Here is a 72089-nt window from a genome sequence, read left to right as displayed (position 1 = left end):
GTCTTTTCTAGATAGCCCCGACCACAAATATATATATATATTTATATGATATAGAAAAACTACTGGCAGCACCACCATAAAGGTAACATGAAGGTGGGTGCAAAGTCCAAGTACGGCAACTGGATCTTACCCACTTGAGAAAGGCTCATGTTGAGTCGAAACGTCGCTTGTTTGCTACCACCATATGTTTGAATAAACACTACCTGTTGTTTTACTGAAGAAACCGTCTGGAGTGCAGTCCAATTTTTCTTATTATATATATTTATATATATATATATACTGTGGCTTGCAAAAGTTTTAACCCCCTTGACTTTTTTCATATTTTGTTACATTACAGCCTTAAGTTCAATGTTACATAGTTACATAATTAATGCGGTTGAAAAAAGACATACGTCCATCAAGTTCAACCAAGGGATAGGTGGGGATGCAAATCCCAAAAGGAATTGAGACTAAGATTTCTACACGTTTTTAAAAGCATTAATGTTTTAATGCTGTTCACAAAATGTTGGAAGACGGCCGGAGCATTCATCAAACCAAAGGGCATAACCAAATTCTCTAAATGACCCTCAGGGGTATTGAAGGCCGTCTTCCATTCGTCCCCTTCACTGACCCTGACTAGGTTGTATGCCTCTCTTAAATCCAACTTAGAAAAAACTTTAGCCCCAACAATCTGGTTAAACAGGTCCGGGATCAGAGGAAGCGGATATGGGTCACAAATCGTGATACGGGTCAGCTCCCTGAAATCCAGACAAGGTCTTAACCACTTAAGGACGCAGGGCGTACTGGTACGCCCTATTTCCCGAGTCCTTAAGGACTCAGGGCGTACCGGTACGTCCTAACTTGAAATCTGTATTTCGGCGCCCCAGGGGTTAATAAGAACGGGATTTCGGCTGAAATTATTCAGCCGGCATCCTGTGACAACGCCAGCGGGGGTCATGTGACCCCCCCCTATCGGCGATCGCCGCAAACCGCAGGTCAATTCAGACCTGCGGTTTGCTGCGCTTTTTGCAGTTTCTGATCCCCGCGGTCCCTGACCGTGGGGATCAGAAACCTTAGTGTCCCTCAAACAGATTTTACACCCCCCCCCTGCACCCCTGCATGATTTTTTGCCGGCGGGTGATGCAGGGGGGGGGGGGGGGGGAGTTGTGGGTATACCACATTGCTGGCACCCTGGTATAAACGGCTGACATCGGTGATGCGATGTCAGCCGTTTAACCCTTTCAATACAGCGGTCCATACGGACCGCTGTATGGAAAAAGTTAACAGTAAGAGGGAGCTCCCTCCCTCTCCCATCGGGGGCCTGCAGTGCCTTTGCAGCCCCCCGATGGGGAGGAAGAGAGCCCCCAGACAGCCCCCCGACAGATCCCCTCCTTACCCTTCCCCGTCTGCGCAGTTCTGACCAGTACTGAGCAGATGGGGAAGGTTCCCATGGCAACAGAACGCTGTCTCAGGCATCCTGCTGTCCATGGTGCTGAACAGATCTGTGCTAAAAGGCATAGATTTGTTCAGACAAAGTGTAAAATACAGTACAGTACAATATATATTGTACTGTACTGTATTATACAGACATCAGACCCACTGGATCTTCAAGAACCAAGTGGGTCTGGGTCAAAAAAAAAGTGAACAAAAGTAAAAAAAATGTAAAAATCAAAAAACACATTTATCACTGATTAAAAATTGAAAAAATAAAATTCTCTACACATGTTTGGTATCGCCGCGTCCGTAACGACCTGATCTATAAAACGGTCATGTTACTTTCCCCGCACGGTGAACGCCATAAAAATAAAAAAATAAAAACTATTAGGAAATAGAAATTTTGCCCACCTTACTTCCCAAAAAAGGTAATAAAAGTGATAAAAAAAGTCACATGTACGCCAAAATAGTACCAATCAAACCGTCATCTCATCCCGAAAAATCATACCCTACCCAAGATAATCGCCCAAAAACTGAAAAAACTATGGCTCTCAGACTATGGAAACACTAAAACATGATTTTTTTGGTTTCAAAAATGAAATCATTGTGTAAAACTTAAATAAATAAAAAAAGTATACATATTAGGTATAGCCGCGTCCGTATCGACCGGCTATATAAAAATATCACATGACCTAACCCCTCAGGTGACCACCGTAAAAAAATAAAAATAAAAACGGTGTAAAAAAAGCCATTTTTTGTCATCTTACGTCACAAAAAGTGTAATAGCAAGCGATCAAAAAGTAATGTGCACCCCAAAATAGTGCCAATCAAACCGTCATCTCATCCCGCAAAAAATGAGACCCTATTTAAGATAATCGCCCAAAAACTGAAAAAACTATGGCTCTTAGACTATGGAGACACTAAAACATTTTTTTTGTTTTAAAAATGAAATCATTGTGTAAAACTTACATAAATAAAAAAAATTGTATACATATTAGGTATCGCCGCGTCCGTGACAACCTGCTCTATAAAAGTACCACATGATCTAACCTGTCAGATGAATGTTGTAAATAACAAAAAAAAACGTGCCAAAAAATCTATTTCTTGTTACCTTGCTGCACAAAAGTGTAATATAGAGCAACCAAAAATCATATGTACCCTAAACTAGTACTAACAAAACTGCCACCCTATCCCGTAGTTTCTAAAATGGGGTCACTTTTTTGGAGTTTCTACTCTGGGGGTGCATCAGGGGGGCTTCAAATGGGACATGGTGTCAAAAAAAACAGTCCAGCAAAATCTGCCTTCCAAAAACCATATGGCATTCCTTTCCTTCTGCGCCCTCCCGTGTGCCCGTACAGCGGTTTACAACCACATATGGGGTGTTTCTGTAAACTACAGAATCAGGGCAATAAATACTGAGTTTTGTTTGGCTGTTAACCCTTGCTTTGTAACTGGAAAAAAAAATATTAAAATGGAAAATCTGCCAAAAAAGTGAAATTTTGAAATTGTATCTCTATTTTCTATTAAATCTTGTGCAACACCTAAAGGGTTAACAAAGTTTGTAAAATCAGTTTTGAATACCTTGAGGGGTGTAGTTTCTTAGATGGGGTCACTTTTATGGAGTTTCTACTCTAGGGGTGCATCAGGGGGGCTTTAAATGGGACATGGTGTCAAAAAACCAGTCCAGCAAAATCTGGCTTCCAAAAACCATACGGCGCACCTTTCCCTCTACGCCCTACTGTGTGCCCCTACAGTAGTTTACGGCCACATATAGGGTGTTTCTGTAAACGGCAGAGTCAGGGCAATAAAGATACAGTCTTGTTTGTCTGTTAACCCTTGCTTTGTTGGTGGAAAAAATTGGTTAATATGGAAAATTAGGCAAAAAAATGAAATTCTCAAATTTCATCCCCATTTGCCAAAAACTCTTGTGCAACACCTAAAGAGTTAACGAAGTTTGTAAAATCAGTTTTGAATACCTTGAGGGGTGTAGTTTATAGAATGGGGTCATTTTTGGGCAGTTTCTATTATGTAAGCCTCGCAAAGTGACTTCAGACCTGTACTGGTCCCTAAAAATAGTTTTTTTGTAAATTTCTGAAAAATTTCAAGATTTGCTTCTAAACTTCTAAGCCTTGTAACATCCCCAAAAAATAAAATATCATTCCCAAAATGCTACAAACATGAAATAGACATATGGGGAATGTAAAGTCATCACAATTTTTGGGGGTATTACTATGTATTACAGAAGTAGAGAAACTGAAACTTAGAAATTTGCTAATTTTTCTAAATTTTTGGTAAATATGGTATTTTTTCATGTAAAAAAAATTACTTTTTTGAACCAATTTTAGCAGTGTCATGAAGTACAATATGTGACGAAAAAACAATCTCAGAACGGCCTAGGTAAGTCAAAGCGTTTTAAAGTTATCAGCACTTAAAGTGACACTGGTCAGATTTGCAAAAAATGGCCAAGTCCTTAAAGAGGACCTTTCACTTGTAAAAACTATGTGAACTAAGTATGCTGCCATGTAGAGCGGCGCCCGGGGATCTCACTGCACCTACTATTATCCCCAGGCGCCGCTCCGTTCTCCCGTTATGCCCTCCGGTACCTTTTGCTCCTTAAGTTATAGTAGGCGGGTCTTCCCTTGTCCTGTGGGCGTCTCCTTCTCCTAGGCTGTAGCGCTGGCCAATCGCAGCGCACAGCTCACAGCCTGGGAGAAAAAAAACTCCCAGGCTGTGAGCTGTGCGCTGCGATTGGCCTGCGCTGCAGCCTAGGAGAAGGAGACGCCCACAGGACAAGGGAAGACCCGCCTACTATAACTTAAGGAGCAAAGCTACCGGAGGGCATAACGGGAGAACGGAGCGGCGCCCGGGGATAATAGTAAGTGCAGTGAGATCCCCGGGCGCCGCTCTACCTGGCAGCATACTTAGTTCACATAGTTTTTACAAGTGAAAGGTCCTCTTTAAGGTGAAATAGGGCTGAGTCCTTAAGGGGTTAAAGAAGCATCTTTTTTCTTAACAAAAAAAACCCAGCGGCAACAGGTGACTTCGAGGGTTGGATGTGTGCCTTTCTCAGGCTCTCAGAGATATAAGTACGCATAGCAACTCTTTCAGGTTGGGAGAGATTGTATAGTCGTGATTTTGGCAGCTTGGCGCCTGGGATGAGATTAATAGGGCAGTCGTACTCCCGGTGAGGGGGCAACTCCTGGACACCACTCTCGGAAAACACATCCGAAAATTCAGAAAGAAAAGATGGCACAGTCTTGGTAGAAACCTTTGAAAGAGATGCCGTGAGGCAATTCTCTCTGCAAAACTCACTCCAACCATTTATTTGCCTTGCTTGCCAATCAATGGTGGGGTTATGTTTAGTGAGCCAGGGTAGCCCCAACACTAGAGGAGTAGGTAATCCGCTTAAGACGAAACATGACATATCCTCAACATGAGCATCACCCACAGTCAAACGGATATTGTGAACTATGCCCTTTAACGATCTTTGAGAAAGTGGAGCGGAATCGATAGCAAAAACAGGTATATCCTTTTCCAAAGTGCATACCTGGAAACCATGCGTTGTTGCAAATTGATTATCAATGAGATTGACAGCTGCTCCACTATCTACAGAAATCTCACAAACAATGTTCTTGCTGTCTAGCGCCACCCTGGCAGATAGGAGAAAACGGCAACTACAAGCAAATGGCAAACTCTGCATCAACTTTGCCAATAGTAGCAAATGGAAAGTTTTTAGAGGGATTTTTTTGTTTTGTTTAGTTTTTATTTCCCTCATAAAACGCCATGAATCTCTTAGAGGGGCAAACATTAGCCAAATGATTTATACCCCCACAACAGAAACAAACCCTCCTCTGAGAGCTGAATCCTCTACTATCAGAGGCATGCAAACCCAGTTGCATGGCCTCCTCCTCAGAGGGGATTGAGACAGGCTGAGACCCCTGCGCACTGAATGAGATAGCCCCACTGTCCTTGGGCTGAATATGACAGGAAAGAGTAGTCTCCTCTCTCTCTCTAAGACGCCTGTCAATACGAACAGCTAGAGACATGGCTGACTCTAACGACGCTGGTCTCTCATGAAAAGCGAATGCATCTTTCAATCTTTCCAAAAGACCATGGCAAAATTGACTTCAGAGTGCAGCATCATTCCAACCAGTATCAGCTGCCCATCTCCGAAATTAAGAACAATATATCTCTGCGGACTGTTTACCTTGGCATAAAAGACGCAGTTTAGATTCAGTCAGAGCAATACGATCCGGGTCATTATATATCTGCCCCAGGGCTACAAAAAATTCATCCACCGATCGGAGGGGCCATGCCCCCACCGGCAGCGAAAAGGCCCAAGACTGAGCGTGAACCCCAGAGCAGCGAGATGATGATCCCCACCCTCTGCTCCTCATCACCAGAGGAATGGGGAAGTAGGCGAAAATGGAGTTTGAAAGCCTCTCTAAAGCGAACAAAATTCTCACTACCCCCGGAAAACGTATCCAGGAGCGAGATCTTAGGCTCGGAACAAACTCCATGAACGCCAGCAGAAGCGGTCACCTGAAACTAAAACACAGTTTTACGGAGATCTGCTACCTCCAGCGAAAGACCTTGCATGCGGTCAATCAAGGCTGAAACCGGATCCATGCTTAAGACGGTTATGGCGGTTTATAATGTCACGGATGTAGTTAGCAGATAGCTGGAACATATAAATAAACGAGCGACTGGCTTGATCCCAAAATAAGGAGCTTATAGGTGAGCCCTAAAAAACCCTAAGAGCTCTCACTGACTGCTATGCACATGCAAGGGTCTGTATGGTAGACAATTGCATGCCCACGTACCTAATACTGTGTGACACCTGAAAACCCTATAAAAGTGAGGGGACACGACCACCGGCTCCCTGCACTTAATATGGACGGAGTCAGGGTCACCTAGAATCAAGCCAGCAAGGAAACACAATAAAGTAAATGACTTATCTGAACAAACAGCAGAAGCAGCCTCCAGCAGTGAACACCTCATCCAGGAAGTAGTATAAACCGCAAAGTGATGCAGTATGGGAAGATTATAAAGGAAGACAATTAGTCTAAATAAGTGACACCTGGCAGAAGGAAAGGAGATAAGTGAAACCAAAACAAAGAACATCATACAAGAGGTAGAGAAGAACGTCTGCCAGATCTTCTCACAGAACTGGCGGTGACACTAAGGTAACCCTGGAGGAGCTGCAGAGTTCCACAACAGAGACTGTAGTATCTGTACATAGGACGACAATAAGCCGTACGCTCCATAGAGTTGGGATTTATGGCAGAGTGGCCAGAAGAATGCCATTACTTTCAGCTAAAAACGAAAAGGCACGTTGTGAGTTTGTGAAAAGGCATGTGGGAGACTCCCAAAATGTATGGAGTAAGGTGCTCTGGTCTGATGAGACTAAAATTTAACTTTTCGGCCATCAAAGAAAACGCTATGTCTGGCGCAAACGCAACACATCACATCACCCAAAGAACACAATCCCCACAGTGAAACATGGTGGTGGTGGCAGCATCATGCTGTGGGGATGTTTCTCAGCAGCCTGGACTGGGAAACTGGTGGATAAGTGCAAGATAATGTGGATAAGTGCAAGATAATGCACCTGGGGCGTCAAAACCCAAGGGCAGAATATAGAATATTTGACACAGTCCTGACCTCAGTATCTGAGGAAAGGGATTTAGGAGTAATTATTTCAGAAGACTTAAAGGTGGGAAGACAATGTAATAGAGCAGCACGAAATGCCAGCAGAATGCTTGGATGTATAGGGAGAGGTATAAGCAGTAGAAAGAGTGAAGTGCTTATGCCGCTGTACAGAACACTGGTGAGACCTCACTTGGAGTATTGTGCGCAGTACTGGAGGCCATATCTCCAGAAGGATATAGATACTCTAGAGAGAGTTCAGAGAAGAGCTACTAAACTAGTACATGGATTGCAGGATAAAACTTACCAGGTTAAAGGACCTTAATATGTATAGCTTGGAAGAAAGAAGAGACAGAGGGGATATGATAGAAACTTTTAAATACATAAAGGGAATCAACTCGGTAAAGGAGGAGAGAATATTTTAAAGAAGAAAAACTACCACAAGAGGACACAGTTTTAAATTAGAGGGGCAAAGGTTTAAAAGTAATATAAGGAAGTATTACTTTACTGAGAGAGTAGTGGATGCATGGAATAGCCTTCCTGCAGAAGTGGTAGCTGCAAATACAGTGAAGGAGTTTAAGCATGCATGGGATAGGCATAAGGCTATCCTTCATATAAGATAGGGCCAGGGACTATTCATAGGATTCAGATATATTGGGCAGACTAGATGGGCCAAATGGTTCTTATCTGCCGACACATTCTATGTTTCTATGTTTCTATGGTCAGAGTTGAGGGAAAGATGGATGGGGCTAAATACAGAGATATTCTTGAGCAAAACCTGTACCACTCTGTGCGTGATTTGAGGCTAGGACGGAGGTTCACCTTCCAGCAGGACAAGCGCAAACCATCCAACTTGAAAGAGCTGAAGCAGTTTTGCAAGGAGGAAGGGCAAAAATCCCAGTGGTAAGATGTGGCAAGCTCATAGAGACTTATCCAAAGCGACTTGGAGCTGTGATTGTTGCAAAAGGTGGCTCTACAAAGTATTGACTTTAGGGGTGTGAATAGTTATGCACATTGACTTTTTCTGTAATTTTGTCCTATTTGTTGTTTGCTTCACAATAAAAAAATTAAAAAAACATCTTCAAAGTTGTGGGCATGTTCTGTAAATTAAACTATGCAAATCCTCAAACAATCACTGTTAATTCCAGGTTGTGAGGCACCAAAATCCTAAAAAAGTCAAGGGGGTGAATACTTTTGCAAAGACACTATAACTTCTCCCTGCTTTGTTAATTTCTCTAGAATCAACTCATTCTGAAACGCTCCAATAACACATTTATTATTTACACACTTGTCAAGGGAAATCCCATACATGTGTATAATTCATTCACTGATATAAATACTGTAATTATATCTACATGTAAATTTCAATTTATGAGATCCTTCTGCCAGTAAAACACTTTTTTACACCATGCAAGTTACTTGTACGCTTGATGAAAATTAGATTTTCCATGATTCCCTGAGTACAATACAGGTATAAAATGTAAATTATGTCTAATGGTTTGAATAAATATTATTATATTCTTGCTTTATTGTGTATAAACCAGTGAGGACATTAGCAAGTTTGAACAAGATTTCATAATTTTCTGCTCTGTAAAGTTTGGACCTTGGGCTTTGTGTATCTGAAATCTGTATGGTACATTTGATGTCTAATCTTGTTATGTGTGAAATGAAATCTTCCAACTCTTAACGCAGTTTATTTTCTCTTCCCGTAAGGCTGTTTTAATGAACCACCAACGTGTGCAAAATAAAGCAAACAGATCATTTGTCATAAAAATGATGCTTTATGTGCAAACATATTGCTTTCCATATAGTTAATAAGGGATAAACAAGATTATGGCACAAGCAACATTATTTGCATTATACTTTGTGACTACTGTTACTTATGCAGCCCACTAAAGGAAACAGAGATAGATCAAAGCGTACCTTTAGGGATACTTTCCCACTTAAGAATGCAGCAGTGCACTATGACTAGTGTTGATCACGAATATTCGAATTGCGAATTTTAATCGCAAATATCGCCACTTCGAGGATTTGCGAATATTTAGAATATTCCCAAATTTATTCGTAATTGCGAATATTCATATTTTTTTTTAAATACCAGTTCATGCGAATTTTTGCAATCTAGAAAATAATGCCTGGAGATCACGAATTCGCGAATTCTCGAATATATGGGGAATATTTGCCCAAATATTCGCGAAATATCGCGATTTCGAATATTGCCCCTGCCGCTCATCACTAACTATGATGCTACAGCACCCAGCAAGATTTGGACAAGGGTCCTATTAAACTTTTACACAAATAGGTGCACTACTGTGGTGGATGCAATCAACAAAATCTGACTAAACCCTCACACTGATGTTAAAATGAGACTTTAGCTCCCGTAATTCGCCAAAAGGCGGTTAGTGTTAGGTCCCGTGCCACCTGAGATACCTTGACTTGATGCGCGGGCTCCGGTATGTCCTTCGTATAAGGATATATTGGCTAAAGTCTCATTTTAACATCAGTGTGAGGGTTTAGTCAGATTTTGTTGATTGCATCCACCACAATAGTGCACCTATTCGTGTAAAGGTTTATTTCATATAGTCAATTACATCCACACATTCTGTTATCTGGTGTAAGATGTTTTTGTGGCACTTGTGGTCTGCTGCGGGCATCCTCCATTGCATACATTTTTTGCTGGGGATCGCCATTAGCAACGGACCACATGTGCAGGATTTGTTCTGCCGGGTACAGATGCATAATTACATATGGGGTTGAGCATTTCCTACTTTTTTGAGACCACGTTATTTTGTCATGTAGTTTGCAAGGGTCCTATTAATTTTAATATGACTCATGCAAGATAATTGTTAGGCTCGGACAATGTGCAGTTGCATCTCTCCATTCGTAATGTCAGATTGAGTGAGAGCAAAGAGGATCTATTAGCTATGTTTGTTTTAGTAAATAATTGTATTCCCCTTAAAAAAAAAAACATTCTGATGCTTTTTTTTCTTTTACGGGACCTTTACACGGGCTGAGAATCCTAAAGATAATCGCTAACAATTGTTCATAGGAATGCTCGCTAGCGATTTGCTGGCGGTGTAAAGTGCAGCAAATTACCCAATGAATGAACAAAATGCTTGTTCAACTGGTAATCCAATCATAGTAACATAGTTTATGTTTAAACAATTTTATTGAGCTTTTTCATAAATCATAAAAGAATAAATGTACATACAACAGACCTATGCAAGCATGTTGATTATGTAAACGCAAATAGTCTTAACAAAGCATGTAAATAATAAAGTTAGCTGAGTAAGACACCCTGTCAATTTTTCAGACGAGTATGCCATCTTGATAACGCAGATCTGTAAGTCACCGGCAGAGAGGAAAAGAGAATTAACCGGTGAATAAGAGTAGATAAGAAGAGGGTAGAGGGGGAGGGAAAGAGGAGAAGGGGCTCCAAAAAAAATAAAAAATAAATAAATAATAATAATTTCATACCCCTTGAAGTTGAATCATTCATTCATACTTGGTCTAATAGAGACTATCTGATCAAGCAGACAATAGAGAAAGAAACTCTGGGGAGTCTAGCGAATCTTTCCAGCATGCCCAGGTTTTTAGGTATTTTGACGTCTGATTTGATGTCTCTGCAGAGATTTCTTCCATTCTCGCTATACATTGCATTTCCTGAAACCATTCCCTCATAGTAGGGACATGTGCCGTGCGCCAATGTCTGGGTATAACCGATCTAGCTGCTGTAATGCAGAACCGCAATATACTCCCCTTCTGAACAGCAATGGATCCCAGTAGTATGGAGAGGAGCGCCATTTGCGCATAACCCTTCACAGTTTATAGTAACATAGATTATAAGGCAGAAAAAAGACATCTAGGGATAAATAGATGGGAGAGATCTCTGTACTGACCCCTGATATATTTATACATAGTTATTAGATCTCCTCTCGTCATCTTTTTTCTAATGTGAATAAACCTAATGTTGATAATCTTTCAGGGTATTGTAGTTGCCCCATTCCAGTTATTACTTTAGTTGCCCTCCTCTGAACCCTCTCCAGCTCTGCTATGTCTGCCTTGTTCACAGGAGCCCAGAACTGTACACAGTACTCCATGTGTGGTCTGACTAGTGAATTGTAAAGTGGCAGGACTACCGTATTTTTCGCCCTATAAGACGCACCGGCCCATAAGACGCACCTAGGTTTTTGGGGAGGAAAATAAGAAAAAAACATATTTTGAACCAAAAGGTGTGCTGTGTGTTTGGTGGGTTTGGAACTAATGGTGGTCTGTGGATGGCACTATTACAGGGGATCTGTGGATGACGGACACTGTTATGGGGGGATCTGTGGATGATGGACACTGTTATGAGGGGATCTGTGGATGACGGACACTGTTATGAGGGGGCGATGTATGAGCGAGCGGAGACTCGGGGAGGGACTGGGAGGAGGAGCTGGGGGCCGGCAATAGCGGCGGGGCGGTGCAATCAGTGTACTATAGCCCCGCTGCTCCGGTATACTAATATAAGATGTCTTATTCAATTTATAGTTATTAAACATGCCCCCTCACTCCTACTAGTACCTTACATCCTAACCCGTTCAGTACAATGCAGGCAGGCCGGGCAGCAGCGTAACTCCCTGATGTCACGTGCCTGCGCCGCCTACTTTATGAACGAAGCAGGCGGCGCCGACAAGTGACGTCAGTGAGGGACGCTGTGGATGACGGACACTGTTATGAGGGGATCTGTGGATGACGGACACTGTTATGGGGGGATCTGTGGATGACGGACACTGTTATGGGGGGGATCTGTGGATGACTGACACTGTTATGGGGGGATCTGTGGATGACGGACACTGTTATGGGGGGATCTGTGGATGGCACTGTTACAGGGGGGATCTGTGGATGGCACTGTTACAGGGGGAATCTGTGGATGGCACTGTTACAGGGGGATCTGTGGATGGCACTGTTAGAGGGGGGATCTGTGGGTGGCACTGTTATATATGTGCCATCCACAGACCCCCACCCCATAACAGTGCCATCCACACACCCCCCCAGCCCATAACTGTGCCACCCACAGATGTCCCCCATAAAAATGTCATCCACAGATCCCCCCCCACAGCTCCGGTATACAAATATAAGATGTCTTATTCAATTAATAGTTATTAAACATGCTCCCTCACTCCTAATAGTACCTTATATCCTAACCGCTTCAGTACAATGCCGGCAGGCCGGGCGGCCGGCGCGTCCCTCACTGACGTCACTTGTCTGTGCCGCCTGCTTCATTCATAAAGTAGGCGGCGCAGGCACGTGACATCAGGGAGTTACGCTGCCGCCCGGCCTGCCTGCATTGTACTGAACGGGTTAGGATGTAAGGTACTAGTAGGAGTGAGGGGGCATGTTTAATAACTATTAATTGAATAAGACATCTTATATTAGTATACCGGAGTGGCGGGGCTATAGTACACTGATTGCACCGCCCCGCCGCTATTGCCGGCCCCCAGCTCCTCCTCCCAGTCCCTCCCCGAGTCTCCGCTCGCTCGTACATCGCAGCTTGCGATGTAAAACTGCCAGCATTCGCCCCATAAGACGCAGGGGCATTTTTCTCCATTTTGGGGGGAGAAAAAGTGCGTCTTATGGGGCGAAAAATACGGTATGTTCTCATCACGGGCATCTATGCCCCGTTTGATGCAATCCATTATCTTATTGGCCTTGGCAGCAGCTGCCTGACACTGTTTTTTACAGCTTAGTTTGCTGTTCATAAAAATTCCTAGGTCCTTTTCCATGTCAGTGTTACCTAGTGTTTTTTTATTTAGTATGTACGGGTGACTTGCATTTTTCCTTTCCATGTGCATAACCTTACATTTGTCAGTGTTAAACTTCATTTATTCGCCGCTGTCAAGTCTAGAACTTACCTCCTCATAGAAAATTATTAAATTAGTTTGACATGACCGATCCATCATGAAGCCATGCTGATATGGCGTTATTTGCTTATTTTCATTGAGGTACTCTAAGATAGCATCTTATAGAAAACATTCAAACAGTTTACCCACGACAGATGTTAAACTTCCCGGCCTATAGCTTCTGTGCTCTGTTTTTGGACCCTTTTTGAATATTGGCACCACATTTGCTATGCGACAATCCTGTGGAACACTCCCGGTCAGTATAGAGTCCTTAAATATCAGTTAAAAAAGGGCCTGGCTCTGACATTACTAAATTCTCTTAGGATACGGGGGTGTTTGCCATCTGGTCCTAGAAATTTGTCTATTTTAATCTATTTAAGACGCCGCTGTATTTCTTCCTGGGTCAGACAGGGCACTTTTAAGGAATTTACTTTTATATTCTGCATTTCATCTGATAGTTTATTTTCCTCAGTGAATACAGTGGGGAAAAAAAATATTTAATAGCTTTGCTTTCTCTTCATCGCTCTCTGCAATTACTCAGGTATATTAGGTGGTTTATAATAAACTTCCATTAGCATTTTATTATTGTTTTTGCCTCCATGTATTTCTACCCACAGTGACTCCACATGTTCATGTCCCTCACTTGTATCTTCTCGGACTTTACATAAAGGCAAACCCCTCCCCCTCTCCGGTTTTGACGATCCTTTCTAAACAGACTGTAACCCTGTACATTAACTGCCCAGTCATAACTATCATCCAGCCATGTCTCAGTTATTCCCACTATGTCAAAGTCCTCTTCACACATCACTAATTCCAGTTCACCAGTTGTATTAGTCAGGCTTCTGGCATTAGTATACATACAATTAAGAGGTTTATATATTTTTTTTTTCCTCCTACACCTTTCCTTATGAACTGTTCTAGTCCCTCCTTCCATTCCTCCCCCATTTCCATTACCTCCCCCCCCCCCCCCGGTCTCTATCTGCGGTTCCCATCCTATAATGTAATTACCCTCCCCCCAGTCCCTAGTTTAAACACTTCTCCAACCTTCTAGCCATCTTCTCCCCCAACACAGCTGCCTCTTTCCCATTGAGGTGTAGAATCATTTGAGCACACACAAAAATCATTGTTCACCATCAGCAGATTGCTGTGTAAACAATGAGTCAGTATGGGGAAGAGTGATGGCATAAGCAATCACTCCTCCCCATACTGTGGAGGAGATTGCTGTGAATGCAGCGGTCTCCTCCACCAGCAAACAGCAGATTGTCAGGAAGGAATGGTTCCCTTCTAACAATCTGCTGCTCTGTTGTCCCATGTTGTCCCAGGTTCAATTGTTATTCCTCCTGGAAATGTATTAATTGCCTGGATGTTGCCAGTCCCATTGCCAGCACTGGCTGGACACTGTCTGAGTATGTAGCAACATGTCCAGTTGAAAATTGGAATCGGAATGTCGATTTGTCAATTTATTTTCAAAGGAAGTAACAGTGGAAATGTTTTCCTTCAAGCCCCATCTAATTGTCAATTTTTTACCTGAAAATTAGCAGGCTAGCTGCTATGATGTCTCCCACACACAGCAAACAGGCAGGATAGGAGACCTTGCTATCCTACCTCTATCTACCAGACACAGAGAAGTAGTAGCAGCATGTAGGACACTATACAACAGTACTGAGCAATAAAGCTGCGAATCCAGAAATGGGGCAAGATAAAATATTTACTAGAAGCAGCAGAAGCTGTCTCTTCTTTTTTTACTTGGCAGCTGCTCCTCCTCATCCTCATCTCTCCATAGATTTTTATAGTTGGGAGCTGTAATCTAGCCCCTAAACTGATAATAAATTATCATCTCTACTTCACCAATGATGGTTTTTATCAGTGAATTGAGAGTGAATTGAGGAGTCAAGAGGAGGCAGAGGGGAAGTGGAGACAAAGGCATTTCTATGGTATGTCTAATACCACAGTACCATAAATGATGGTACTAGGTGATATAGTGCTACATATGAAGCCTTGTCTGTCCTGATTGATGTCAGCATTTATCTCCACATCTAGCCATAGCAGAATATGCATATGACCAGGGGGCGCACCTTTAATGAGGCAAGGTGAGGCGGCCGTCTCAGTAGGAGCCCTCTAGGGGAAGGAGGGGGCGACAATGTGAAACAGTAGTTTACAGTGATAGTTCAGTACTCTATGCGCTGTCACTGTGGTGTAAGAACAGCCTCTCTCTCAATACATGCCGCAAAGACTATTGAGTAGCGGGTAGCACATCCCTGCTTCCTCCTCACATCTACCTGACTGCACTGCACAGAGTTCAGCCAGCGCTCTTGTCCACTAGTGATGTCCGGATCATGAACGAATCGTTCATTTGAATCGATTCAGTTCACTGAACAGGAAGAGTCGGTTCCTCTGACTGAGCCGATCCGAGTGAAACAGCTCAGCCAGATTAGCATAGAGGCAGCAGCAGGCAGTGTAATAGGAGCCTACAGTGGAAGATAGCCCCGCCCCTCCCCGCCCTCCAACCAATCAGAGGCAACCAGCACTGACTCACAGCACAGGGGGAGTCGTGCAGGGACTCAGAGAATCGGCTGAGTCTATTAGTTAAAAGAATCGAATGAGTCAGAGACTGTGTCACCGAGTCCCTGCCAGGCTTCCTGCTCTGCGGCTCCCTGTCTCCCGACAAGTCCGCCCGGGGGCATTAGTATAGCATGTAGCGGAGCTGTGTGTGTACAGGGTGCATGCAGCAGTGTAGCATGTAGCAGAGCAGGAAGTCTGGCAGGGACTCAGTGACACGATTCTTTTAACTAATAAACTCTCAGACAATTATCTGAGTCCCTGCAATAACTATAGCCATAGCCACTACATCACTGAGTCCCTGCAATAACTATAGCCATAGCCACTACATCACTGAGTCCCTGCAATAACTATAGCCACTACATCACAGTCTGCTCCACTGCATTCACTGCAGCAGAGCTGTGTTTGCCAGGAGCGAGTCCCTCCTGACCTTCGGTTCACTTGAGAGCCGATTCAGCAAGTGAACCGAAGATTCGATGAGCTGAGCATGCGCATTTATCTTCTGTTCACTTGCTTCTGCCGACTCAGGAAGTGAACCGAAGATCCGATTCATGAATCGGTTCTTTTGAGTGAACTGATTCAAATGAACCGATTCATGAAAAAGATCCCAACTTCCCATCTCTATTGTCCACATCCACAGAGCGGCTTCTGTACTGAGCACCAGCAGTGAATGATAACCCCTGACCCCACATGAACTTCCTGTCGGGTCACAGGCAATAATTCCCTGCCTGTGTCTGTCAGGAAGCCTTGAAAAACAGCCCTGGCCGCAGAGAAAACCTAGATTAGCCCATAAACTCTTTTTGAGCTTGACTCCGGCAGCCACGAGAGAAAGTGTGCTATGACAATTAAACATTTGGCACAGGAGGGGGTGCCATTTCAATTTTTGCCTCAGGCAGCAGATGGGCTAGGTGCATCCATGCAAATGACAGATATATAGAGAATGAGAACTGTGAATAAATGTACGTGTATCAGTCGGGCAGATAAACAAATAGTTAGCACTTGGCACATTGTTGTTTGTATGCCTAACTCATGGTGGGTAGTATATAACTTGCTGTACCTCATCATAGATAGTGGAATGTGTAGTGTCCATAGCACTATGTCAGGACTGCATGGTGTCCAAGATTAAATGCATTGAAAGGGTAGCAGGAGTCAAAGCAAATCTTAAATGTGGGCAGAGATTTTCAGAGGGCTGGACTCCAAACCCATCTCACTGTAGCCAAATCCAAGGAAAGAAGCAGCACTTCAAGAAATCCAAATGAATGACACATTTTGTCACCCAGCATACAAGCAACATTTCAGTCCCCTCATAGGAACCCTTTTCAAGCTGTTGTAAATGGATCCAAGAAAGGAAAGGAACCTGGCTTGTACCTTGGGTAATAATAGCACATTTTACATTCATTTGGAGTTCTTGGAGTGCTGCTTCTCTTTTTGGATTTGGTGTCCAAGCCATGTTGGATGGGTCATGTGCGGTATCTTCTATTGTCTCCTCCCAAGTGGTACACTATCATACTGTGTAAAAATAACCATACAAATCAGTGCTTCATTATAAATTCCATGGATTACAGTACCTATATACCATTGACTGATACCATTTCCTAATGCAAAAATATACATGAGCTGAGTGTAAATATGGACTGTGTATAAGTGCCAGGACCCTCTTGTGAAGTAAAGCTCTGCATACTATATATTGTACAGTAAAGTTTTCTCTTCGCCTCTACCTGCCATGTTCCATGCCATCCAAAGAACCTGAGAGGGCGCCCACCAGCACTTTAAATATTGTGTAACTAGCGTAGTACAACTAGATTAGATGAGCCAGATAGGGTTTATTTGTGAATGCAAAAAAAATAAAATAAAATGGGGGTAAGTCAGCACATCCCAGTACATAGGTACACGTCACCATGGCTGGAAGAACAAAAGCAAAAAGTAAACAATGCAACAGGCATTCTGCAAACACAAACAATAAGGGCTCATTCAGATGGCTGTATGCTGTCTGCAAAAAATGTGGATTTATTTTTTTGCGGACAGTTCAGCATGTCCGCAAAAAAAAAGATTGCATTCCATTTTTTGTGGACTCATAGACTTCAATGGGACATGTTTCATTTGTTTTGCTGAGCCGTGGAATGGAAAAAAAGGGCCCCATAGAAGTAAAGGGCCCCTTAGAAATAAATGGATCTGCATTTTTGCAGACAGCATAAAGCCATCTGAATGAGCCATAAAGTAAATACAATTGTGCGATATTCACTATAGAAAATGTACTAATGCTATAAGATTTATATTCTTGTACAAAATGATTTGTGCCTGTCTGCCAATGACAAGGTGATCTCTTTACGAGAGGAACCTAACATTATACACTACATTCATTAGGTGCCATTTTCATTTCTTTGCAGTTTGCATTGGAGCTGTGGCTGACTCCATTGGTCGTGCACCCATAGGCAGATTTCAATTAGTGCAAGTATAAGGGTACATACACACATTCAGGATTCATGTGCGGAGAATCTGCACTGAAATCCGCAGGTTTTCACAGTCAAATCCACGCCGTCAATCTGCATCAATTGATTTTACTAAGTGAATGAAGAAAATCGATTCAGGAAAAATAAAATAAATTGAAAAGCTGCGGATTTTAAAATCCGCACCGCAGGTCAAAATCCGCACAGAAAAAAATCTGCATTGTGTGCATTGAGAATTTCAAATTTTCATAGAATACAATGTACATGACCTACGGTGCGGATTTTCCGCGCGGAAAATCCGCACGCAATCCTGATCATGTGCATTTAGCCTAAAGCTGTGTCCTGCTCTCCCTGTATTTATTGGAGGCCATATGGCACCCGGAGAGGCCGAATATAGAGTGGGTTCGGCATATATGTGGAGTTTGCATCCCCTGAACATATTAGAGGCCATAAAGGCACCAAAGAGATATAATATAGTGTGGGTTTAGCATGCATGTGGAACCTGCATCCCCTAAATTTAATGGAGGCTGGTATGGCACCTAGTGAATGTAGTATATAGTATTAGGTTCTTGTCCTAAAGGGATCACCTTGTCGTTAGTGGACAAGCACAAATAATTTTGTACAAAATGTATTTGCCAAGAATCTCACATTTCTAACGTAGCATTAGCATTTTACATTTCCTACAGTGAGTATGGCACGATTGTATTTACTTTATTATTAGTGTTTGCAGAGTGCTGTTACATTGTTTGTTTTTTGTTTATTTGTGAATATCTCTTAAAGGTTTTTTCAATGCAATTTCAACACAACTGCTGCAATCCAAAATTACAATACAGTAATGTGAAAAAAAAAAGGTGAATGGATCGTCTTATAATCCATGGACAGGTGCACACTAGAGCAGGAGATGTTCTCCACTCTAGCTAACAGATCATTCGGGATCTCTTCCTATAATGTGTATATGCCCTAATAGACATGTAATATCTTGTTGGACAACCAGTAAAAAAAAAAGTAGTAACAATAGTTTCAATTTGCTGTAATACCTTTGGCTATAAAATACTGGAAGTGCCTCATAACTTTCTATTTCCCATTTAAGGGCACTAAGAAGGTCATTTATCAAACTGGTGCAAAGTAGAACTGGCTTAGTTGCCCATAGCAACGAATCAGATGTCTCCTTTCATTTTCCAAAGGAGCTGTCCAAAATGAAAGATGGGATCTGATTGGTTGCCATGGGCAACTAAGCCAGTTCTACTTTGCACCAGTTTGATAAATGACTCCCTAAATTCTATTGGGAAACTTCCTATAGCTAGTTCATTCCATGCGGACGACTGACCTCTTGGGAGTGGCTGATTTGTCTGTGTTAGGCTACTTTCACACTAGCGTTCGGGTGTCCGCTCGTGCGCACCGTTTGAAGGGGCTCACGAGCGGCCCCGAACGCATCCGTCTGGCCCCAATGCATTCTCAGTGGAGGCGGATCCACTGAGAATGCATCCGCCTGCCAGCGCTCAGCCTCCGCTCCGCTCAGTGAGCGGACACCTGAACGCTGCTTGCAGCGTTCGGGTGTCCACCTGGCCGTGCGGAGGCGAGCGGATCCGTCCAGACTTATAATGGAAGTCAATGGGGACGGATCCGCTTGAAGATGACACAATATGGCTCAATCTTCAAGCGGATCCGTTCCCCATTGACTTTCAATGTAAAGTCTGAACGGATCCGCTCAGGCTACTTTCACACTTAGAAAATTTTCTAAGTTTTAATGCAGACGGATCCGTTCTGAACGGATGCGAACGTCTGCATTATCGGAGCGGATCCGTCTGATGAAACATCAGACGGATCCGCTCCGAACGCTAGTGTGAAAGTAGCCTTAGTTACTCTGGCTGACACAATGTAAATTTAATATACCAAAAAGAGAAAAGAAAAAAAAAAAATTACAACAGCTTGCCATGCCCCTCTATAGATTTCATTAGTAATTCATAACCAAACATAAATCTTTAAGCTTCTTTTTTTATGCAGGGGAGTGTGCCTACAGGAGCTAACAATCATTTTCACACGAAACAAGGCTTGTGCAGAACTGTAATGTTTTCCAATGCATCTGTACTGTGTTTAATAATTGAATAATGTAATTTTATAGATGCGATTCACAGGTGGAAGCAAGCAGTCCCCTACAAATATTTAATGACGGAATGCACTCTTACCAAGAAGGGCGATGGTGCATGGGTGAGGGCTTCTTTTCTTTAAAATAATATTATTTATTATAATAGCCTCTATTAGCAGTATTATATTAGTATTCCATTATACCAGATAATAACAGTAATGATTTCTATTATACTTTATACTAATGCCATACTTGAAATTGTTAAGAATTAAAATAGCCCTCATCATCCTCATTATCATCATCACTGGAGATGAGCAAATTTCATGTTATGAAATTCGTTCACACTTTATTTGGTGGTAAAAGCAGAATTGCGCTATTGATTCTGTTACCACGGACCATAACGCAATTCTATGACGGAATACATAACGGAATGCCTTTAGAGGAGCATTCAGTTATTCATTCCGTCATAATAGAAGTCTATGGCCAGCAATAGGATCCGTCCCGTTTCTGTTATGCAAGAGAGGATCCGTTTTGCAGCCCATAGACTTCTATTATAACGGAATGAATAACTGAATGCCTCTAAAGGCATTTCGTTATGTATTCCATCATAGAAGTGCTTTATGGTCCGTGGTAACGGAATCCATAACGCAATTCTGATTTTACCACAAAACGAAGCGTGAACGAATTTCAAAATATGAAATTCGCTCATCTCTAATCATCATCTAAGCATATTATGCAGTTTTAAAGCTATTTTTCTCATTTTTATGTTCAGAAGGAATTTGGCACCTGGGGGGGGGGGGGGGCATAAACCGGTAACAGATACTCTTAGCAAAAAGCTGGGTCATTTACTAGAATAAAAAATATAAAGATTATTTTCTATTTTTCAAACCAGCGTCTGGAACTGAATACTTTTGTAATTGCATGTAATGAAAAATATAGCATAGCTACTGAGTTAATCAATCAAATTTACCTGTAAAGTGCCACCTGCTGTTTGTTCTCTTCCTTTCTTCTCTTTCCACCACAGTAAGGCCTCTTTCACAAAACCGTATGGCTTTTTCGGTCAGTTTTTCACGGATCTGTTGTTCAATTTTTTTGTTTCCGTTGTGTTTCCGTTTCCATTCCTTATATCCGCAAAAACCTATCCATATGGTTTCCGTATACAATCAGTTTTTTTTTTTTACGGATCCAAAGCGAAAATAAATAAATAATTGACATCATCATTTTGGACACATCCCCTTTTTCACTCCCCCTGTTTAACTTGGTCATGTGATAGTTGTGACTCCATTTTATGCAGCTACTTGCAGCATTGAGAGCGTACTTGGAATCCTGTGTTTGGCAGACATTGGTTTCTGGCTACAATTTTCTGTTGCATCATGGAGGAGGAAATGGTTCTCTTGTGCTGGCTGATTTCTCAGGAACACGGACATCAGCCTACTATAGTGAAGATGGAACCGAGGAGAAGGCATTGGGTTCACCCAAATCTCTGTCAGCGACGCAGGACGGGTCATTTCCACACACTGTACATGGATCTGTGACAGCATCCTGAGAAATTTCATGGGTATTGTCGTATGTCTGTGAGCAGCTTTGACTTGTTGTTAGCGTCTCTGCGTCCTGGCTAGTGTTGATCACGAATATTCTAATTTCGAATTTTTAGCGCGAATATAGGTACTTTGAAAATTCGCGAAAATTTAGAATATAGTTAGATATATTCGTAATTTCGAATATTCAAATATTTTTTTCGATTATTTTTTTTTTCTTTTCAATTTTTTTCTTTTTATCAGTACACATGATCCCTCACTGCTTCTAGCTTGTGGGCCAATAAGAAGGCTGCAATATACTTGACTTTAGGAGTAGTAGTGTTTGCGAATTTTGCTCTATATTCATTTTTTTTTAAATATTCGCTATATTGCTATATATTCTTGTTTTAGAATATTACAAATATTCGAAAAAAATAAGTTATAGCAATATAGAGAATATTCAAAAAAAATCGAATAGAGCAATTTAGCTAATATAGTGCTATAATCTTATTTGTCTAATAGTTGTAAGTTGAAAAATTTGCAATAAAAAATTAGAATCTGAAAATTCGCATATTACACAATCATTACCTTTCCGATTTTTTCGAGTAAAAAAAAAAAAATCGCTAATTTTCGAATTTGAAAATTTTCGACGAATATTCTACAAAATATTTGCAAAATATCTTGAATTCGAATATGACCCCTGCCGCTCATCACTAGTCCTGGCCTCACATACCAGGACACAAATATGAGGCGCTGCATTTCTCCTGAGGAACGTCTCATCGTCACGTTGAGGTATGTCTATTTATCATTATTTATATATTTATGTGATAGTGTAGATGCAATGTGATCATGTGCATCTAACAATAAATGTAAAATGTGGGGAGTTACAGTATATGTGTGTTGCATTAAGTTTTTTTTTTTATTTTGTCTTTCAGATTTTTGGCTACTGGGAATTTATTTGCATCTCTGCATTTTAAGTTTCTGCTGGGAGTCTCGATCATTTCTCGGATAGTTCATCAAACCAGTGATTTGATTTGGCAGCGACTCCGGGAAGCGGTGATGCCAGAGCCCAAGGCTGAGGATTGGATCGGAATTGCTGAGCGTTTTTCTGTTGATGCGCAGTTTCCTAACTGTATTGGGGCACTGGATGGCAAACACATACGTGTTAAGAAGCCGCCTCACTCAGGGTCCCGGTACTACAATTATAAACAGTATTTTCCTGTCGTGCTAACAGTACTGACAAGTTTATAATTGTGGATATTGGGGCCTATGGGAGTAAAGCAAATGCGCGCATTTTCAGTTCTTCTAGCATGGGTGATCGGCTTCAAGCCAACCAGCTTTCAGAGCCCAGATTGCTGCCAGGTTCTGCGGGACCACCGGCTCCATTTGTTATTGTGGCTGATGAAGGGTTTGCTTTGACACCACATGTCATGCGGCCCTTCCCAAGACACAACCTGGATGACAGCAGACGTATATTTAACTATCGGCTGAGTAGAGCCCGTCGGTATGTTGAATGTGCGTTTGGAATACTCTCACACAAGTGGAGAGTATTACTGTCATCCTTACAGATGGCACCAGAGAATGCCACCCTGGTTATTAAAGCATATGTGATCCTGCATAACTTCACCAGGATTCATGATGGTCCCTCAGAAGTTGATGAATTGGAGCCTGGTACCTCTTCTTCATCTGGAGAATTGGACCAGACCCTTCATGGACGACCTGGAACTGCAGGGATTGCAGTTCGGGTCCTCTATGAACAATATTTTTCAAGTTCTGAGGGAGCATTCCCGTGGCAGATGGACGTAGTTCATGGCAGACTATTAAGTGTCTGGACTCTGGTCATCTTAGTAAGTTCGTTTTATTTGTTTCTAGTGAGTTTTTTTTTTTTGTTTTTTTGTTTTGGGGGGGGGGGGGGGTTATTTGTAGATAGTGTAGGGACTCACAAGACAAAGAGGACCCTTAACGTGGGCTTGTGGGCTGGGGTTAAAATATAAATATCTATGTTGTCAATCATGTTCAATGATAACATGTCAGTGATGATATAATTTATTTTTTGGATTACAATAACCCTCTAATACTTCTTAAATAAGTAATGTTGTAATAGGTTTGTAAAGTTTGCAGACGTGCAATAATAGTTTGTGAAATAGTAACACATCTCTTCTTTCTTTACGCAGGCAGATTATTTCACACCGCTGTCCAAGGTCCTACCATTTGAGTTGATGGCCGCACATTTTTTGGAAAGAATTGGCTATCAATCCATAAGCCATATGTATGTTTGCATTACAGCAGAAATGATCATCCTGCAGCCCTCCTGCTGTTGCAAAACTTCATTGTCCAGCATGGCTGCACATCCTACAGTTAAATTATAACATGCCGGGATTAATAGTTTTGATATTAAAGCTGGTGGGCATCAGGTTGTGCATAGTTGTCAAAGAGTATATGCACAGTCCTAGTTGTATGTATGTGTATAATCAAATAAAGACTTAGTACAATATTTGGACTGTATGCATGTGATCAAATACATTGAAAGTATAACATTAGAGATTATAGTGAATGATTTAATAAAAGTCGACACATATAATGTGGCGTATTTTTTTATATGATAAATAAAACATAACCAAATCAAATCTGGCTTTATTTTCAGCTTATATACAGATAAAAGTAAAAAAACATAAATAAACAAATTACAGGTTCAAAAGTTCCCGTGTAAAAGGACCTTGCCCTTTGGGGTGAGGGTCAGCCACATGACTTGGGGGTGGGTAGGTGACTGCTCCTGGCAAAGTTTGGTGGTGCATAAATGCTGGCTCCTGAAAAAAAAGGGGCTGCAAAGCCGAGCTGGGCCTAGCATGTTGAGGGACCATGCTGGGCCCAGGTTGTGGTTGCGTGCTTACCCTGAATGCTCGATTTTTCAGGTTATCCACAAAACACACCACCTCATGTGGATCTAATTGTGTCTTGAAAATTGTCACCACAAAAAGTGTTTGTTTATACAAAGGGAGCTCTTTGAGAAGATGAGCAAGGCCACTAAGCATTCGCTCCTCACTCCCTTCTGTATGTCTCTGCCTCAAATACTCAAGCACCTGAGTCTGTACCTGTGCTTGAGTATATGCAGCAGAATCTGGGTTCTGAGGTGCCACCCTTCTCCGGCGTGGCTGTCTCCTTGAGGGCTGTGGACTGGATTCTTTGGGTACAGAAGGTCCCTCCAGAGCAGAGGACTCCTCCCTCTCTTGATGAGGCAGCTGCTGGACAGGTTCCACCTCTTGATCCCCAGGAGGAAGGGAGTCCTGGCCAGACGCTGCATGTTCCGAATCACATGATTAAAAACATGATTCCTCCCTGCTTCTTGCTTGTGGGACAATGACTCATTGGCCCACAAGCAAGAAGCAGGGAGGAATCATGACTTTAAATGGGAAAAATGATGAATATTCTAAAAAACGAATATACAGTATAGCACTATATCGAATAAATTTGTTTTTTCGAATATTCGTAATATTCTACAACAAGAATATATAGCAATATAGCGAATATTCGGAAAAAAAAGAATATAGCGCAATTTAGCTAATATAGTGCTATAATCTTCTTTGTCTAATAGTTGTAATTTTTTTCTCATCTGAAGTTCAGATTGGAAAAAAAATGCAACTATTGAAAAAAAAAATTATAGCACTATATTAGCTAAATTGCTCTATATTCGTTTTTTTTCTCTTCTAATATTCGCTGTATTGCTATATATTCTTGTTTTAGAATATTACGAATATACAAAAAAAGAATATATTCAATATAGTGCTATTATTCATTGGCCCAAAGGCAAAGAAGCAGGGAGGAATCATGTTTTTGCTTGGCAATTGAAAAATTAGCATTCCGGAAAAAAAAGTAGACTATAACAAATATTCGAATTCGCGAATATTCGCCGAATATTCTACAAAATATTAACGAAATATCGTGAATTCGAATATGACCCCTGCCGCTCATCACTATTCAGCACCTGCGCATGTGCTCAGCCAAAGTTTGGCAACAAGAAACACATGGCCACAGTGGGCTGGGCCTAGCATTTGTAAATGATGGATCCGCAAAAAACGGATAACATACGGATGCATTCTGTATGCATTCCGTTTTTTTTGCGGACCCATTGATTTGAATGGAGCCATGGAACGTGATTTGCGGACAAATATAGGACATGATCTATCTTTGCATGGAAAGGAAATACGGAAACGGAATGCATAGGGAGTACATTCAGGTTTTTTTGCTGACCCATTGAAATGAGTGGTTCCGTATACGGAACCCAAAAAACGGCCCGCGAAACTGAAATAAAACACTGTCGTGTGAAAGAGGCCTAATAATGATGAGGTGGACGCACATGCTCAGTTCCATCCTTCAGCTACCATCAACTATATCTTCTGTTTGAAGCTGTGATGGTTACAGGGAAAGGGCTGCAGCAGAAAGGATACACCAACTGAGCTGTGATAGAGAGAGAGCTACAGTGAAAATGACATACCCCAGAGAATTGACACTTCTAAACTTTGATAGGGAAAGCTGCAACAGAAAGGATATACGCCATAAGTTTTAATGGGAATAGAGAAAGCTGCAGCAGAAAGGACACATCCTCTGAGTTGTGATAGGGAGAGAGCTGCAGCGGAAAGGAGACACCAACTAATCTGTGATAGAGAGAGAGAGAGAGCTGCAGTGGAAATGACATACCCCTGAGAAATGACACCTCTAAACTTTGATAGGGAGAGCTGCAACAGAAAGGACACATGCCATGAGCTTTGATGGGAATGGAGAGAGCTACAGCAGAAAGGACACACCCATGATCTGCTAGTCTGAAGAAAATCTAGCAGTGAAATTGGAGCAATGAATGGGGAGACATCTGGATCAATGTAATGTACAGTACTGCGACTAGCTTTGTTAGAAAGAGATTTTCATGTACTACAGAAAGTCATTTTTACATTAATCATGGGATGCCCCTTTTACTAAAACCTTCCCCAAACAGCTCTGGCATGTTCCAGGGAGTCCACATCTTCATTAGCTCCCACTCTCTCTTCCTTGACACTGATTGACAGTAGTTGCTATGAGTGATGGGTGGGACATGCTGGGAGCTCATTAACCCCTTCAGGACCCTGCCATTTTTCACCTTAAGGACCAGGCTATTTTTTGCAAATCTGACATGTGTCACTATACACTCACCTAAAGAATTATTAGGAACACCGGTTCTATTTCTCATTAATGCAATTATCTAGTCAACCAATCACATGGCAGTTGCTTCAATGCATTTAGGGGGGTGCTCCTGGTCAAGACAATCTTCTGAACTCCTGAACTCCAAACTGAATGTCAGAATGGGAAAGAAAGGTGATTTAAGCAATTTTGAGCGTGGCATGGTTGTTGGGGCCAGACGGGCCGGTCTGAGTATTTCACAATCTGCTCAGTTACTGGGATTTTCACGCACAATCATTTCTAGGGTTTACAAAGAATGGTGTAAAAAGGGAAAAACATCCAGTATGCGGCAGTCCTGTGGGCGAAAATGCCTTGTGGATGCTAGAGGTCAGAGGAGAATGGGCCGACCGTATTAGTATGGTGTTCCTAATAATTCTTTAGGTGAGTGTATGTGGTGATAACTTTAAAATGCTTTTACTTATCCAGGCCATTCTAAGATTGTTATCTTGTCACGTATTGTACTTCATGACAGTAGTAAAATTTAGTCAAAAAAATAAATTTTTATTTATAAAAAAATTCCAAATTTACCCAAATTTTTTTAAAATTTGCAAATTTCCAAATTTCAATTTCTCTACTTTTATAATAGATAGCAATACCTCCAAAAGTAGTTATTACTTTACATTCCCCATATGTCTACTTCATGTTTGGATCATTTTGTGAATGCCATTTTATTTTTTGGGGACGTTAGAAGGCAAGTTTAGAAGAAAAACCTACTTTTCCACGACCAGTTCAGGTCTGAAGTCACTTTGTGAGGCTTACATAATAGAAGCCACCCAAAAATGACCCGATTTTACAAACTACACCCTTCAAGGTATTCAAAACTGATTTTACAGACTTTGTTAACCCTTTAAGTGTTCCACAAGAATTAATGGAAAATTGAGATAAAATTTAAAAATGTCACTTTTTTGGCAGGTTTTTCCATTTGAATTCATTTTTTCCAGTTGCAAAACAAGGGTTAAAAGCCAAACAAAATATCAATATTTATGGCCCTGATTCTGTAGTTTACAGAAACACCCCATATGTGGTCGTAAACTGCTGTACTGGCACATGGCAGGGCACAGAAGGAAAGGAATGCCATAAGTTTTTTGGAAGGCAGATTTTGCTGGACTGTTTTTTTGACACCATGTCCCATTTGAAGCCCCCCTGATGCACCACTAGAGTAGAAACTCCAATAAAGTGACCCCATTTTAGAAACTACACCCCTCAAGGTATACAAACTGATTTTGCTAACTTTTTTAACCCTTTAGGTGTTCCACAAGAATTAATGAGAAATAGAGATGAAATTTCAGAATTTCACTTTTTTGACAGATTTTCCATTTTAATAAAATTTTTCCAGTTACAAAACAAGGGTTAACAGCCAAACAAAACTCAATGTTTATGGCCCTGATTCTGTAGGTTACAGAAACACCCCATATGTGGTCGTTAACTGCTGTACGGGCACATGGCTTTGCACAGAAAGAATGGAACGCCATACGATTATTGGAAGGCATATTTTGCTGGATTGTTTTTTTGACACCATGTTCCATTTGAAGCCCCCCTAGAGTAGAAACTCCAAAAAAGTGACCCCATTTTGGAAACTACGGGATAAGGTGGCAGTTTTGTTGGTACTATTATTATTTTTTTTACGGTATTCACCTGAGGGGTAAGGTCATGTGATATTTTTATAGAGCAGGTTATTACGAACGCGGCGATACCTAATATGTCAACTTTTTATTTATTTATGCAAGTTTTACACAATGATTGAATTTTTTAAACAAAAAAAAAATCATGTTTTATTGTCTCCATAGTCTGAGAGCCATAGTTTTTTCAGTTTTTGGGCAATTATCTTAAGTAGGGTATGATTTTTGCGGGATGAAATGACGGTTTTATTAGCACTATTTTGGGGTGCGTATGACTTTTTGACCGCGTGCTATTACACTTTTTGGGATGTAAGGTGACAAAAAATGGCTTTTTTTTACAGTTTTTATTTTAATTTTTTTACGGTGTTCACCTGAGGGGTTAGGTCATGTGGTATTTTTATAGAGCAGGTTCTTATGGACGCGGCAATACCTAATATGTATACTTTTTTTATTTACTTAAGTTTTACACAATAACAGCATTTTGAAAACATATGTTTTAGTGTCTCCATATTCTGAGCCATAGTTTTTTAAATTTTTTGGGCGATTGTCTTGTGGAATGAGGTGACGATTAGATTGGTACTATGTTGGTGGGCATACGCCTTTTTGATCGCTTGGTGTTGTACTTTTAGTGATGTAAGGTGACAATTTTTTTTTATTTAGCACAGTTTTTATTTCTTTATTTTTACGGTGTTCATCTGAGGGATAAGGTCATGTGATATGTTTATAGAGCCTTTCGATACATAGTATCTCTACTTTACTTTTTTTCCCTATCTTTTACAAAAAAAAATTTACTTTATTTGGGGAAAATTACGTTATATATATATTTTTTTTACTTTTTTTTTTGTCCCACTTTGGGACTTATCCACTCTGATCCACTTTTCATTGCATTCCAATACTTCTGTATTGGAATGCATTGGCTGTATGAATAATACAGTGTGTATAACTCATACAGCTTCCTGCCTGTGAGATCCAGGGGGCTGGATCTCACAGACTCTCCACCGGAAGGCTGACCCTGATGCCTAAGGAAGGCATTGGGCTGCCTTCCATGCCATTGTGTCCCCGTCACAGCAGCACGGAGACCTGATGGCAGCGCCGATCCCCACCCGACATCGCACGTGCCGTGGTCAGGGCTGACCGCGGCACATGAAGGGTTAATGCGCCGTCATCAGCAATTTCACCGATGCTGGCGCATGCAGCAGGGGTCAGGCTATCAGTGACTGCCGGGCCCCTGCTGCAGATCGGTCGGGCGCAGCTCCTGCACCGACCCGATCCCCATGAAGTACATGTACGTCACGGGTCTTTAAGTCCTGCAAAGAAATGACATACATGTACGTCATGGGTCCTTAAGGAGTTAATATGAGGGGCGCCCCAGTAGTCAGCTTGTGCTGGAGCTCTTCCAATACAGATTTTAGCATAACGGCTGGGTCAATTCATGTAAAAGACCCAATACTTTGCTAAGGTTATCATGGCATTATTCTTTGCTACAATGAGTGGTAATCATAATTAACAATATAAGCAAGTTGCTATTTTTAATTTGCAAGATGTGAATTTCTACAATGATTACAACAGTCAGGTGTTTTCCAGTAATTGTGATCATTTGTGGGATTGTTGTGTTTCCTACTCTCACACAGTTTCCATTTCAAACAGGCAAATGCCTACTTACACGAGTCAATGTATTGCCAACAAACAGTAGCTTTAAGCAATCATAAAAGATGAGATCAATGAAAATTTTTTGCTGATCGTTCACTCGATCATACTTATATTTACACTGGACAGTGATTGGAAATGTTCATTTGATTTAACGACTATTTGGGCAATGATCACTGCTGTATAGAAAGCCTTTTTGGCAGACACCAACACGTACACTACTCACTAAAAGTTAGGTATATTTGGCTTGTAGGTGAAATTACAGGATTAACCTAAAATGACCTCTAACCTTTGCAGGTGAACTTAATGCGACCTTCTCTAAACTTTTGAATGCACATGTCCAGCTGTTCAATGTTTCAGTACTTTTTGCACAACTTGCTGGTCTCTAACAATTCACCACAGGTGTTTGATCCATGAATCGCCCAAACAATTTTCTGGTTCAATTAGAATTGATATTTTAACAGTCCTCCTCATCATGCTGTTCACATTTTGAAATCATGAGACCAGGACGACACCTAATATTTGATCAACAGTACCTGACCATGGAAGTGGCCACTGAGCTTAGAATGACAGCCTGAACCACAGGAACAGTCTGAATAGACATTAAGGCTTAAATGCAGGTTATTTGATGCGGACAACACTGGTAATATAGATGAATGAAGACACAGGTCAAATCAGAAGCCTGGGTGTTAGTGAAGACACAGTCGAGGCATGCAGGCTGGATGCTCCAAAGAAATACAGACAAGGCAGATGGACAGGGTTAAACTTAAATATGAACAGAACTGAAACTAGTAGTGGAGGAACACACAAGCAGGGCAGGTATGGGGCTGTAGCACAGACAGAAACAAATGCAGGATAAATGCAGGTAAAACACTGGAGAATTGCTGAAGCACTAAACTTCAAATACCTTTGCTAGAGAGGGTGCCTTAAATACTTAGGAACCCCTAGCCATTGGCTGGGGAAGGATTTGTAAGCAAATGCAATGGCACTTTAACCACCTCCGGACCGCTGTACGCAGATTCGCGTTCCGGAGGTGGCAGCGCTGCGCACAATAACGCATATACGCGTCATCTCGCGAGACGCGAGATTTCGCTCAAAGCCGGCCCGCGCATGCGCATCGCGGGTCGGCAAAATTAAAAGAACAAGTTCGTCACCAGCCTGCCAGCAACGATCATTGGCTGGCAGGCTGGCGATTTTCAAAAAATCCAATCACAAGTCATATAACAGATCATATTAGTAAATATGATCTGTTATATGGCTTGTCTGCTCCTCTGCTGGTCCTTTTCGTCGGTTGGATCCAGCACAGGAGCAGACTGAACTGTGAGTACACCAAACACTACACCTTAGCCCCAGATCACCCCCCTGCACCCCAATTAACCCTTTGATTACCCCTTTGATCGCCCCTGTCAATCACTAGTGAAAGGAAAAAAAGTGATCAGTGTAAACTGTCACTTTTTTTTTTCACTGGTATTGACTGTTAGGTTTTAGGGATAGTTTAGGCCCCTTGGTTAGGTAGTTAGCGTCAGTTAGCGCCCACCCCACCGCACCGCAGTCACTTTTATTCGCTGATTAGCGTATCGCTAATCAGCATTTGGACTTTTATAGTATCTGTAATTGATCAAAACTGATCACGGTCAGATCTATAATAGTATTAGTGTCACCTTAGCTCGCCCTCCACCCAAAACGCAGTGTTTGCCCGATCAGGCCTGATCGGTCGCCCACACGTGCGTTCACCCACGCCCGCCCCACCGCAGTGACAAAAAATATATATTTTTTTGATCACTGCACATTCATTTTACACGCACTGCGGCGATAAAAGAAATCAGTTTTGATATTTTTTATCAACCGCAGCGGCCTCCGGTACTTCGCTAGCCTCCCCTTTGTAAGACAGGTTTGCTTTTTTTCTTGGGTAGTCTCAGGGATTACCCCTAAATTTAGTAGTCCAAAATGTCAAACAGGGGGTATTCTTCTGAAGAGGCCTACAGGATTCTGACCCAGTCGGATGAGGAGTGGGAACCCTCATCTGACGAATCTAGCGGGTCAGAATATGAACCTGTGGAAAGCAGTGGCTCTCTGACCCAAAGTTCAGACGAGGAGGTTGAGGTCCCTGGCAGCACCAGGCGTACCCGGCCCCGTGTCGCTAGACCACAGGTTACGCAGGATCCGCTTCAAGAGCAGCAGAGTGGGGCTGTCGCTGCCGGATCACGTGGTGAGGCATACACCAGCAGCGCAGCCCTCCCTGGACCTAGTACCAGCACTGCCGTACAACATGGTGACGTGGCGAGCACCAGAAGGGCAGTTGAAGCTGGTACGGTGGCACGTGCAGTAGTTACCCCGTCGCAGCCACCGCACAGACAGGCCCGTAGAGCCCCTAGAATCCCTGAGGTGCTGACAAACCCTGATTGGCAGTCACCAACTTCAGCCGCACCATTAGTTCCCCCTTTCACCGCCCAGTCTGGAGTTCGGGTTGAGACGACTCAAATCGGTTCGGCCCTGGGATTTTTTGAGCTGTTCTTGACTGCGGAGCTCTTGGACTTAGTCGTGGCAGAGACAAACCGGTATGCAACACAATTTATATCCGCCAACCCGGGAAGCTTTTATGCCCAGCCTTTCCGGTGGAAACCAGTCCAAGTTTCCGAAATTAAATTTTTTTTGGGCCTTCTCCTCAACATGGGTCTAACTAAAAAGCATGAATTGCGGTCATATTAGTCCACGCACCCGATTTATCACATGCCCATGTTCTCTGCTGCTATGTCCAGGGCACGATTTGAGGCCATCCTCCGTTTCCTGCATTTTAGCGACAACACCACCTCCCGTCCCAGAGGCCACCCAGCTTTTGACCGGCTCCACAAAATTCGGCCCCTCATAGACCATTTCAACCAGAAATTTGCAGATTTGTATACCCCCGAGCAAAACATCTGCGTAGACGAGTCCCTAATACATTTTACAGGGCGCCTTGGCTTCAAACAATACATCCCAAGCAAGCGTGCCCGGTATGGGGTCAAATTGTATAAGCTCTGTGAAAGGGCCACAGGCTATACCCACAAATTTCGGATCTATGAGGGAAAAGATCAGACCCTGGAGCCGGTCGGTTGCCCTGACTACCTGGGGAGCAGTGGGAAGACAGTCTGGGACTTGGTGTCACCCTTATTCGGCAAGGGGTACCATCTTTATGTGGACAATTTTTACACAAGTGTGGCCCTCTTTAGGCATTTGTTTCTAGAACGGATTTGCGCCTGTGGCACCGCGCGAACTAGTCGCGTGGGCTTCCCCCAACGGCTTGTAACCACCCGTCTTGCAAGGGGGAAGAGGGCTGCCTTGTGTAACGAAGAACTGCTCGCGGTGAAATGGAGAGACAAGAGTGACGTTTACATGCTCTCCTCCATTCACGCAGACACGACAATCCAAATTGAGCGAGCAACCTGTGTCATTGAAAAGCCCCTCTGTGTCCACGACTATAATGCGCTCATGGGAGGGGTGGACTTCAATGACCAGATGTTGTCTCCGTATTTAGTTTCCCGCAGAACCAGACGCTGGTATAAGAAGGTGTCTGTATATTTAATTCAATTGGCGCTGTACAATAGTTTTGTTCTCTACAGTAAGGCTGGGAGAACACGATCCTTCCTCAAAGTCCAGGAAGAGATCATCGAGAACCTCCTTTACCCAGGAGGTTCCGTGGCCCCATCCACCAGTGTAGTTAGCCGTCTACACGAGCGACATTTCCCCAGTGTCGTTCCTGGTACCTCAACCCAACCGTCACCGCGAAAAAGATGTTGTGTCTGTAGCAGGAGTGGAATAAGGCGTGACACCAGCTATTTCTGTCCTGACTGTCCTGACCACCCTGCCCTATGCTTTGGTGAGTGTTTCCGGAAGTACCACACACAGGTACACCTAGCATAGGGATTGCATCTCACAGGACAGGCACACAGGGCTATTAGGGCCCTTTTACTCACAGCTGCTGCAAACCTCTCCTTTCACCTGGGATAAAGTGCATAACGTACTTTGCCACATCTTTGGGCGATTTGCGCTTTGCACATTGTCCCATGGGGAAGGAGAGGTTTGTTCTATAAAGGTAAAAAAAACTAAACAAAAAAAAAATTACCGGTAAGTAAAAAAGTTAAAAAAGTTAATATGTTCTGTTCTAAAGTTAATAAAGTTATTGCGTTGCGGCCTGGTTTTTTCTTTTTTGTTTTGTTTTTTTTACCTTTCAGGTGGACCAACCGATCGACTAGCTGCAGCACTGATGTGCATTCGGACAGAAGCATTGCGCTGCTGTCAGATTACACGCAAGTCGGTGTATGCGGCGCTGCAAGACGAGATTTCTCCTCTGCAGTAAAAGATACGTTTGCCGAGGCATATGAGCTGAGGAGGTGGCGGTGTTCATATACTTTGGCAAACACTTTGTATATATAAAAAAAAAAATCCCGGCAATGATTTATTCATCCACATCGATTGATGTGAATGGAGAACTCGGGTTTGCCAGGGCATACGAGCTAAGTGGGTATGGATGTTGGGCGGAGCTCCTATGTCCTGGCAGACGCCTTTCCCCTCCTTTTTCTTTTTTTGGCAGAGATTTTTTCATCCACATTGATCGATGCGAATGAAGAAATCTGTGCCGTTCATTTTTTTCTTTCAGCCCAGAGGCTGAACGGAAAAAAAAAATCTCATTACCTGTATGCTCAGTATAAGGAGAATAGCAGAAACTCCTAATGCTGGGCATACATGTAATGATTGCGGAGACCCTCAAATGCCAGGGCAGTACAAACACCCCACAAATAACACCATTTTGGAAAGAAGACACCCCAAGGTATTCGCTGAGGGGCATATTGAGTCCATGAAAGATTGAAATTTTTGTCCCAAGTTAGCGGAAAGGGAGACTTTGTGAGAAAAAAATCAAAAAAATCAATTTCCGCTAACTTGTGGCAAAATTTTTTTTTTTCTATGAACTCGCCATACCCCTCATTGAATACCTTGGGGTGTCTTCTTTCCAAAATGGGGTCACATGTGGGGTATTTATACTGCCCTGGCATTTTAGGGGCCCCAAAGCGTGAGAAGAAGTCTGGTATCCAAATGTCTAAAAATGCCCTCCTAAAAGGAATTTGGGCACCTTTGCCCACCTAGGCTGCAAAAAAGTGTCACACATGTGGTATCTCCGTATTCAGGAGAAGTTGGGGAATATGTTTTGGGGTGTCATTTTACATATGCCCATGCTGGGTGAGATAAATATCTTGGTCAAATGCCAACTTTGTATAAAAAAATGGGAAAAGTTGTCTTTTGCCAAGATATTTCTCTCACCCAGCATGGGTATATGTAAAATGACACCACAAAACACATTCCCCAACTTCTCCTGAATACGGCGATACCACATGTGTGACACTTTTTTGCAGCCTAGGTGGGCAAAGGGGCCCACATTCCAAAGAGCACCTTTTGGATTTCACAGGTCATTTACCTACTTACCACACATTAGGGCCCCTGGAAAATGCCAGGGCAGTATAACTACCCCACAAGTGACCCCATTTTGGAAAGAAGACACCCCAAGGTATTCCGTGAGGGGCATGGCAAGTTCCTAGAATTTTTTATTTTTTGTCACAAGTTAGTGGAAAATGATGATTTTTTTTTTTTTTTCATACAAAGTCTCATATTCCACTAACTTGTGACAAAAAATAAAAACTTCCATAAACTCACTATGCCCATCAGCGAATACCTTGGGGTCTCTTCTTTCCAAAATGGGGTCACTTGTGGGGTAGTTATACTGCCCTGGCATTCTAGGGGCCCTAATGTGTGGTAAGGAGTTTGAAATCAAATTCTGTAAAAATGGCCTGTGAAATCCGAAATGTGCTCTTTGGAATATGGGCCCCTTTGCCCACCTAGGCTGCAAAAAAGTGTCACACATCTGGTATCTCTGTATTCAGGAGAAGTTGAGGAATGTGTTTTGGGGTGTCTTTTTACATATACCCATGCTGGGTGAGATAAATATCTTGGTCAAATGCCAACTTTGTATAAAAAAATGGGAAAAGTTGTCTTTTGCCAAGATATTTCTCTCACCCAGCATGGGTATATGTAAAATGACACCCCAAAACACATTCCCCAACTTCTCCTGAGTACGGAGATACCAGATGTGTGACACTTTTTTGCAGCCTAGGTGGGCAAAGGGGCCCATATTCCAAAGAGCACCTTTCGGATTTCACTGGTCAGTTTTTACAGAATTTGATTTCAAACTCATTACCACACATTTGGGCCCCTAGAATGCCAGGGCAGTATAACTACCCCACAAGTGACCCCATTTTGGAAAGAAGACACCCCAAGGTATTCCGTGAGGGGCATGGCGAGTTCCTAGAATTTTTTATTTTTTGTCACAAGTTAGTGGAAAATGATGATTTTTTTTTTTTTCATACAAAGTCTCATATTCCACTAACTTGTGACAAAAAATAAAAACTTCCATGAACTCACTATGCCCATCAGCGAATACCTTGGGGTCTCTTCTTTCCAAAATGGGGTCACTTGTGGGGTAGTTATACTGCCCTGGCATTCTAGGGGCCCAAATGTGTGGTAAGGAGTTTGAAATAAAATTCTGTAAAAACTGACCAGTGAAATCCGAAAGGTGCTCTTTGTAATATGGGCCCCTTTGCCCACCTAGGCTGCAAAAAAGTGTCACAAATCTGGTATCTCCGTACTCAGGAGAAGTTGGGGAATGTGTTTTGGGGTGTCATTTTACATATACCCATGCTGGGTGAGAGAAATATCTTGGCAAAAGACAACTTTTCCCATTTTTTTATACAAAGTTGGCATTTGACCAAGATATTTATCTCACCCAGCATGGGTATATGTAAAAAGACACCCCAAAACACATTCCTCAACTTCTCCTGAATACGGAGATACCACATGTGTGACACTTTTTTGCAGCCTAGGTGGGCAAAGGGGCCCATATTCCAAAGAGCACCTTTCGGATTTCACTGGTCAGTTTTTACAGAATTTGATTTCAAACTCCTTACCACACATTTGGGCCCCTAGAATTCCAGGGCAGTATAACTACCCCACAAGTGACCCCATTTTGGAAAGAAGAGACCCCAAGGTATTCGCTGATGTGCATATTGAGTTCATGGAAGTTTTTATTTTTTGTCACAAGTTAGTGGAATATGAGACTTTGTATGAAAAAAAAAAAATAAAAATCATCATTTTCCACTAACTTGTGACAAAAAATAAAAAATTCTAGGAACTCGCCATGCCCCTCACGGAATACCTTGGGGTGTCTTCTTTCAAAAATTGGGTCACTTGTGGGGTAGTTATACTGCCCTGGCATTCTAGGGGCCCAAATGTGTGGTAAGGAGTTTGAAATTTAAATTCTGTAAAAAATGACCAGTGAAATCCGAAAGGTGCTCTTTGGAATATGGGCCCCTTTGTCCACCTAGGCTGCAAAAAAGTGTCACACGTCTGGTATCTCTGTATTCAGGAGAAGTTGAGGAATGTGTTTTGGGGTGTCTTTTTACATATACCCATGCTGGGTGAGATAAATATCTTGGTCAAATGCCAACTTTGTATAAAAAAATGGGAAAAGTTGTCTTTTGCCAAGATATTTCTCTCACCCAGCATGGGTATATGTAAAATGACACCCCAAAACACATTCCCCAACTTCTCTTGAGTACGGAGATACCAAATGTGTGACACTTTTTTGCAGCCTAGGTGGGCAAAGGGGCCCATATTACAAAGAGCACCTTTCGGATTTCACTGGTCAGTTTTTACAGAATTTTATTTCAAACTCCTTACCACACATTTGGGCCCCTAGAATGCCAGGGCAGTATAACTACCCCACAAGTGACCTCATTTTGGAAAGAAGAGACCCCAAGGTATTTCGTGATGGGCATAGTGAGTTCATAGAACTTTTTATTTTTTGTCACAAGTTAGTGGAATATGAGACTTTGTAAGAAAAAAATAAAATAAAAAAAATCATCATTTTCCGCTAACTTGTGACAAAAAATAAAAAGTTCTATGAACTCACTATGCCCATCAGCGAATACCTTAGGGTGTCTACTTTCCGAAATTGGGTCATTTGTGGGGTGTTTGTACTGTCTGGGCATTGTAGAACCTCAGGAAACATGACAGGTGCTCAGAAAGTCAGAGTTGCTGCAAAAAGCGGAAATTCACATTTTTGTACCATAGTTTGTAAACGCTATAACTTTTACCCAAACCATTTTTTTTTTACCCAAACATTTTTTTTTATCAAAGACATGTAGAACAATAAATTTAGAGCAAAATTTATATATGGATCTCGTTTTTTTTGCAAAATTTTACAACTGAAAGTGAAAAATGTCATTTTTTTGCAAAAAAATCGTTAAATTTCGATTAATAACAAAAAAAGTAAAAATGTCAGCAGCAATGAAATACCACCAAATGAAAGCTCTATTAGTGAGAAGAAAAGGAGGTAAAATTCATTTGGGTGGTAAGTTGCATGACCGAGCAATAAACGGTGAAAGTAGTGTAGGTCAGAAGTTTAAAAAGTGGCCTGGTCTTTCAGGGTGTTGAGGTGGTTAAAAGGCCGGAGGTGAGTGCATGTGCACCCTAAGGAGACAGAGGGCTGGTGTACTAAGCAGAAGCATGGAGGCAGCAGTATGGCGAGTATTGCAGCATTTGTGCCCACAGGGGAGAAAACGGCAGTGGCTGTCATAGGCAACTGTCCAACAGCGTCGCAGACAATGTAAACGTGGGTATTTCGATTTGCACAAATTATAAAAAGGATTCCATTACCAGTATCAAAAATAATGGGGAAAGCAGACAGCCCCAATATGTGATTTTTGATAGTGACCGGATGTGATAAGTCATCATAGATCATAGTGTAAGTGCAGAGGGTGGATTGCATTGTGAAAATTGCTAGTTTTGACCCTGGCTATGTTATATGCAGTTTACCCTGACCACATACCACAATGGTCATGAAAAACTGGACTATTATGTACTGTACTATTTATTCACACGACAATAAATTAACAAGTCTGCAAAATGGTATTCAGATTTATTGGTTGTCAGATTAGTTAATTGATAGTTGCTGACTAGGGATGAGCGAATCGAAGCTGACTAAGTGGAATTCATTTAGAATTTCAGAAAAAATTTGATTTGCAACGAATGTGAATTTCCTCACGCTGCGTGGTAATAAATCGCATTTTTCCTAAAATGGCGGCTACACGTGTGAGGACTGAGGACATGGAGCAAGGAACTCTGGAACGGCGGGATCACCCAGATTGACATGCCTGCATGCAGCCAATCAGCAGCCAGACAGCCCTGTGATGTCATAGCCCTATAAATACGTTGGCCATCTAATAGTCAGAGATTTTCAGAGCATTCAGAGTGCAGGGACAGACGTGTGAAGGCTCTAGGGACAGCTATTGAAAAAACAATTGTGGAGAAAAAAGACAGAAAAAATGATTTATAAGTGCAGGGAAAGGATAGGGAGGAATCATTTCACATCATCTTAGTGCAGGGAGAGACGTCAGAAGGTGTAAGGGACATTGATAAGAAAGTGATTTACAACTGCAGGGAACGATTATTTGGGGATCCAAATAGTCATTAGACAGCTCTGTCATTCAATCTTTTTGATATTGTGCTGAAAGTCTTATATTAAAAAGCCTTTAGAGGCTTTTGTCTTAGTATCTTATTCAGTACTACAAGAAAAATATTTACGCATTTCACTTCTGCAATTATTTCTGTTGAAAGCTTATAGGGGCGTATTTCAGTCCAACAAGAAAAATATATACGCACTGCGCTGTTGCAGTTATTTCTAGTGAAAGAGTATAGATGCGTATTTCAGTAAAATAAGAAAAATATATATGCACTGCACTGTTGCAGTTATTTCTGTGGAAAGCGTATAGGGGCGTATTTCAGCAAAAAAAATGACAAATATATGCGCACTGCACTTTTGCAATTATTTCTGGTTAAAATGTATAGGGGCGTATTTTAGTACTACCAGAAAAATATATACACAGTTCACTATTTAATTGTTTTCTGGTGAAAGCGTATAGTGGCATATTTCATTCAAACAAGAAATATATATTCTTAGGTCACTTTGGCAGTTATTTCTGGTAAAAGCATATAGGGGCCTATTTCATTAAAAAATGAAAAATATTTATGGAATGCACTGTTGCAGTTATTTTTATTAAAAGGGTATAGGGACGTATTACAGTAACAAAAAAAATATATATACGTACTGCACTGTTGCAGTTATTTCTGTTGAAAGCATATAGGGGCGGATTTCAGTAAAATAAGAAAAATATATACGTACTGCACTGTTGCAGTTATTTCTGGTGAAAGCAAATAGGGGCGTATTTTAGTAAAATAAGAAAAATATATACGCAATGCATTGTTGCAGTTATTTCTGGTGAAAGCCTATAGGGGTGTACGGAGAAGGAAAGACAACCAAAGGGAACCACAACTAAACAACAACAGACTAGGCCCCAAACCTAGTGACTAGAGTTGAGCGGACACCTGGATGTTCGGGTTCGGCAGGTTCGGCCGAACTTAAAAAAAAGTTTGGGTTCGGGACCCTAACTTGACCCCGAACCCCATTGAAGTCAATGGGGACCCGAACTTTTGGGCACTAAAATGGTTCTAAAATAGTCCTGGAAAGGGTTAGAGGGCTGCAAAAGGCATCAAAATGTGCTTAAGAGCATGGCAACTGTTCTGCAAACAAATGTGGATAGGGAAATGACTTAAAATAACAATCTGGATCTAGGAGTAGGAGGTTGAGGAGGCGGTGGATGGGTGGATGTGGCGGTGTAGGTTGACGTGGCGGTGTAGGTGGAAGTGGCGGTGAAGGAGGAATAGGTAGCCAACACTGATTTGTGTTATATTTTTTTTTAAATTGGGGTATCCCTCAAAATATTGGGACATATAACAAAATAAAACAAAGAATAAGTGCACTTGAGTACAAGAATGGATGGTTGAGGCTGGTATAAATGTCTATTCTGCACAAGGTATGGACAAGTCCTGTGGGATCCATGCCTGGTTCATTTTAATAAACGTAAGCTTGTCCACATTGGCTGCGGCCTGTGATAATGCTCTCTGCCGTGCTAAACAAACTCACACTATACACTGGCTGCAGGGCAGGTCAGCACCTCCAAGGCTGACAAAGCTTTTCCACATTTGGGCCATGCAAACCCTGCCTTCTCAGGTGCTGGCGGTGCCCCAGCTGCATTGGCGACCTCTTCCTCCACCTCTGCCTTTGCCTTGTGCTTCCACTGTGCCCCCGCTGTCAGGTGGGAATGCCATCAGTAGCGTGCGCTTGTAGTCGCGCATCTTCCGATCAGTAACAGATGTTTTCACTAAATTTAGTTCCCTGTCAGCAATGCAGAGCAGGGGTTTATTCACGGCAAAAGGGGGTTCTTGTCACCCAGCAATAGAATAGAGAATTTTGAGAGATTTAGGCCCCTGTCACCCAGGCACAGCAGGGGTTCATTCACGGCAAAAGGGGGTTCATGTCACCCAGCAATAGAACAGAGGATTTTGAGAGATTTAGGCCCCTGTCACCCAGGCACAGCAGGGGTTCATTCACGGCAAAAGGGGGTTCATGTCACCCAGCAATAGAACAGAGGATTTTGATATATTTAGGCCCCTGTCACCCAGGCACAGCAGGGGTTCATTCACGGCAAAAGGGGGTTCATGTCACCCAGCAATAGAACAGAGGATTTTGAGAGATTTAGGCCCCTGTCAGCAATGCAGAGCAGGGGTTCATTTACGGCAAAAGGGGGTACATGTCACCCAGCAATACAACAGAGAATTTTGAGAGATTTAGGCGCCTGTCACTCAGGCACAGCAGGGGTTCATTCATGGCAAAAGGGAGTTCATGTCACCCAGCAATAGAACAGAGGATTCTGAGAGATTTAGGCCCCTGTCACCCAGGCACAGCAGGGGTTCATTCATGGCAAAAGGGGCTTAATGTCACCCAGCAATAGAACAGAGGATTTTGAGAGATTTAGGCCCCTGTCACCCAGGCACAGCAGGGGTTTGTATACGTCAAAAATGGCAAAATGTCACCCGACAATTAAAAGTAAGAATTTTTTCAATTTAGGGCACTAAAATTGGCACTTTTTTAAATTAAAATGGCTCTAAAATAGTCCTTGAAAAGGCTAGAGGGATGTAAAAGGCAGTAAAATGTGCTTAAGAGCATGGCAACTGCTCTGCAAACAAATGTGGATAGGGAAATAACTTAAAATGAAATAAAAAAACAAAAAATTACAAATTAATAACCTGCAACTCAGAGAAGGAGGTGGATATGGAGTCGGAGGTTGAGGAGGCGGTGAATGTGGTGTTGTAGGTGGAGGCAGCAAATGAGGAGGAACAGGTAGCCAACATTGTTTTTTTATATTTTTTATTCGGGTAGGTAGCCCCCAAAATATTGAGACAAATAAAAAAAACAAAAACAAAGAATCATTGCACTTGACTTGAGTACAAGAATGTATGTTTGATGGTGGTATAAATGTCTATTCTGCACAAGGTACAGACAAGTCTTGTGGGATCCAAGCCTGGTTCATTTTAATGAACGTGAGCTTGTCCACGTTGGCTGTGGACAGGCGGCTGCGTCTGTCTGTAATGACGCCTCCTGCCATGCTAAATACACGTTCAGAGAGTACACTGGCTGCAGGGCAGGCCAGCACCTCCAAGGCATACAGGGCAAGCTCTGGCCATGTGGACAATTTGGAGACCCAGAAGTTGAATGGGGCAGAACCATCAGTCAGTATGTGTAGTCGTGTGCACAGGTACTGTTCCACCATGTTGTTCAAATGCTGCCTCCTGCTAGCATGCTCCATATCAGCAGTTGGGACCCGTTGTTGCGACGAGGTGACAAAGCTTTTCCACATGTCGGCCATGCTAACCCTGCCTTCTGAGGTGCTGGCGCTGACACAGCTGTGTTAGTGACCTCTTCCTCCTTCCCTGCCTTCGCCTTGTGCTTCCACTTGTCCCCCGGCGTCAGTCGGGAATGCTCTCAGGAGCACGCCTACCAGCATGCGCCTGTAGTCGCGCATCTTCCGATCATGCTCCAGTGAGAGAATTAAGGATGGCACAGTGTCTTTGTAACGGGGATCCAGCAGGGTGGCCACCCAGTAGTCAGCACACGTTAAAATGTGGGCAACTCTGCAGTCGTTGCGCAGGCACTGCAGCATGTAGTCGCTCATGTGTGCCAGGCTGCCCAGAGGTAAGGACAAGCTGTCCTCTGTGGGAGGCGTATTGTCTGCGTCCTCCGTATCCCCCCAGCCACGCAACAGGGATGGGCCCGAGTTGCGTTGGATGCCACCCCGCTGTGAACATGCTTTATCCCCATCCTCCTCCTCCTTCTCCTCATCCTCCTCGTCCTCCAGTAGTGGGACCTGGCTGGCCAAATTTGTACCTGGCCTCTGCTGTTGCAAAAATCCTCTTTTTGAGCCACTTCTAAAAGACTGGCCTGAAAGTGTTAGAGATGACCCCTCTTCCTCCTCCTCGTCCTGGGCCACATCCTCTTCCATCATTGCCCTAAGTGTTTTCTCAAGGACACATAGAAGTGGTATTGTAACGCTGATAACGGCGTCATCGCCACTGGCCATGATGGTGGAATACTCGAAACAGCGCAACAGGGCACACAGGTCTTGCATGGAGGCCCAGTCATTGGTGGTAAAGTGGTGCTGTTCCGCAGTGCGACTCACCCGTGCGTGCTGCAGCTGAAACTCCACTATGGCCTGCTGCTGCTCGCACAGTCTCTCCAGCATGTGCAAGGTGGAGTTCCACCTAGTGGGCACGTCGCATATGAGGCGGTGAGCGGGAAGGCCGAAGTTACGCTGTAGAGCAGACAGCCGAGCGGCGGCAGGATTAGAACGCCGGAAGCACGCACAGATGGCCCGCACTTTATGCAGCAGCTCTGACATGTCGGGGTAGTTGTGAATGAATTTCTGCACCACCAAATTCAGCACATGCGCCAGGCAAGGGATGTGCATCAAACCGGCTAGTCCCAGAGCTGCAACGAGATTTCGCCCATTATCGCACACCACCAGGCTGGGCTTGAGGCCCACTGGCAGCAACCATTCGTCGGTCTGTTGTTCTATATCCCACCACAACTCCTGCGCAGTGTGGGGCCTGTCTCCCAAACACATCAGTTTCAGAACGGCCTGCTGACGTTTACCCCGGGCTGTGCTGAAGTTGGTGGTGAAGGTCTATCGCTGACCGGATGAGGAGGGGGTAGAAGATGATGAGGAAGCCGAGTAGGAAGAGGAGGCAACAGGAGGCAAAGATTGATGCCCTGCGATCCTTGGCTGCGGAAGGACGTGTGCCAAACAGCTCTCCGCCTGGGGCCCAGCCGCCACTACATTTACCCAGTCTGCAGTTAGGGAGATATAGCATCCCTGGCCGTGCTTACTGGTCAACGTATCTGTGGTTAGGTGGACCTTGTCACAGATGGCGTTGCACAGTGCGAACTTGATTTTATCCGATACTTGGTTGTGCAGGGAGGGCACGGCTCTCCTGGAGAAGTAGTGGCGGCTGGGACCAACGTACTGTGGGACAGCAAGCGACATGAGCTGTTTGAAGCATTTCAAAGGCCAGCAGTTTAGAAATGCTGGCATTCAGGGCCAGGAATTGAGGGTGGCTAGGTGGGAATTTACGCTTACTCCCAAAGGTTTGTGAGATGGAGAGCTGAACGCTTCCGTGTGACATGGTGGAGATGTTTGGTGACGGAGGTGGTGTTGTTGGTGGCACATCCTCTGTTTACTGGGCAGCAGGTGCCAACGTTCCTCCAGAGGCGGAGGAAGAGGCCGAGGCAGCAGCAGAACAGGGAGCAGGAGGAGCCTGAGCCCTTTCTTGGTTTAGAAGGTGCTTACTCCACTGCAGCCCGTGTCTCGCATGTAGATGCCTGGTCATGCAGGTTGTGCTAAGGTTCAGAACGTTAATGACTCGCTTCAGGCTCTGACAGCACAGTGTGCAAACCACTCAGGTCTTGTTGTCAGCACATTGTGTGAAGAAGTGCCATGCCAGGGAACTCCCTGAAGCTGCCTTTGGTGTGCTCAGTCCCTGGTGACAGTGGCCAGTAGCAGGCGAACTGTTTTGGCGACGGCTGCTCTGCTTTTGCACCCTGCTCCCGCTTTTGCTACGCTGTTGGCTCGGTCTCATCACTGGCTCTTCCTCGGAACTCTGAAAGTCAGTGGCACGACCTTCATTCCATGTGGGGTCTAGGACCTCATCGTCCTCTGCATCGTCTTCCACCCAGTCTTCCTCCCTGACCTCCTTTTCGGTCTGCACACTGCAGAAAGACGCAGCAGTTGGCACCTGTGTTTCATCATCATCAGAGACGTGCTGAGGTGGTATTCCCATGTCCTCATCAGGAAACATAAGTGGTTGTGCGTCAGTGCATTCTATGTCTTCCACCCCTGGGGAAGGGCTAGGTGGATGCCCTTGGGAAACCCTGCCAGCAGAGTCTTCAAAAAGCATAAGAGACTACTGCATGACTTGAGGCTCAGACAGGTTCCCAGATATGCACGGGGGTGATGTGACAGACTGATGGGCATGGGTTTCAGGCGCCACCTGTGTGCTTTCTGCAGAAGACTGGGTGGGAGATAATGTGAACATGCTGGATCCACTGTAGGCCACCCAATAGACTAGCGCCTGTACTTGCTCAGGCCTTACTATCCTTAGAACGGCATTAGGCCCGACCAAATATCCCTGTAGATTCTGGCAGCTACTAGGACCTGAGGTAGTAGGTTCAGTAGGACGTGTAGCTGTGGCAGAACGGCCACGTCCTCTCCCTGCACCAGAGGCTCCACCAACACCACTACCCCGACCATGACCGCGTCCCTTATTAGATGTTTGCCTCATAGTTAGCGTTTACAAAGCAAAGTAAAAAGTGGTTAAGTCTGTTAAAAATAATTAACCGCCAACAAAAACCCTGATGTAGGACATTGCACTTATTATTATTTTTTAACTCTATATGACAGCGGTATTTGTGGCCTAAATGTGACAGTCACTTATGCACGTCTTATCCCAGATGTGCAGTATATTAGAGGGTTTTTCACACCAGTAAGAAAAAATATGTATTTCTGACCTAAATGTGACAGTCACTGATGCACATCTTATCCTAGATGTGCAGTATATTAGAGGGTTTTTTCACCCCAATATGCCAAAACCGTATTTATGGCCTAAATGTGTCACTTATGCTTGTTTAACCACCGCAGCCCCCCTAGCTTAAACACCTTTAATGACCAGGCCACTTTTTACACTTCTGCACTACACTACTTTCACAGTTTATTGCTCGGTCATGCAACTTACCACCCAAATGAATTTTACCTCTTTTCTTCTCACTAATAGAGCTTTCATTTGGTGGTATTTCATTGCTGCTGACATTTTAACTTTTTTTGTTATTATTGTTCTACATGTCTTTGATAAAAAAAAAAGTTTGGGTAAAAAAAAAAATGGTTTGGGTAAAATTTATAGTGTTTACAAACTATGGTACAAAAATGTGAATTTCCGCTTTTTGAAGCAGCTCTGATTTTCTGAGCACCTGTCATGATTCCTGAGGTTCTACAATGCCCAGACTGTAGAAAAACCCAACAAATAACCCCATTTCGGAAAGTAGACACCCTAAGGTATTCGCTGATGGGCATAGTGAGTTCATAGAACTTTTTAATTTTTGTCACAAGTTAGCGGAAAATGATGATTTTTTATTTTTTATTTTTTTCCTTACAAAGTCTCATATTCCACTAACTTGTGACAAAATGCCCCTCACGGAATACCTTGGGGTGTCTTATTTCCAAAATGGGGTCACTTGTGGGGTAGTGATACTGCCCTGGCATTTTAGGGGCCCTAATGCGTGAGAAGTAGTTTGAAATCCAAATGTGTAAAAAATGAACTGTGAAATCCGAAAGGTGCTCTTTGGAATGTGGGCCAATTTGCCCACCTAAGCTGCAAAAAAGTGTCACACATCTGGTATCGCCGTACTCAGAAGAAGTAGGGCAATGTGTTTTGGGGTGTATTTTTACATATACCCATGCTGGGTGAGAGAAATATCTTGGCAAAAGACAACTTTTCCCATTTTTTTTATACAAAGTTGGCATTTGACCAAGATATTTATCTCACCCAGCATGGGTATATGTAAAATGACACCCCAAAACACATTCCCCAACTTATCCTGAGTACGGCGATACCACATGTGTGACAATTTTTTTGCAGCTTAGATGCGCAAAGGGGCCCAAATTCCTTTTAGGAGGGCATTTTTAGACATTTGGATACCAGACTTCTTCTCACGCTTTGGGACCCCTAAAATGCCAGGGCAGTATAAATACCGCACATGTGACCCCATTTTGGAAAGAAGACACCCCAAGGTATTCAATGAGGGGCATGGCGAGTTCATAGAAATATTTTTTTTTGGCACAAGTTAGCGAAATTGATTTTTTTAGTTTTTTTCTCAGAAAGTCTCCCTTTCCGCTAACTTGGGACAAAAAGTTCAATCTTTCATGGACTCAATATGCCCCTCAGCGAATACCTTGGGGTGTCTACTTTCCGAAATGGGGTCACATGTGGGGTATTTATACTGCCCTGGCATTTTAGGGGCCCTAAAGCGTGAGAAGAAGTCTGGAATATAAATGTAAAAAAAAATGTACGCATTTGGATTCCGTGAGGGGTATGGTGAGTTCATGTGAGATTAAATTTTTTGTCACAAGTTAGTGGAATATGAGACTTTGTAAGAAAAAACAAAAAAAAACTAAAAAATCTATTTCCGCTAAATTGTGCCAAAAAAATGTCTGAATGGAGCCTTACAGGGGGGTGATCAATGACAGGGGGGTGATCATGGAGTCTATATGGGGTGATCGCCACCCTGTCATTGGTCACCCCCCTGTAAGGCTCCATTCAGACGTCCGTATGTGTTTTGCGGATCCGCGGTGTCCGTGTTTTGCGGATCCACGGATCCGCAAAACATATTCGGACGTCTGAATGGAGCCTTACAGGCCTTCTGATCACCCCCCTGTCATTGATCACCCCCCCTGTCATTGATCACCCCCCTGTAAGGCTCCATTCAGACGTCCGTATGTGTTTTGCGGATCCGATCCATGGATCCGTGGATCTGCAAAACACATACGGACGTCTGAATGGAGCTTTACAGGGGGGTGATCAATGACAGGGGGGTGATCAATGACAGGGGGTGATCAGGGAGTCTATATGGGGTGATCACCCCCCTGTCATTGATCACCCCCCTGTAAGGCTCCATTCAGAGGTCCGTATTTGTTTTGCGGATCCATGGATCCATGGATCGGATCCGCAAAACACATACGGACGTCTGAATGGAGCCTTACAGGGGGTGATCAATCACAGGGGGGTGTTCAGGGAGTCTATATGGGGTGATCACCCCCCCCTGTAAGGCTCCATTCAGACGTCCGATCCATGGATCCGTGGATCCGTAAAACACATACGGACGTCTGAATGGAGGCTTACAGGGGGGTGATCAATGACAGTGGGGTGATCAATGACAGGGGGATGATCAAGGAGTCTATATGGGGTGATCAGGGGTTAATTAGGGGTTAATAAGTGACAAGGGGGGTGTAGTGTAGTGTGGTGCTTGGTGCTACTTATTACAGAGCTGCCTGTGTCCTCTGGTGGTCGATCTAAGCAAAAGGGACCACCAGAGGACCAGGTAGCAGGTATATTAGACGCTGTTATCAAAACAGTGTCTAATATACCTGTTAGGGGTTAAAAAAATCGCATCTACAGCCTGCCAGCGAACGATCGCCGCTGGCAGGCTGGAGATCAACTCGCTTTCCTGCATTTCCTGTGAACGCGCGCGCCTGTGTGCGCGCGTTCACAGGAAATCTCGCATCTCGCGAGATGACGCATATATGCGTGACTCTGCCTGGCTGAGCCATCTCCGGAAGGCGATCCTGCGTTAGGCGGTCCGGAGGCGGTTAATCCCAGATGTGCAGTAAATTAGAGGGTTTTTTCACCCCAGTAACCAAAAAGCCGTATTTCTGGCCTAAATGTGACAGTCACTTATTCAAGTGTAATCCCAGATGTGCAGTATATCAGAGGCTTTTGTCACCCCAGTAACCAAAAAGCCGTATTTCTGGCCTAAATGTAACAGTCACTTATGCACGTGTAATCCCAGATGTGCAGTATATCAGAGCCTTTTTTCACCCCAGTATGCCAAAGCCGTATTTATGGCCTAAATGTGACAGTCCCTTATGCACGTGTAATCCCAGATGTGCAATATATTAGAGGCTTTTTTCACCCTAGTAACCTAATAGCTTTATTTATGGCCTAAATGTGACAGTCACTTATGCTTGTTAAATCCCAGATGTGCAGTATATTAGAGGGTTTTTTCAACCCAGTAACCAAAAAGCCGTATTTCTGGCCAAAATGTGACAGTCACTTATGCATGTGTAATCCCAGATGTGCAGTATATCAGAGGCTTTTTTCCCCCCAGTATGCCAAAACCGTATTTATGGCCTAAATGTGACAGTCCCTTATGCACGTGTAATCCCAGATGTGCAATATATTAGAGGCTTTTTTCACCCCAGTAACCAAATAGCCGTATTTCTGGCCTAAATGTGACAGTCACTTATGCACGTGTAATCCCAGATGTGCAGTATATCAGAGGCTTTTTTCACCCCAGTATGCCAAAGCCGTATTTCTGTCCTAAATGTGACAATCACTTATGCACGTGTAATCCCAGATGTGCACTATATTTAACAGATGTATTTTTTTAACCCCAGTAAGCAAAAAGCTGTATTTCTGGACTTGCAGACATGCAGATAGCCTGTGCCGGTGCACTATCGTTGCATAAAATGGCTGCCGATCATGTATTGATATTGACTAACTGAAGAAAAAAAAAAATGTTTTCAGCAGTAGTTGGCTCAGGGCAGGCTTAAAAATTTGTGCACTGCACCCACAAAACACATTTGCTGTAGATCGCTGAGTACAAAAAACTGTTCTTGATAAGATTTCTCCCTGATCTCTCCCTCACAACAGCTGCAGCCTCTCCCTACACTAATCCGAGCAGAGTGATGGGCGGTGCTACGTGACTCCAGCTTGAATAGAGGCTGGGTCACATGCTGCAGTTGGCCAATCACAGCCATGCCAATAGTAGGGATGGCTGTGATGGCCTTTTGGGGCAAGTAGTATGACGCTTGTTGATTGGCTGCTGTGCATCCTTTCAAAAAGCGCCAAGAAAGCGCCGAACACTGAACCCGAACTTGAACTTTTACGTAAATGTTCGTGTTCGGGTTAGGGTGCCGAAAAACCTAAAGTTGGGTACGAACCTGAACTTTACAGTTCGGGTTCGCTCAACTCTACTAGTGAATAAAGAGGTCACCTCCTAGCATTCCCTGATACTCTCCCTAAGCTGCTAACAACATGTGCAAATCTCAATGGTAGAAATGCACATGCACAGGAACCTGAGACTGCTGAAACACTGCAACAAACCCTCAGCTTAGGGAATAGGGAAAAATGCAATCGGCTCCTTCCTAAAATGATGGAGCTAGTGTCTCCCTGAGGCCTAGTCAAGACAGACACACCAAGAAAAGGGAAAAGACTTAGCTTGAGATGTAACTAGAACAGGAGAACCACCACACAAGCATAGCACTCCACAGAAGAGCTATCAGCCGCAGGGAAACAAGTGAGAGGCGGAACATATAAACAGCCTCCTGACTGATAATGAGCAGCATCTGCGAAGGGGTGGAAACCTGTCAGCAGCAATGAAAACAAGAGAGATCTGTCAGATAGGCTCCTGAGTCTTCTGTCTATTTGAACTTCTAAGATATATCCCAGGGCCGGCGGTGACAGTACCCCGCTTCTACGGGTGACCTCCGGGCACCCAGGACCAACTTTATCAGGGTGGGCTCTGTGAAAGGCCTTCAGAAGCAGACTGGCATTCCCATCAGTCGCCGGGACCCACATTCTCTCCTCTGGACCATAACCCTTCCAATGAACAAGGTATTAAAGGGAACCCCGAAGGACACAAGAGTCAACAATTCTGGAAATTTGAAACTCCAGATTCCCGTCAACCAAGACAGGTGGAGATGGCAAGGAAGATTGTACAGCAGGTTCCACATAACAAAGATTTATGGAAGACTTTATGGATATTCCAAGCTTGCGGAAGTTCAAGTCGAAAACAAACCGGATTAATAATGGCAGAGATCTTGTATAGACCAATAAATCTTGGACCTAACTTCCAGGATGGCACCTTCAACTTAATGTACTTAGTGGACAACCACACCAAATCACCCACATTCTAGTCCGGACCAGACATACGTTTATACCTATCGCCCATCTATTTTAAATTGATTAGAATTTTCCGCCAGATAGATGGAAGAAGCAAATCTCTCCTCATCAGGTATACCAGAGGAACTATTCCCAGAGAACGTACCAAACTGACGGTGAAACCCATATGCACCAAAAAATGAGGACTTATCAGTGGACTCCTGACGATGGTTATTCAAAGCAAATTCAGCCAAAGACGAAAATGATGACCACTCCTCCTGATTCTCAGCAACAAAACACCTCAAATACGTCTCCAGATTCTGGTTAGTGCGTTCAGTTTGTCTGTTCGACTGAGGGTGAAAAGCGGAAGAGAAGGACAAACGAATCCCCAGGAGAGTACAGAAAGCCTTCCAGAATCTGGACACAAATTGAGTCCCTCTATCAGGGAATGTCGTGTAATTTCACAATGGAAACACAAAAGGGGTTGGTCAGCACATCCCAATGCGCAGGTGCACTCTGCTATGACTGAAAACACAAAACAACACAACATATAATTTAACAGCTCTCTGCGAACCAAATAAAGTACAAAAACATATTTTAATGCTAATGCTATGCTAATAAAGTAGAGATGCTTGGCAAATACATTTTGTACAAAATTATTTGAGCCCGTCTGCTGCACGTCAAGGCGATCTCTGTAAGACAGGAACCTAACACAAAGTTCTACCTGTTAAGTGCCATGACAGTGACCACGAAATTCAGGGGGTGTAGGTTTCACATGCATGCTGGGTCCCCTTTGGTTTTTATCATTTTGGTGCCAAAATGGCCTCCATTGAATAGAGGGGATGCAAGTGTAATTTCACAATGTTATCAACAAATGTCCAAGCCAGAGTTTTGGCATTGGGTAAACCAGAAAATTGAATAAATTGTGCCATCTTACTGAAGCAGTCGACCACCACCAAAATCACCGTCATCCCTGAAGAACTGGGCAAATCGGTGATAAAGTCCATGGACAAGTGCGTCCAGGGACGGGATGGGATGGACAAAGGAAGAAGAGATCCTGAGGGCCGAGTATGAGTCACCTTGGCACGTGCACAGGTCTCACAAGCTGCCACATAGCCCTCAACACTCTTATGTAACCCGGCCACCAGAATCTCAGAGAAATAAGATCAACAGTGGATCTGCTTCCAGGGTGTCCAGCAAGGACAGTATCATGATGTTCCTTAAAAACCCTGTGACGAAGCTGAGAAGGAACAAAAAACCTCCCTGGGGGACAGGAATCCGGTGCCTCTCCCTGAACTTCCAACAACTCTGCCTCCAGTTCAGGATAGAGGGCGGATACAACCACCCCATCAGCCAAAATCGGACCAAGATCCTCGGTATCACCCCCCTTCCCCCCAGGGAAGCTACGCGACAAGGCATCCACCTTGACATTCTTGACCCCAGGGCAAAAAGTGACAATAAAATTAAATCTGGTAAAAAACAAAGACCGTCTGGCCTGTCTTGGGTTCAAACGTTTATCCAACTCCAGGTAGGCCAGATTTTTATGATCGGTAAATACAGTAATGGGATGAATCACTCCTTCTAACCAATGATGCCATTCCTCAAAGGCCAACTTAACCACCTCAGCCCCCAGTGCTTAAACACCCTGAAAGACCAGGCCACTTTTTACACTTCTGACCTACACTACTTTCACCGTTTATTGCTCGGTCATGCAACTTACCACCCAAATGAATTCTACCTCCTTTTCTTCTCACTAATAGAGCTTTCATTTGGTGGTATTTCATTGCTGCTGACATTTTTACTTTTTTTGTTATTAATCGAAATTTAACGATTTTTTTGCAAAAAAATGACATTTTTCACTTTCAGTTGTAAAATTTTGCAAAAAAACGACATCCATATATAAATTTTGCTCTAAATTTATTGTTCTACATGTCTTTGATAAAAAAAAAATGTTTGGGTAAAAAAAAAAAATGGTTTGGGTAAAAGTTATAGCGTTTACAAACTATGGTACAAAAATGTGAATTTCCGCTTTTTGAAGCAGCTCTGACTTTCTGAGCACCTGTCATGTTTCCTGAGGTTCTACAAAGCCCAGACAGTACAAACACCCCACAAATGACCCCATTTCTGAAAGTAGACACCCTAAAGTATTCGCTGATGGGCATAGTGAGTTCATAGAACTTTTTATTTTTTGTCACAAGTTAGCGGAAAATGATGATTTTTTAATTTTTTTCTTACAAAGTCTCATATTCCACTAACTTGTGACAAAAAATAAAAACTTCCATGAACTCACTATGCCCATCAGCAAATACCTTGGGGTGTCTTCTTTCCAAAATGGGGTCACTTGTGGGGTAGTTATACTGCCCTGGCATTCTAGGGGCCCAAATGTGTGGTAAGGAGTTTGAAATCAAATTCTGTAATAAATGGCCGGTGAAATCCGAAAGGTGCTCTTTGGAATGTGGGCCCCTTTGCCCACCTAGGCTGCAAAAAAGTGTCACACATGTGGTATCTCTGTATTCAGGAGAAGTTGGGGAATGTGTTTTGGGGTGTCATTTTACATATACCCATGATGGGTGAGATAAATATCTTGGTCAAATGCCAACTTTGTATAAAAAAATGGGAAAAGTTGTCTTTTGCCAAGATATTTCTCTCACCCAGCATAGGTATATGTAAAATGACACCCCAAAACACATTCCCCAACTTCTCCTGAATACGGAGATACCACATGTGTGACACTTTTTTGCAGCCTAGGTGGGCAAAGGGGCCCATATTCCAAAGAGCACCTTTCGGATTTCACTGGTCATTTTTTACAGAATTTGATTTCAAACTCCTTACCACACATTTGGGCCCCTAGAATGCCAGGGCAGTATAACTACCCCACAAGTGACCCCATTTTGGAAAGAAGACACCCCAAGGTATTTGCTGATGGGCATAGTGAGTTCATGGAAGTTTTTATTTTTTGTCACAAGTTAGTGGAATATGAGACTTTGTAAGAAAAAATAAAAAAATCATCATTTTCCACTAACTTGTGACAAAAAATAAAAAATTCTAGGAACTCGCCATGCCCCTCATGGAATACCTTGGGGTGTCTTCTTTCCAAAATGGGGTCACTTGTGGGGTAGTTATACTGCCCTGGCATTCTAGGGGCCCAAATGTGTGGTAAGGAGTTTGAAATCAAATTCTGTAAAAAATGACCAGTGAAATCCGAAAGGTGCTCTTTGGAATGTGGGCCCCTTTGCCCACCTAGGCTGCAAAAAAGTGTCACACATCTGGTATCTCCGTATTCAGGAGAAGTTGGGGAATGTGTTTTGGGGTGTCATTTTCATATACCCATGCTGGGTGAGAGAAATATCTTGGCAAAAGACAACTTTTCCCATTTTTTTATACAAAGTTGGCATTTGACCAAGATATTTATCTCACCCAGCATGGGTATATGTAAAATGACACCCCAAAACACATTCCCCAACTTCTCCTGAATACGGAGATACCACATGTGTGGCACTTTTTTGCAGCCTAGGTGGGCAAAGGGGCCCAAATTCCTTTTAGGAGGGCATTTTTAGACATTTGGATACCAGACTTCTTCTCATGCTTTGGGACCCCTAAAATGCCAGGGCAGTATAAATACCCCACATGTGACCCCATTTTGGAAAGAAGACACCCCAAGGTATTCAATGAGGGGCATGGCGAGTTCATACAAAAAAAAAAATTTTGGCACAAGTTAGCGAAATTGATTTTTTTGATTTTTTTCTCACAAAGTCTCCCTTTCCGCTAACTTGGGACAAAAATTTCAATCTTTCATGGACTCAATATGCCCCTCAGCGAATACCTTGGGGTGTCTTCTTTCCAAAATGGTGTTATTTGTGGGGTGTTTTTACTGCCCTGGCATTTGAGGGTCTCCGCAATCATTACATGTATGCCCAGCATTAGGAGTTTCTGCTATTCTCCTTTTATTGAGCATACAGGTAATGAGGTTTTTTTTTCCGTTCAGCCTCTGGGCTGAAAGAAAAAAATGAACGGCACAGATTTCTTCATTCGCATCGATCAATGTGGATGAAAAAATCTCTGCCAAAAAAAGAAAAAGGAGGGGAAAGGCGTCTGCCAGGACATAGGAGCTCCGCCCAACATCCATACCCACTTAGCTCGTATGCACTGGCAAACCAGATTTCTCCATTCACATCAATCGATGTGGATGAATAAATCATTGCCGAGATTTTTTTATATATATATAGAAAGTGTTTGTCAAAGTATATGAACACCGCCACCTCCTCAGCTCATATGCCTCGGCAAACGTATCTTTTACTGCAGAGGAGAAATCTCGTCTTGCAGCGCAGCATACACCGACTTGCGTGTAATCTGACAGCAGCGCAATGCTTCTGTCCGAATGCACATCAGTGCTGCAGCTAGTCGATCGGTTGGTCCACCTGGAAGGTAAAAAAAACAAAACAAAAAAGAAAAAACCAGGCCGCAACGCAATAAATTTATTAACTTTTGAACAGAACATATAAACTTTTTTTTAACTTTTTTAACTGAACGTTAACTTTTTTACTTACCGGTATTTTTTTTTTTGTTTAGTTTTTTTTACCTTTATAGAACAAACCTCTCATTCCCCATGGGACAATGTGCAAAGCGCAAATCGCCCAAAGATGTGGCGAAGTACATTATGCACTTTATCCCAGGTGAAAGGAGAGGTTTGCAGCAGCTGTGAGTAAAAGGGCCCTAATAGCCCTGTGTGCCTGTCCTGTGAGATGCAATCCCTATGCTAAGTGTACCTGTGTGTGGTACTTCCGGAAACACTCTTCATAGCATAGGGCAGGGTGGTCAGGACAGTCAGGACAGAAATAGCGGGTGTCACGCCTTATTCCACTCCTGCTACAGACATCTTTTTCGGGGTGACGGTTGGGTTGAGGTACCAGGAACGACACTGGGGAAATGTCGCTCGTGTAGACGGCTAACTACACTGGTGGATGGGGCCACGGAACCTCCTGGGTAAAGGAGGTTCTCGATGATCTCTTCCTGGAATTTGAGGAAGGATCGTGTTCTCCCAGCCTTACTGTAGAGAACAAAACTATTATACAGCGCCAATTGAATTAAATATACAGACACCTTCTTATACCAGCGTCTGGTTCTGCGGGAAATTAAATACGGAGACAACATCTGGTCATTGAAGTCCACCCCTCCCATGAGCGCATTATAGTCGTGGACACAGAGGGGCTTTTCAATTAAACGGGTTGATCGCTCAATTTGTATTGTCGTGTCTGCGTGAATGGAGGAGAGCATGTAAACGTCACGCTTGTCTCTCCATTTCACCGCGAGCAGTTCTTCGTTACACAAGGCAGCCCTCTCCCCCCTTGCAAGACGGGTGGTTACAAGCCGTTGGGGGAAGCCCACGCGACTAGTTCGCGTGGTGCCACAGGCGCAAATCCGTTCTAGAAACAAATGCCTAAAGAGGGCCACACTTGTGTAGAAATTGTCCACATAAAGATGGTACCCCTTGCCGAATAAGGGTGACACCAAGTCCCAGACTGTCTTCCCACTGCTCCCCAGGTAGTCAGGGCAACCGACCGGCTCCAGGGTCTGATCTTTTCCCTCATAGATCCGTTGGGTTTGTGGGTATAGCCTGTGGCCCTTTCACAGAGCTTATACAATTTGACCCCATACCGGGCACGCTTGCTTGGGATGTATTGTTTGAAGCCAAGGCGCCCGGTAAAATGTATTAGGGACTCGTCTACGCAGATGTTTTGCTCGGGGGTATACAAATCTGCAAATTTCTGGTTGAAGTGGTCTATGAGGGGCCGAATTTTGTGGAGCCGGTCAAAAGCTGGGTGGCCTCTGGGACGGGAGGTGGTGTTGTCGCTAAAATGCAGGAAACGGAGGATGGCCTCAAATCGTGCCCTGGACATAGCAGCAGAAAACATGGGCATGTGATGAATCGGGTTCGTGGACCAATATGACCGCAATTCATGCTTTTTAGTTAGACCCATGTTGAGGAGAAGGCCCAAAAAATTTTTAATTTCGGAAACTTGGACTGGTTTCCACCGGAAAGGCTGGGCATAAAAGCTTCCCGGGTTGGCGGATATAAATTGTGTGGCATACCGGTTTGTCTCTGCCACGACTAAGTCCAAGAGCTCCGCAGTCAAGAACAGCTCAAAAAATCCCAGGGCCGAACCAATTTGAGCCGTCTCAACCCGAACTCCAGACTGGGCGGTGAAAGGGGGAACTAATGGTGCGGCTGAAGTTGGTGACTGCCAATCAGGGTTTGCCAGCACCTCAGGGATTCTAGGGGCTCTACGGGCCTGTCTGTGCGGTGGCTGCGACAGGGTAACTACTGCACGTGCCACCGTACCAGCTTCAACTGCCCTTCTGGTGCTCGCCACGTCACCATGTTGTACGGCAGTGCTGGTACTAGGTCCAGGGAGGGCTGCGCTGCTGGTGTATGCCTCACCACGTGATCCGGCAGCGACAGCCCCACTCTGCTGCTCTTGAAGCGGATCCTGCACAACCTGTGGTCTAGCGACACGGGGCCTGGTACGCCTGGTGCTATCAGGGACCTCCACCTCCTCGTCCGAACTTTGGGTCAGAGAGCCACTGCTTTCTACAGGTTCATATTCTGACCCGCTAGATTCGTCAGATGAGGGTTCCCATTCCTCATCCGACTGGGTCAGAATCCTGTAGGCCTCTTCAGAAGAATACCCCCTGTTTGACATTTTGGACTACTAAATTTAGGGGTATTCCCTGAGACTACCCAAGAAAAAAAGCAAGCCTGTCTTACAAAGGAGAGGCTAGCAAAGTACCGGAGGCCGCTGCGGTTGATAAAAAATATCAAAACTGATTTTTTTTATCGCCGCAGTGCGTGTAAAATGAATGTGCAGTGATCAAAAAAATATATATTTTTTGTCACTGCGGTCGGGCGGGCGTGGGTGAACGCACGTGTGGGCGACCGATCAGGCCTGATCGGGCAAACACTGCGTTTTGGGTGGAGGGCGAGCTAAGGTGACACTAATACAATTATAGATCTGACCGTGATCAGTTTTGATCACTTACAGATACTATAAAAGTACAAATGCTGATTAGCGATACGCTAATCAGCGAATAAAAGTGACTGCGGTGCGGTGGGGTGGGCGCTAACTGACGCTAACTACCTAACCAAGGGGCCTAAACTATCCTTAAAACCTAACAGTCAATACCAGTGAAAAAAAAAAAGTGACAGTTTACACTGATCACTTTTTTTCCTTTCACTAGTGATTGACAGGGGCGATCAAAGGGGTGATCAAAGGGTTAATTGGGGTGCAGGGGGGTGATCTGGGGCTACAGTGAAGTGTTTGGTGCTACTCACAGTTCAGTCTGCTCCTCTGCTGGATCCAACCGACGAAAAGGACCAGCAGAGGAGCAGACAAGCCATATAACAGATCATATTTACTAATATGATCTGTTATATGGCTTGTGACTGGATTTTTTGAAAATCGCCAGCCTGCCAGCCAATGATCGTTGCTGGCAGGCTGGTGATGAACTTGTACTTTAACTTTCTCGCGAGATGACGCGTATATGCGTGACTGTGCGCAGCGCTGCCACCTCCGGAACGCGAATCTGTGTTAGGCGGTCCGGAGGTGGTTAATGGCCAGCAACTCTCTATTGCCAACATCATAATTATTTCTCTCGGCAGAAGAGAGTTTTATTTGAAAAAAGAAAGCACAAGGTCGCCATTTGACAGGAGAAGGACACTGCGACTGAACTGCACCAACTCCCACTTCTGATGCATCCACCTCGACAATAAATGGCTGAGACACATCAGGCTGCACCAAAATGGGAGCAGAAGAAAAACATTTCTTTATAGTGGAAAAAGCATGTAACGCCTCTTCCGACCAGACAGAGAAATTCACCACTTTCTTAGTCATGTCAGTCAGAGGTTTGACAACAGTGGAATAATTCAAGATACATTTTCTGTAGTAATTGGTAAACCCCAAAATCCTCATAAGCGCTTTCGGATTCTCGGGCAGATCCCATTCCAAGACCGCACAGACTTTTCGGGATCCATGTGAAAGCCCGAAGTGGAAAGCAGGTAACCCAGAAAAGGAATCTCTTGAACAGTAAAAACACATTTTTCTAACTCGGCATATAACTTATTCTCCCGGAGGATCAGCAAGACTTGTCTCAAATGATCCTGATGACTCTCCATGTCGGGCGAATAAATCAATATGTCATCAAGGTATAGGATAACAAACCTTCCCACCAAATGATGAAAAATTTAATTGATGAAATGTTGAAATACTGCCGAGGCATTGGTCAAACCAAAAGGCATGACCAAGTTCTCAAAATGACCCACAGGAGTATTAAAAGCTGTCTTCCATTCATTTCCCTCTATGATTCTTACCAGATTATATGCTCCTCTTAGGTCTAATTTAGAAAACACCTTAGCTCCAACAATCTGGTTAAACAAATCTGGGATCAGGGGAAGGGGATAAGGATCAAGGATAGTGATGCGATTCAACTCTCGGAAATCTAGACACGTTCTCAATGTCCCATCTTTTTTCTTTAAAAAAAAGAACCCCGTCGCCATAGGTGACTTAGATGGTCTGATGTGTCCCTTTGCCAAACTCTCAGTAATATAGCTCTGGGAATCAGATTGACCGGGCAATCATATTTTCTATGAGGGGGCAACTCCTGATCCACACTCTCAGTGAACACATCAGAATAATCAGAGAGAAACAGGGGTAACATCTTAGTGGATATCCCAGCAAGAGATGTGACGAGACAGTTGTCCATACAGTAATCACTCCAGCACTTGATCTGTCTCGCTTGCCAATCAATGGTATGGTTATGTTTGGTCAACTATGGCAACCCTAACACCAGAGGAGCCGGCAGACCCTTCATTATAAAACAAGAAATATCCTCAACATGAGAATCCCCCACTCTCAACCCCTTAAGGACACAGCCTTTTTACACCTTAGGACCAGGCCATTTTTTGAAAATCTGACCAGAGTCCCTTTAAGTGCTGATAACTTTAAAACGCTTTGACTTATCCAGGCCGTTCTGAGATTGTTTTTTCATCACATATTGTACTTCATGACACTGGTAAAATGGAGTCAAAAAAATATTTTTTTTTGCACCAAAAAATACCTAATTTAACAAAAATATGGAAAAATTAGCAAATTTCAAAGTTTCAGTTTCTCTACTTCTGTAATACATAGTAATACCCCCAAAAATTGTGATGACTTTACATTCCCCATATGTCTACTTCATGTTTGAATTGTTTTGGGAATGATATTTTATTTTTTGGGGATGTTATAAGGCTTAGAAGTTTAGAAGCAAATCTTGAAATTTTTCAGAAATTTACAAAAACTCAATTTTTAGGGACCAGTTCAGGTCTCAAGTCACTTTGCGAGGCTTACATTATAGAAACCACCCAAAAATGACCCCATCTAAGAAACTACACCCCTCAAGGTATTCAAAACTGATTTTGCATACGTTGGTAACCCTTTAGGTGTTGCACAAGAGTTATTGGCAAATGGGGAGGAAATTTGAGAATTTCATTTTTTTGTCTAATTTTTCATTTTAACCCATTTTTTCCACTAACAAACCAAGGGTTAACAGCCAAACAAGACTGTATCTTTATTGCCCTGACTCTGCCGTTTACAGAAACACCCAATATGTGGCCGTAAACTACTGTAAGGCCACACAGCGGGGCGTGGAGTGAAAGGTGTGCCGTTTGGTTTTTGGAAGGCTGATTTTTATGGACTGGTTTATTTACACCATGTCCCATTTGAAGCCCCCTGATGCACCCCTAGAGGAGAAACTCCCTAAAAGTGACCCCATCTAAGAAACTACACCCCTCAAGGTATTCAAAACTGATTTTACATACGTCGTTAACCCTTTAGGTGTTGCACAAGAGTTATTGGCAAATGGCGATGAAATTTGAGAATTTCATTTTTTTGCCTAATTTTCCATTTTAACCCATTTTTTCCACTAACAAAGCAAGGGTTAACAGCCAAACAAGACTGTATCTTTATTGCCCTGACTCTGCTGTTTACAGAAACACCCCATATGTGGTCGTAAACTACTATACGGGCACACAGCGGGGCGTAGATTGAATGGTGCGCCGTTTGGTTTTTGGAGGGCTGATTTTGCTGGACTGTTTTTTTGGCACCATGTCCCATTTGAAGCCCCCCTGATGCACCCCTAGATTATAAACTCAATAAAAGTAACCCCATCTAAGAAACTACACCCCTCAAGGTATTCAAAACTGATTTTACAAACGTTGTTAACCCTTTAGGTGTTGCACAAGATTTAATGGAAAATAGAGATACAATTTCAAAATTTCACTTTTTTGGCAGATTTTCCATTTTAATATTTTTTTTCCAGTTACAAAGCAAGGGTTAACAGCCAAACAAAACTCATTATTTATGGCCCTAATTCTGTATTTTACAGAAACACCCCATATGTGGCCGTAAACTACTGTACGGGCACACGGCAGGGCGCAGAAGGAAAGGAATGCCATACGGTTTTTGGAAGGCAGGTTTTGCTGGACAGTTTTTTTTTACACCATGTCCCATTTGAAGCACCCCTAGAGTAGAAACTCCAAAAAAGTGACCCCATTTTAGAAACTACGGGATAGGTTGGCAGTTTTGTTGGTACTAGTTTAGGGTACATATGATTTTTGGTTGCTCTATATTACACTTTTTGTGCGGCAAGGTAACAAGAAATAGCTTTTTTGGCACCGTTTTTTCTTTGTTATTTACAACATTCATCTGACAGGTTAGATCATGTGGTAATTTTATAGAGCAGGTTGTCACGGACGCGGCGATACCTAATATGTATACAATTTTTTTTATTTATGTAAGTTTTACACAATGATTTCATTTTTAAAACAAAAAAATGTTTTAGTGTCTCCATAGTCTAAGAGCCATAGTTTTTTCAGTTTTTGGGCGATTATCTTAGGTAGGGTCTCATTTTTTGCGGGATGAGATGACTGTTTGATTGGCATCTATTTTGGGGTGTGTATGACTTTTTGATTGCTTGCTATTACACTTTTTGTGACGTAAGATGACAAAAAATGGCTTTTTTTACACCGTTTTTATTTTTATTTTTTTACGGTGGTCATCTGAGGGGTTAGATCATGTGATATTTTTATAGAGCCGGGCGATACGGACGCGGCGATACCTAATATGTATACTTATTTTTTATTTATGTAAGTTTTACACAATGATTTCATTTTTGAAACAAAAAAAATCATGTTTTAGTGTTTCCATAGTCTAAGAGCCATAGTTTTTTCAGTTTTTGGGCGATTATCTTGGGTAGGGTATGATTTTTGCGGGATGAGATGACGGTTTGATTGTTACAATTTTGGCGTACATGCGACTTTTTTGATCACTTTTATTACCTTTTTTGGGAAGTAAGGTGGGCAAAATTTCAATTTCATCATAGTTTTTTATTTTTTATTTTTATGGCGTTCACCGTTCGGGTAAAGTAACATGACCGTTTTATAGATCAGGTCGTTACGGACGCGGCGATACCAAACATGTTATTCCCTTTATTTTGACCCAGACCTACTTGGTTCTTGAAGATCCAGTGGGTCTGATGTCTGTATAATACAGTACAGTACAATATATATTGTACTGCACTGTATTTTACTTACACTGAACAGATCTATGCCTTCAGCACAGATCTGTTCAGCACCATGGACAGCAGGACGCCTGAGAGGCGTCCTGTTGCCATGGGAACCTTCCCCGTCTGCTCAGTTCTGGTCAGAACTTCGCAGACGGGGAAGGGTAAGGAGGGGATCTGTCGGGGGGCTGTCTGGGGGCTCTCTCCCTCCCCATTGGGGGGGCTGCAAAGGCACAGCAGCCCCCCGATGGGAGAGGGAGGGAGCTCCCTGCGCTGTTAACCTTTTCCATACAGCGGTCCGCCAGCCTCCCGCACCGCCCACACCGCCCGCAACCCTCCCCCTGAACCTCCCGCCACCATAAAATCATTCGGGGGTGCAGGGGGGGGTGAATAAAACGTTTTTTTTAGGCATATAAAGTTTCTGATCCCCGCGGTCAGGGACCGCGGGGACCAGAAACTGCAGAAATCGCAGCAAACCGCAGGTCTGAATTGACCTGCGGTTTGCCGCGATCGCCGACATGGGGGGGTCACGGGACCCCCCCGCGCATTTAGCCTAGGTGCCAGCCGCATGGCAGTGATCGAAAATACACAGGGCGTACATGTACGCCCTGTGTCCTTAAGTACCAGGGCACAAGGGCGTACCTGTACACCCTATGTCCTTAAGAGGTTAAATGGATATCCTGCACCATGTGAGTCAAAGATTTTTGAGAAAGGGGGGCAGTATCAATAGCGAACACTGAGATCTTTTTGTCCAGTGCATTAGATTTAAAACCATGCATCAGGACAAACTGGTAATCCACAAGGTTAACCCCTGCCCCGCTGTCCAAAAATACCTCCATACTTTTGGAATCTAGCACCACCCTGGCAGGCAGGAGTAAACGGGTACTACCAGTAAAAGACAAAAATTAACAAAATGACCCTCTTTACCACAAAAAAAACGGAGTCTCCTTTTAGCCCTGAAGTTCTAATCACCAGGGTCTGGAGAGACCCGTCCCAATTGCATAGGTAATAGATAATACGTCCCGAGAGAACAGGTAGACAGAGAGTCTTGCACCTTTCCCTCAGATGTCTATCAATTCGCACCGCAAAAGACATGGCAGCTTCTAATGAAACAGGATTTTCATGGAGTGCTAGGGTATCTTTTAGTCTCTCAGATAGCCCCTGACAGAACTGACTCGTAGCAGCCAACAAACGTGTGGGGGGGAGACTCGAGCATCAAGTCAAAATGGTGTTCGGATGAGCATGCTCGCCGAACACTAGTGCCAGCACCATCTAGGGGTTAATAAAGGTAAATGACACTGCTAGCCTGTTAAAGGGAATTACAGCATGATACTACAATACATTTTATATGACATTTAGCAACAATTTATAGTGCCCACAAATAGCACATAGTGGGACACTGCATCAAGATGAATCAGTCATGGATCAGCCAGGATTTCCAAACACCAATGCCAGATGCATCAGACTAGATCATCCATGGTGCCACACCAACAATTTGACAAAAGAGACTGGTTTCTTCTGGCTACCTGCCTCAGCTACTATTCTGATGCTGTTACCTGCCTGATGCCACACATCTCATGCCAAGTGCTCCTTCTTTCACCCAACATCTTCAGTGGGTACTGGCATTGCCACCAACCTTCACAGTATGTCACCTTGCCACTCTGTGGCCTCCTGAGGCTGCGTCCACCTCCAGAATCTGTCATTGTACCACTCTGTGGCCTCCTCCTGATGCTGCTGCTGGTGCCGCCACCACCTACAGACTCTGTCATTGTGCCACTCTGTGGCCTACTCATGCTGCTGCAACATCCACACTCCTTCATTGTGCCACACTGTGGCCTACTCCTGATGCTGCTGCTGCCACCACCTCCAGACTCTGTCATTGTGCCACTCTGTGGCCTACTCCTGATGCTGCTGCCGCCACCTTCAGACTCTGTCATTGTGCCACTCTGTTGTCTTCTCATGCTACTGCCACCTCCAGACTCTGTCATCGTGCCACTCTATGATCTCCTCATGCTGCTGCCACCTCCAGACTCTGTCATCATGCCACTCTGTGGTCTCCTCATGCTGCTGCCACCTCCAGACTCTGTCATTGTGCCGCTCTGTGGTCTCCTCATGCTGCCGCCACCGGCAGACTCGGTCATTGTGCCACTCGGTGGCCTCCTCATACTGCTGCCATCTCCAAAGTTTGTTATTGTGCCACTCAGTGGTCTTCTCCAAATGCTGCTGCTGCCACCTACAGACTCTGTCATTGTGCCACTCGGTGGCCTCCTCATTCTGATTCCACCTCCAGACCCTGTCATTGGACCACTTTGTGGTCTCCTCATGCTTCTCTCATCTCACCAGTATTTCATAGGTCCATTCTGTGGAATTCTCATGCTGTTCCCGCCCTCCCTACTTCATGACTGTTCCACTATTTTGGCTTTCGGCATGGCTGACATCATCATTTATTTGACACTTGTTCTGATCTGTCAGAAGGAAGGAAAAATGAGACGCACAATGGATCCTGTCTGTGTAGCAGCTTTAAGGCCTGTATGGTCCCATCAGAATTGGCTTATGATTTGGTAGCCAAAAGCAGTGGGTAGAACCAGCCGAATCTAATTTTTTAAAAAATGTGCTCATCTCTACTGCTGACAGAGAAGATCTATGTATGTTAATGCAGCAGAATTTGGTCTGTAATTTGACATAATGCATGGTATAAAAATCTATATTCAGTTTAAAAAAAATATATATATATATAACAGAGCAGAAATCTACATGCTGTTTTTTTTTTTTTTATGGAAGAAGGCAGAAAATCATTAACAATCAATGCAAACCATATTCGTATCTAAGTTTGAGATAAAAACATTTGTAATTAAACATTTCTTTGACAGTATTGATATATTGTAGTTTTTTCTTCTCTCTCGTTTTGTTAAAGTTTTTTTTTTTATTGTTGATTGCTTATCTTTCTTATTCAAAGGTTTTATTAGATTTTTACATGTTCAATAAAAAAAAAATACAAAACAGGAAAAATGCAGATCAACAACATTAAAGGGAACCTGTCACCTCCAAAAACCATCCCAAGCCACCAGCAGTACCTAAGAGTAGGAAAGAGCTTCTATTTTTTCATTTATAGTAGGTAGAGATGAGCGAATTTTTAAAAAATTAGATTAGTCCGGTTCAGTGAATTTTTCAGAAACAATTGCTTCAATTAAAAAAATTTCACAGCAAATTGCGTTAAAATATTTCTATTTATGGGCTAAAGAGAAGCTTTATAGGGGTGTAGAACACTGTGCCTTGCAGTAATACACATAGGGAGTCTGCTGTGGTAGTGAAACAATACTGTGAGTCAGTATGACAAGCACATGACAGGTGTCACTCTTAGAATCACTGCATACTTCACTTATTTGGGCAGACACAGGGCCAAAACTGACCAAATAACTCAAGTATCAACTCAGCATTACATGTAGATGTTAGCTTCACGATATTGCCTTATTTCTAGATACATTGTCCTTGCCCTCTCTTAGAGCATCTCAGCAATTGGAATTAGACAAACAATTTAGATGAGTTGAGATCGGTCCTTACATCATCCCCACAGGGCAAAAGTCCAGTCCCAGATGGTCTTCCGATACAATATTATAAATCCTTTACAGAAATTCTGCCCCCTCAAATGCTAAAGACTTTCAATTCTTTGGGGTCTGGAACAAACTTTCCAACTCAAACTTTGGAAGCTCACATTACAATATTGCCCATGGAGGGTAAGGATCCCTCCCTCTGTAGAAGTTTGCGCCCCATCTTGCTCCTCAATGTAGATATCAAACTATATGTGAAATTGTTAGCTAATCGTTTGAAAGTGTTTCTTCCGACTTTGATAAATGAAGAGCAGGTGGGGTTTGTGAAGGGGAGAGAGGGTAAGGACAGTATGAAGTGTCCCACTACGTGTATGTGGGCACTGCTTAAAAGCACTTTTTTATATTATTACAAGCATTTGGTTGTTATGTGTAACCTCGCATTTGTGTGACTGCAAAAACCCTGTTAACAGGCCTATTAGGTGCAATTTATACATCCCACCACTAGATGGGGATGAAGTGCAGGTCCTATATATATTCAGGTCAGGCCTAGTGAGACAGATTAGTCAAGGCAGATCAGATTAACTAGGATGTAGTCAGCAGAGAGCAGATCTGAGGTAGTCAGATCAACTTAGTGGTAGGAAAGATAGAGTGAAGACTTCGCAACACAGATTAGTGAGTGGAGCCAACTTCGCTAGAAGGTGTTTACTCAGATGTTTAGGCGCAGAAGAGCGTTTTCCTTCTGTAGCTGGACTATAGACTTGCATCCCTGATTAGTAGGAGAAGAGTTTGCCTCCCTGGAAAAGAAACAAGCATTCCTAGGAATTCATCGGTGATAAGAGCCATTATTTAGGGCCACAGACACCTTTGCATGGTGGAGGTTTATAGCTTCAGGCAGCCACACCAACCTTCTGAGGGACAGTTGAGTTTTCCTGTCTACACATACTTAGCTTGTAGGGGAAAGTCAAGGAATAGGATCCAAGGCATCTAAATGAACCAGGTACACCTAACCCACTGCTCCAAAACCAACCAAGCACCTGACAAGCCCTAAACAGTGGATTTGCAGTATCGTCTCTGTACCATCTAAAGACTGCACAAGTGTACCACAGCAACAGAAAATCCACTAAAGTAAAAGTTGTGAGTTGCTTCTTACCACTGTCTACCTCATTATTACTACCTATGGTTGTACCACCATTAACGGTACTGGCGTCACGGCAAATTATATCAAAGGACTCAGCCGCAACAAGCACCCTAAGCACCCTTAACATCAAGGGCACCTCAACCACCATCTTGGCTAAAGCTTCCTACCACAGAGCGTGCCCCGGAGGATTTCGTGCTGTCCACCTCAACACTGTGCTGCCAGCCCAGGGAGGCTTTCTGCTAACCGTGAGTAAACTGATGAACTGTGTGTTATACCATTTGACCCCTCATCGGTCTACCGTGAACCTCACGTGTACCACCTGCGACTGGCTGGCTGCATAACTTTTTATATGGGTGTCACGAACAGGATTCGAACCCTTGCGCCATATTCGAAAGACTGTCGCATGTGAATAAGCCCCTTTATCATATTGAGAGACTTTTGCTTATTGTGCGATATGTGCGGGTGTGGGGTCCAGAACTGTCCAAACCGTTTGCAAAGTATATGGAGGTGCTATACTAGCCCCCAACATCAAAATCGCAGTGTCAAAAGTGAGAAAATTCAACATTTGTGTGTCACTATAACTGCTTGCTGTCAGTGCATAGACTGTTACTGTGAAAACTAATATGGCCGCCGGAGCTCCGATTTGAAAAATAACACTGCGCCATCACTGTGCTAATTGGCGACACCCCCTGCAGAGCGGGAAAACCAGTGTGCCGCCCCTTTATGCAAAGTTGTCCGATTCAAGCCCATCCTATCTGTACTGTGTGGGTTCTGAGAGGCGGACCCTGTATGCAAAATCGCACTGCCCTTCTTGCCCTAGGAAGGGTCCTACCATTGAAACAAAATGGGTGGAACCATGTGTGGCTTGACAATGTGCCTACCTATAAACATTTTGGACGACAGCACAGACACAGAAATAGTCCCCTATGAACCTTTTTATGCGCAAAAGACTGCCCCAGCATTGTGTGTTACTAAACAACCAGATCCAATAGGGGTACTGACCGATATTGTGCCGAAGGTCCAACTTGCTGAGACCGCCCACCGTGTGGTGGATAGTGGTTACGCCGCTCCCGTCACTCAAACAGACCTGGGAGGCGGGCCTAAAACTTTGGGAGAGCGTGACGTGCGTGCACACGTAAGAGGCAGAAGTACCGAGCGCTGCAGAACTAGAGAGAGTGCAGGAGCAGCATGGCTGAAGGATCGGAGTGCTCTGCATCTGAAAGTGATTCCGGACGGAAACCGGTCACCGCTCTACCTTGGACCCCCACAGAGATGACTCCGCAGCTGCAAGTTCGCGTGCAGGAGTTCTGGGATCGTCACTGGAGGGAGCGCAGTGAAGACCGTGGCCCTGAGTCTGCAAAACACAGTGCAGGTCAGCATGTAGCCGCGACGCCGCGACCCCAGTCGCATAAACCAGCCGAAAGGTCCGGTCATTCTGAAGAGATACCCCGCATAGCGTGGCCCACCATGAAGCACACCGGGCTCTGGGCAAAGTTGTCAGCAGAGATAAAAGCTGTCCGGCTGCCGCGTAATCATGTTTGTAAGCACTATAATGACGGACTTACCCGTAAACTGCTGGAGACACCTGTAAAGGATTTCCCGGTACCGGTACGTAAGCTGGGCCGAGTGTTGGAGTTCTGTAAGCAAAGAGGGTTCGGATTCATCCGCGACTTATCCACAGATCGTGAATATTATGTAAATCGCCGGTCTGTAAAAAGGAAGGAACTTCCCCCTTGGCTCCATAGCCTGTATATTGGCGATGTGGTCGAGTTCACCCCTGCGGAAGGTACACGTGGGCCCTACGCCACTGCAGTTCGTATGCCAGGCCAACCCACAGAGCGCCAGGAGCCTGTTCAGGACTCTGATTCTGAGGAAGAACCAGAAGAGAAACTTCCTACCGCCCCTGCGCAGCCGCCTGATGCAAAGTATGTTCCACCCAGCTCAACCCAGAACCAATATGCAACTGTTTTTGCAGGGACAAATATTCTGTGGCAACCTGCCATTGTCACTAAAGACCCTGACACTAAGCCCAAGCCACAAAGAGAACGGGTGAGGAGAAGAAGGCCCGAGCCACAAAACCTTGCCACTACTGCAGCAGACTGTGAGATGTTTTTTCAGCAGCTAACTATGCAGCCATCACAGGTGATTGTAGTTCCACTTCATGGAGAGGAATCAGCTGGTCCCTCAATACTAGAAAGGAATACCAATCCTGTGACCAGGAGTGACCCTATTACTGGGCTGGTTTGCAAGGAGAAAAAGGAACCGCCCCCTGTCTTTGAAAAAGTCAAGCAAGACCTCAACTTGCCCGCTACCCCTAAACGGAAAGTAAGGGAGGGACGTCCAGAAGGATCATCTCCTGATTCTTGGGATTCTGGGAGCCCTATTCCGACAGATGTGTCTTCCTGCTCGGATCCCTACAATTAAGTAGGCCGTTTCATCATTATTATGGAGCAGGAGCTGCTATTGTTTGAGAGGACTTCTCTTCCTGTTTGTATTGAGCCCCTCTCTAAGCTCTTTTGCAAGGACTCCATCAAGAACTCCATCTACCTCAAGAATGTTGCACTTTGATTGTATGTTTTTGCCATGTTTAACCCTTTTCACCCCCATTTTCAGGTTATTAAGGGACCTTATTAATGCAATGTTTAAAGTGAAGTACCCAGAAAGACTTTTCTGTGCTCAATTGTTTTACAACCAAATTTTTACACTTTAAAAATGTTTTATACATGTTTTATACCCCATTTTAGGAAAGGACTTTATGTGCCCCTTATGTGAGATCATTCTCTTATAACCATTTTGGCCGTAACATATCTACCATAAAGAGAAAAATGTATGTGGTATATTTTTATATATTTGCCTAGAATGTATTTTTGTGCATAACCCTTTATTTACAGGAGGTTATTGAAAAGTCATGATAATGCATTGCAATGTTTATATTCACATGTGCATATTTGATGGAGTGTATTTGTTGTATTTCAGGACTAGAGATGTCCCGAACTATTCGCCGGCGAACATAGCTTGTTTGCGTTCGCCGTGGCAGGCGAACATATGCGATGTTCGGTCCACCCCCTATTCGTCATCATTGAGTAAACTTTGACCCTGTACCTCACAGTCAGCAGACACATTCCAGCCAATCAGCATCATACCCTCCCGCCCAGACCCTCCCACCTCCTGGACAGCATCCATTTTAGATTCATTCGGAAGCTGCATTCTTAGTGAGAGGAGGGACAGTGTAGCTGCTGCTGATTTAATAGGGAAATCGATAGCTAGGCTAGTGCATTCAGTCTCCACTACAGTCCTGAAAGACTCATCTGATCTCTGCTGTAAGGACAGCACCCCAAAAAGCCCTAGTACATCAGTCTGCTTTTTTTATTTTTTTTCCTGTGTAATCTAATTGCCGTTGCCTGCCAGCATGTGTGTCAGGCTCACAGCGTATACTGTGCCCACTTGCCCAGTGCCAACACTCATATCTGGTGTCACAGTAGCTTGCATTTTAAAAAAAATAACTTTTTTGACTGTAATATAATAGCAGTCAGTTGCCTGCACGCGTGTGTGTGTTTTTCATGCCCTGCAAGTGCATAGTGTCACCAGCGCAACTCCTATCTGGTGTCACAGTAGATTACATAAAAAAATAAAATAAAATTTTGACTGTAAAATAATAGCAGTCAGTTGCCCGCACACGTGTGTGTTTCAGGCCCTGCAAGTGCATAGTGTCACACCAGTGCAACTCATATCTGGTGTCACAGTAGATTACAGTAGTCAAATTTTGACTTAAATAGCAGTTAGTTGTCTGCAAGCGTGTGTGTCAGGCCTACAGCGTCTACTCTGCCAACTTCTACCAGTGCACAGTGCCACTCATATCTGGTGTCACAGTAGCTTGCATGCATAGTACAACTAAACTAATCTAAAAAAAATGACAGGCAGAGGCAGGCCACCCTGCAGGGGCCGTCGTTGTTGTGGTGCTGTGATTCCCTTTGGCCCTAGAATAATGCCCAGTGTTCAGAGGCCACGTACCCTGAACTCGAAAAGTTCTGAGGACATAGTTGACTGGCTAACACAGGACACCCAATCTTCTACAGCTTCCGCTCGGAACCTTGACGCACCATCCTCCTCCAGCTCAGCTTCGGGCACCTCTCAAGTTACCACTCGCCTGCCTGCCGCCACCACCAACACTAGCACCACAGCTGCTTCACTTGATCTGTCAGAGGAGTTATTTACACATCAGTTGGAAGAAATTAGTGATGCGCAACCATTATTGCCAGAGGATGTAGATAACAGGGATATGTCTCAGTCAGGCAGCATTACACACATGGACGTACGGTGTGATGATGATGATGTACCCGCTGCTGCTTCCTTTGCTGAGTTGTCAGATACAAGTGAAGCGGTTGATGATGACAATGTGTCCGTGGATGTCACGTGGATGCCCGCTCGAAGAGAAGAAGAACAGGGGGAAAGTTCAGATGGGGAGACAGAGAGGAGGAGGAGACGAGTTGGAAGCAGGGGGAGGTCGTCGCAAGGAGCTAGTGGCACAGTCAGACAGCATGCATCGGCACCCGGGGTCAGCCAGACAGCACGCCAATCAATGAATGCTGTTGCCA

This window comes from Bufo bufo, chromosome 5, assembly GCF_905171765.1.
Source record: "Bufo bufo chromosome 5, aBufBuf1.1, whole genome shotgun sequence".
NCBI classification, from domain to species: Eukaryota; Metazoa; Chordata; class Amphibia; order Anura; family Bufonidae; genus Bufo; species Bufo bufo.
The sequence above is the reverse complement of the archived record's forward strand: the minus strand, read 5'-3'. Positions refer to the sequence as shown.